Source organism: Cryptomeria japonica, chromosome 11, assembly GCF_030272615.1.
Source record: "Cryptomeria japonica chromosome 11, Sugi_1.0, whole genome shotgun sequence".
NCBI classification, from domain to species: Eukaryota; Viridiplantae; Streptophyta; class Pinopsida; order Cupressales; family Cupressaceae; genus Cryptomeria; species Cryptomeria japonica.
Genome location: NC_081415.1, coordinates 68,357,477 through 68,429,565, shown reverse-complemented (window position 1 = coordinate 68,429,565; position 72,089 = coordinate 68,357,477). Strand labels below are relative to the sequence as shown.

General features: G+C 36.0%; 2 protein-coding genes across 2 annotated transcripts; one reads left to right on the top strand and one right to left on the bottom strand.

Annotated features, from left to right (window-relative positions):
- Positions 1 to 37,132: 37,132 nt before the first annotated feature.
- Positions 37,133 to 40,560, bottom strand: LOC131046643 (putative pentatricopeptide repeat-containing protein At3g01580). The gene has a single exon (XM_057980427.2). It carries the CDS (start codon positions 40,536 to 40,538, stop codon positions 37,818 to 37,820), a length of 2,721 nt encoding a protein of 906 aa, XP_057836410.2. The 5' UTR covers positions 40,539 to 40,560; the 3' UTR covers positions 37,133 to 37,817.
- Positions 40,561 to 47,683: 7,123 nt separating this feature from the next.
- On the top strand, positions 47,684 to 69,666 carry LOC131860029 (replication protein A 70 kDa DNA-binding subunit C-like). Its single transcript, XM_059214375.1, has 4 exons — positions 47,684 to 47,740; positions 48,005 to 48,282; positions 48,388 to 49,616; positions 69,029 to 69,666. Exons 1-4 carry the CDS (start codon positions 47,684 to 47,686, stop codon positions 69,664 to 69,666), a joined length of 2,202 nt encoding a protein of 733 aa, XP_059070358.1.
- Positions 69,667 to 72,089: the final 2,423 nt, after the last annotated feature.

Here is a 72,089-nt window from a genome sequence, read left to right as displayed (position 1 = left end):
CCATATTGGGTCGCTTTGGGTCATATTGTGTCCTAAGGGGTCATATTGTGTCCTAAGGGGTCCTATGGTGTCCCAAGACACCATATGACCCCTATGGACACCCTATGACCCCTAACGACACCATAGGACCCCTTAAGACACCAAATCAAGTCGTTAGGGGTCATATTGTGTCTTATAGGGTATATCACCCCTAACAACACCATAGGACCCCTTAAGACACCAAATCATGTCATTAGGGGTCATATTGTGTCTTATAGGGTTATAAGACACAATATGACCCCTAACGACTTGATTTGGTGTCTTAAGGGGTCCTATGGTGTCGTTAGGGGTCATAGGGTGTCCATGGGGGTCATATGGTGTCCCATGAACCCTTATGACCTCTTAGGACACCATATGACCCCTAATGACACCATATTGGGTTGCTTTGGGTCATATTGTAGGGAAAAGGGGTCATATTGTGTCCTAAGGGACACCATATGACCCCTAACGACACCATAGGACCCCTTAAGACACCAAATCATGTCGTTAGGGGTCATATTGTGTCTTACGGGGTTGTAGGCCACAATATGACCCCTAACAACATGATTTGGTGTCTTAAGAGGTCCTATGGTGTCGTTAGAGGTCATAGGGTGTCCATAGGGGTCATATGGTGTCCCATGAACCCTTATGACCTCTTAGGACACCATATGACCCCTAATGACACCATACTGGGTCGCTTTGGGTCATATTGTGTCCTAAGGGGTCATATTGTGTCCTAAGGGGTCCTATGGTGTCCCAAGACACCATATGATGCCTATGGACAACCTATGACCCCTAACGACACCATAGGACCCCTTAAGACACTAAATCATGTTGTTAGGGGTCATATTGTGTCTTACGGGGTCGTAGGACACAATATGACCCCTAACGACATGATTCAGGATCTTACGGGATCCTATGGTGTCGTTAGCGGTCATAGGGCATCCATAGGGGTCATATGGTGTCCCATGAACCCATATGACCTCTTAGGACACCATATGACCCTTAATGACACCATATTGGGTCGCTTTGGGTCATATTGTGTCCTAAGGGGTAATATTGTGTCCTAAGGGGTCCTATGGTGTCCCAAGACACCATATGACCCCTATGGAAACCCTATGACCCCTAACGACACCATAGGACCCCTTAAGACACCAAATCATGTTGTTAGGGGTCATATTGTATCCTACGACCCCTAACAACATGATTTGGTGTCTTAAGGGGTCCTATGGTGTCGTTAGGGGTCATAGGGTTTCCATAGGGGTCATATGGTATCCCATGAACCCTTATGACCTCTTAAGACACCATATGACCCCTAACGACCCCATATGACCCCTATAGGACACAATATGATGTCCTATGGTGTCCCAAGACACCATATGACCCCTATGGACACCATATGACCCCTAACGACCCCATATGACCCCTATAGGACACAATATGGTGTCCTAAGGGGTCCTATGGTGTCCCAAGACACCATATGACCCCTATGGACACCATATGACCCCTAACGACCCCATATGACCCCTATACGACACAATATGGTGTCCTAAGGGGTCCTATGGTGTCCCAAGACACCATATGACCCCTATGGACACCATATGACCCCTAACGACACCATAGGACCCCTTAAAACACCAAATCATGTCGTTAGGGGTCATATTGTGTCCTACGACCCTGTAAGACACAATATGACCCCTAATGACTTGATTTTGTGTCTTAAGGGGTCCTATGGTGTCGTTAGGGGTCATAGGGTGTCCATAGGGGTCATATGGTGTCCCATGAACCCATATGACCTCTTAGGACACCATATGACCCCTAATGACACCATATTGGGTCACTTTGGGTCATATTGTGTCCTAAGGGGTCCTATTGTGTCCTAAGGGGTCATATTGTGTCCTAAGGGGTCCTATGGTGTCCCAAGACACCATATGACCCCTATGGACACCATATGACCCCTAACGACACCATAGGACCCCTTAAAACACCAAATCATGTCATTAGGGGTCATATTGTGTCTTATGGGGTCGTAGGACACAATTTGACCCCTAACGACATGATTTGGTGTCTTAAGGGGTCCTATGGTGTCGTTAGGGGCCATAGGGGTCGTATGGTGTCTTGGGACACCATAGGACCCCTTAGGACACAATATGACCCCTTAGGACACAATATTACCCAAAGCGACCCAATATGGTGTCATTAGGGGTCATATGGTGTCCTAAGAGGTCATAAGGGTTCATGGGACACCATATGACCCCTATGGACACCCTATGACCCCTAACGACACCATAGGACCCCTTAAGACACCAAATCATGTTGTTAGGGGTCATATTGTGTCTTACGAGCACAATATGACCCAAAGTGACCCAATATAGTGTCATTAGGGGTCATATGGTGTCCATAGGGGTCATATGGGGTCCATAAGGGTCATATGACCCCGTAGGACACCATATGACCCCTTAGGACACCATATGACCCCTAACGACATGATTTGGGGTCTTAAGGGGTCCTATGGTGTCCCAAGACACCATATGACCCCTAACGACACCATATGACCTCTCTCTCTCTCTCTCTCTCTCTCTCTCTCTCTCTCTCTCTCTCTCTCCCTCTCTTTCTCTCTCTCTCTCTAAAAAATGACTAATAAAATCCAATATCCGATTTAATCAAATATCAGATTTCTGCAATGTGGCAGTTTACTAAATAAATGGCGGCAATGGGAATTTTTTGGGGGACCACAAATTTTTGTACAAAAAACCGAGAAAAAAAGGATTTGTGGGCCATTCTGTAGATTCCAACGGCCCACAGTCTGCATATTCTATTTTCTGTCGAGGATCACGGGTTTTCAGACAGCTAGAGACAAATTTGTGCTTTTGGGAGATTCTTAAAGTGAAAACTTACATTGTCAATCACGAAGGAGCATGTGTGGAGGGAAATGGGGAGTAGTAGTTGTCGGAAGTCTAAACGCAAAAGAAAACTTTCAAACATACCAAATTGAAGTGTATAGAGAAAGAGATAGAGAATGTCATAGGAGGAGAAGACAAGGTATGTTAAATATTAGTAATGTTACTTCAATTGAAGAGGAAATTGAATTTGAAAATGTGTCACAAGTTATTGAAAATGAAAATGTAGATTTTGAAAGTGAAAATATTGAAAATTTTGAAAATGTTGAAAGTGATAATGAAAATGCTCAACATGTGGAAAATTTTGACATAGGAGGTGAAAATGTGGAAAACTTTAACGTTGAAGGTGGAATTGCTCAACCAAGTGAACCATATGTAACACCTAATTACTTTAGAAATGAAGACCCTCTCATGGATGAAAGACAAATTCCAAATCCAAGACCTTCAAGAACCCCAAAATGGTTATTTGAAATCAATGAGAACATTATTGCGAATCTTGAAGGGAAGAGGTCAACAAGAACCATTCGGTTGTGGGCTACACAACTTTTCAACCAAAATTTTAGCAATAAGACATTAACCAAGCAATGCCAACTCTTTGTTCAATTGCTAAAGATGATAAAGATGAGACCATTGCTAAACAAATTGAAGATTCGTATGAACAAGAAGATGGAGAGAAATTCTATTATTGCAAAAAATCTATTTGACGCTCTCAATTCTATTGGAAAGAATACCAAAGAAAGAGATAAGAGAGCCACTCGAAGAGTGATTACAACCTCCTTAGTAAGCCATCAATTGAGGAAGGCTCGTCGAATGAGACAACTTGTGTTGATTTTAACATAAACCGTAAAACTTTGGATAGAGCACTTGCACGAAGACAAAGACTTGACGATCCACTTCAACAAGATACATGGGCATTTGGTGGGAGGCTTCCACGTGTTGATAGAAAGTTGACTGACAATGTGAAGGAAGAGATTCAACAATTTTGGCACTCTAATTCTAGAGTGTCACCCAATGTAAAGGACGTTTTGAAATTAAGAATCGGCAACCGAGACTGCACACCACATCCCAAACATTTCTTGGAATCAAGCCAAACAATGTTGTACAAAAAAATTTGTGAATTACATCCAACTTTGCAAATATCACAAAGGGCCTTTGAATCTTTGAAACCATTTTATTGTGTTTCTCTTAAGATTCACAATACCTATTGTTGCAAGTACCATGTGGAGTTTTCAATGTACTATGAACTTTTATGTCATATTCGTTCTACGATGCATACTAATGAGATGTTGCAGAAGTGTGGTGCAATGCTACTTCCGAGATCATCAAGAGACTTGCAAGATCTATTTTTATGCCCTAGAGATGATGGATGCTTTTTCTATAGAAATGATTGTTTGAATGAGAAGTGCTCAGAATGCAGTGGGTTGTCAAAGTTTGTTTCATGTTTTCATGAGGGCAGTGAACACGAGTTTGGAAATAATTATGTTGAGAAAAAAAGATACGAGACAGTGAAATATACTTTGAAGAGTGGAGGTGAAGGTTCTAGATGCAAATTAGTCTCAAGAGAAGTGAGTATTGCTAATTTTATTTTGGATTTTAAGGAAAATATTTTCTACAAGTATGCAAGGCACACCCATAGGTCTCAGTGGCTAGATCAACAGTTCAGGATGTGTAAGAACTCTTTCCTGATTGGCACTATTGTATCGGTGGTTGATTTTGCAGAGAACTATACATTGCAACCACAAAATGAGATACAATCTCAGTACTACAATTCAGTCTAGATTGCTATTTTTGTTCACATTACATATAGACATGCTCCTGATAGTACAGAAGAGGACAGGAAGATAATCAGGGAGTATCCTTTTTATATGAGTGATGATAGATCACACTCCTCCAAGTATGTGCAACATTCTTTCGAGAATTTTTTTGAGTTCTTGCATGAGAAAGATATTGCAATTAACCGACATATAATATGGTCAGATAACTGTACAGGTCAATTCAAGAATGCCCGTATGTTTTATTGGTTGAGTAGAATGCATGTGGAGAGGCGTAAACCTCATATTTGGTGTTTTTTTGAGGCAAGGCATGGGAAGGGAGAGCATGATGGAGTAGGTGCATGTTTGAAGAGAGCTCTAGTTAAGGAGCAATTGAGGATTTCAGGTGCAAATTTCTCTAATGCACGTTCTACTGTTGATTGGTGTAGTTCAGCATTGTCACATGGAGGTACTCTTGATTCAGCAGTGAGTAGATTCTTTTGGTTGGTTGAGAAGGGAATAGTGGGAGATAGATTGGATTGTCAAACAATTAAAGATTCTTCAAAAATGCATTCATTTCTCAGCTTAGATGCAAGTACATGGACCATTTGGACATGAGTGCTGGCTTGTTTTTGTCAGAGTTGTATTTGGTGTGATTGGGATCAGTGCGAGTCAAGTGAGTGGGTTGATACATGGGTTCCCCACTATCTAACTCCTTTATCTCAAACAATATCCTTGTCAAATGATGACATGGAAAGTTCACTTGAGTATGATCGTCTATCAGATCTTGTACAGCCAGGACATGTTTTTGCAGTTGTTGCACCACAAGGGAATGAAGAGAGATCAGAATATTGGTTGGCACGATGTGTACAGGGAAAACAAAAGCTAACACAACTAGTGACAGATGATGACGGGTTCACATATCCTACAGGTTCAGTTGTTGTTGTGGGAACTTGGTTGTGAACATACATGATTAGAAAGAATGGCATACCTGCATTTAAAGACTATGAGAGACACAAAACCATTATAATGTATTCACACCTTATTATAGCTACAAATGTCAAGTTGTTGAAGCATCAAGCAAAACCAAAGACCAAAGAGCTATGGACAGTGACTACTGCTGATCATGAAGCAATACTGGATACTCTTAAACAAAGAGATGACCCTTCAGGCACACTTGAGTAGTAGGTCTTTAATGGTGCCTTATTTTTTTTATCATGCATTTCATTTCGAACAATGATCATTAAACCTTAATGATCAAGTTTGTTACGTGTATATTAAGGATGTGTTGAAAATGCAGGTTTATTGATGAACATTTTTTTTGGCAACATGGTTTTTGCATGCACATAGCGGGTACACGATATAATCGGAAGGGACATATTTTTGCAACACGACTTATTATCATGCATTTGATGAGCTTTAAAATTTTTGTTATTAGAGAACACTATCTGACAATTTTTGATGATATAATTATCGCAAAACCTTTATGCTCATGCAGGTCTTTATTGATGATATACAATAGTACATCAGATTATGATTTTCCATGATATACAGGTTCATGCTAGATCATTCACCGTTGACAAGACCCTCTCTTGGTGATGGTACATATTCTTTTGTGCATTAATGAGATAAAATTTTGTGCATAAACATTAAGTCAAGTGAATGTATTGCTATTTAGAAATGACCATATCTACCATCATCTTCAACCATGTAGAGAAATGTAGTGAGAAGGGCTTTAATCAACATGCGTCTTTCTTCAAAGTTATGCTTGTATACTTTGCAGAAAAACTGGTAAGTTTTGTAATTATACAATCTTGTGCGTCTTAAAAATGTTTGAAATGATCTATTTATAATTTGCCATCTAATTTGTATTAAGTGTTATAATTTGTTTCTTGTAGCACATTCATTCCGCATAAAAAGGTTACTTATTTTGGTCTTTATTTATATACAGGCATTGTTGTATGCAAGCTTTTCTCTTATGACATGAGGATGTCTGATGCAGATGAAGTGGGATGTTGTATTTGTATATGGATGTGAAATGATGTAACATTGTTATGATCATATACAATGTCCATGAGCAAATTATGTGTATACAATACATGGAAATATTCATGATCATTATGTGTCTATAGTGTAATGCTTGGAAATATTGATGATATACAATGTCCATGAAAAAAAAAATCATGCTTGCATATCCCTTCATGGATGTCACATGCAAGTGTAATGGTAATTATGTGTATACAATACATGGAAATATTCATGATCATTATGTGTCTATAGTGTAATGTTGTAAAGACGTCAGTTTGGGATCTAACCCTAAACTACGCTTTATTCATAAATAAACTTAAAATTTCAATCTCTAAGCCTATTTTATACAAAATATACGCAAACATCGAATATATCATATTAATGCTCATGAATAATACAATATCCAATATAAAGAAATTCAGATTTTCTACTTAGGCTTTCAATTTAGCCTTAAGATTATACAAGAAGATACATCCGTCGATCTTCAGTCTGAGTCGCTTCCTTCTGTCTTTCGAACGCAGACGAGAACAAGAGTCTGGCGCTTTTTCCGCCCAACCTTGAAGCTTACGCTTCCCCGGAATTCTTGGTCAATCAAGAATACCCGACCCTGCACGAATTGGTTTAACCAAAGAATTCGAAAGCAAGAGGGAATCCCGTGCATGCCTAGATGATATATGCATTTTCATTTTTCCTACTTCATTCTAAGAAACAAGCATTCGCTATCATACTAGGATGTGGTAGAGAGTATAAATAAGGAATTTCCATCTTTTTTCTACGGAAAATTCTAACAATAACTCGGCCGAGTATATGCCATGCATAGCAAAATAATAGTTGGAAAAAGCAACTATTCTCTCTAAAGCATCCACATTCGGCACCCGTCCCGAAAGGTAAATTTTTCCATCTCAAGCTTAACCCTAGCTTGATTCCCACAAACACAAATTCTTTTCAGAATACAATCTTTCTTTTAAAATAAAAATACAGTTATCAATTTTGTCGATTACTAATCATTACTTGTCTAATCTATCTTTCGAAGACAATCTTTCAAAAAAATGATAATAAACCTTTTATAAGCAATAATCGAAAAATCAATCTTTCGTCTAAAATAAAGTACATAAAATAGAATTAAAAACTAAATATTTCTGTGCAAAGTACGATATTAACTACCTCTTTCCTCTAAACTCTATTCTTTTATTCCATAATGGTTTACAAAAAAAACTTTCCAAATACAATATTAATAATCGATACCCAATTGGATGTACGTATCTATTAACTAAGCTTCCTTTTTTTTAACACATTTTATACCAAATTTTAACGAATAAAGTAAAACGAAATGAAAAACAAAAGATGCTAACCTCTTAGAAACTTAGAATGGAATTTGAGCTTTCGACCTTGACGTTCTTCGTCAAATGCTTCGAAACCTTAATCGTACGTCTCTCTTTCTCTCCAACTGTTCTTCTTATCTATCAACTAATCTTCTTATCTATCAAACTAATCTTTCTAACTCTCAAACTAATCTAACTCTCTATCAAACTAATCTTTCTAACTCTCCCTTCAAGAATTTCGACCTTCTAACTTCGTGTGAGAAAAGAATGTAAATGTAAGAGGGTGCCTACGTCTATTTATTCAAATTTGCTGCTAAGTTTTCTGCTATCCTCTGGGTTATATTAATTGTTCCACGATTGGGGTTGCAACAATATTCTCTATGCATGAAATTTGTTGACTACTGCAGTAATGTCGCATACCAAGTCATGAGAACGTTTAAGTCTCCATCGAACTGTATTTTGTTTTGGCTATCGTGGATGGAGGAAGTGTTTTGCACGTTTGTTTACGCTGTAAATGGGAGTAGTGGTGGTACTATCTCCTACGCCTACCTAAACACCCATGCCTCCACGTTAACCTGTGTTTAAAGCTCTTAACAACAATCACCGTGGGTGGAAGGGGGTTCTACGTTCAATACGGCTATCATGGTGGAGGAGTCTTTACTGACTAAGTCGGCCACTGTAGGTGGAGGGAGTTTGTTAAAACACCGACCAAGGCGGCTTTTATCATTTGCTTTACACGTTGATTTGGTTTAAGACTTGGATAGCAGCTATCGTGGGTGAAGGGAGTGGTGGTAGGCTCTCCCTTAAGCTACGCCCACTTAACTAACTCTGCCTCCCACCGTTTTCTCTATGTTTAAAGCCTCTAACAGCAGCTGCTGAGCATGGAGGAAGACTGTCGTGGGTGAAGGAGTTTACACCGACCCAAGCGGCTATTTCATAAACGGTCGACCTCCTTTATATCTCGCCACCTTACGTTATAATAAAAGGATATAATATGGTGTTTTATTAACTTGCTTAATAAAGGAATATGTAATATGGTTTACATTATAATTTATTTATAATGACACTCTTTTTCTTTTTATTAATATTAAACAATAAACTTGCTTTTTTTTAATAAAAGGATATATATAATATGGTATGCCTTATTAATTTATAATTGACTTTTCTTTATTATATAACATTAGACTTTGTTTTTAATATATTCTTGGATTAACCTTTTCTTTAATGACAAATACATATATCGGGTTTTTATTTACTTATTTTAATTCCATAAATACAATACATTATTCAATATTTACGAAATTTAAACTCGTAAGTACTCTTTTCATATATTTACCTACCTAAACAAGAAGGACATAAAAACCTAAAGTCGGTATTCATTTTCGACACATTTATCTCTTTTAACCATAAAACATACTATTTCACAATTACTCAAGACAACTTATATTTATTTCAAACACTAGTCACATCATGCAATTAATGCACCTATATAAACATTTAAATTAATCTACTACTTATTCGAATTTCATCATTTTAGTTTGAACAAACACTTAATTAGGATCATTTAAATCATCCACACTTTCAAGATGCAAAATATAAAATCTAATGTGGTGTGTGAAAGATTCCCTTTTCTATCGAAGTCATTTAGTTAAAGCAATTCTACCTGATTCGTGTTCTCGCCTTCGACCTCCTTCACCTCATCCTGCATTACTTACACTCAAAATTTTATCAGCAATGACAAACCCCAAAAGAATATCGAATTTCTTATCATTTGCAGGAGTAAGAAGCATATTATATTTCCTCATAATAGATTATGAAAGATCTAATCTATTTGAATTCCAAAATCACATTACATCTTTAATTTTCACAATATTAAATAAAACGATTCGTGACATCCTTCCCCTCTTGGAAGAGACATCGTCTCGATGTCTTGCCACTCCTCAATATTCACCAAAACCATAATATCTCACAAAATGTCAATCTTTACCTCAAATTCAAATAATAATACCAAGAGCACATAGGCTATCCAGGTTTACATCATAAAATAATAATTGTTTCAAAATATCCAAAATTAAATAGTAGTTATTTTCTAAGAAAGCAAATGAGGAAAATGACGGTCAATCGTCTCAGCATCCTCCCATGTAGCACTATCCTCAGAATATTGGTCCCACTGGACCTTATACTGAATGAAATCTCTGCTACGTAGCTTCACACTACGCTGATCAAGGATTCGGATGGGCTCCACTAGCACCACCCCTGGATCCTGAACCTGTAAGGATTGCCAATCAAGAATATGAGATGCATCAGCATTGTAAGGTTTCAATAAAGACACATGAAACACATTATGGATTCGAGCTAGAGTAGGGGGTAAAGCTAATCTATAAGCAACTGGATTGATAACTTCCAGTACATCAAAGGGTCCCACATATCTTGGAGCCAATTTTGATGATTTTCCAAATGAGATAGAGCTCTTATGAGGTTTGACTCTCAAAAAGACTTTATCTCCTGCAGTGAATTGTCTAAAAGTTCTATTTTGGTCTGCATAACTCTTTTGTCGGTCAGCTGCTTCCTTTAATCTACTCTTAATCAACACCATCTGCTCATCCATTTCCTTAAGTAAATCTGGACCAATAATGATCCTATCTTCTAGTCTATCCCAACTGATAGGTGTGCGACATTTTCGTCCATAGAGTGCTTCAAAAGGTGCCATACCTAATGATGCATGAAAGGAGTTGTTATAAGAAAATTCAACTAAGGGCAAGTACTCCTCCCATTTGTACTGCTGATCCATGCAATACATTCTTAAAAGATCCTCCACTACCTGATTAACCCTTTCTGTTTGGCCGTCAGTTTGAGGATGATATGCTGAGCTAAAATTCAACCTTGTTCCCAATGCTGCATTCAATGTTGTCCAAAATCTTGAAGTCATCCTAGTATCCCTATCAAATATAATAGTTTCTGGAACTCCATGTAATCGAAAAATTTCTTGCACAAATTTCTTGGCAAGAACAAATGATCCATCTTTTAGATTACCAGGTATGAAATGTGAAACTTTAGTCAACTTGTCCACTACTACTAAGATAGTGTCATGCTTATTCTTACTCATTGGTAATCCTTGGATGAAATCCATACTGATTACCTGCCACTTGTATTCTGGTATAACATGTTGAAATAGAAGTCCTGCTGGATGAACATGTTCAGCTTTTACTCTTTGACATTCCAGACATTGTGCTACATATTCAACCACTTCTTTCCGGAGTTTAGGCCAGAAATACAATGTTTTCAAATCGGCTACCATCTTTGTTATTCCAGGGTGTCCTGAATAAGGTGTATTGTGCATCTCATGTAAAATCAATTTCCTCAACTCTCCTCCTTCTGGTATATACATCCTTCCTTGATATCTCAAAATACCTTCAGGTTCTATCTCATATCCATCATAGCGATGGTCTGAAGAGTCTCTTTCTAAGGCTTGTTTAACTCTTATATAATGTTCATCTTCAGAAAGATTCTGCAACACTTGTTGCTTCAAATTTGTCCTTGTTGTGACCATTGCAGATAGGTGTCTTCTTCTGCTGAGAGCATCAGCTACTCTATTTACCTTCCCTTGGATATATTCAATACCAAAGTCATATTCACTTAGAAATTCAAGCCACCTTCTCTGTCTTGCATTTAGATTAGGTTGCGTAAAAATATACTTCAATCCTAAATGATCCCTTTTAAGCTCAAAAGGTTTCCCTAAAAGGTAATGCCTCCACATTTGCAATGCATGCACAATAGCTAGTAGTTCTAAATCATGCGGAGCATAATTCATCTCATATTTCTTTAGCTTTCGTGATTCATATGCAACCACCTTTCCTTCTTGCATCAATACTGCTCCCACACCTTCACCCGAGGCATCTGTAATTACTACAAAATGTCCATTGGGATCGGGTATTGTTAGAACTGGTGCTGTTGTCAATTTCTACTTCAGGAGTTGAAATGATTCCTCACATTTCTCAATCCATTCAAACCTTTTCTCCTTTTTCTGAAGTGAGGTAATTGGTGCCGCTATCCTAGAAAATCCTTCCACGTATTTTCTATAATATCCTGCAAGTCCCATAAAACTTCAAACTTCTAAAACATTATGGGGCGTTGGCCAATCTACTATTGCTTCTATCTTTGCAGGATCAACTGAAATTCCTTCGGCGGATATGACATGACCTAAGTATTGCACCTTTTCCTGAAAGAAGGCACACTTAGAGAATTTTCCATAAAGTTTACGATCTCTCAATTGTTGCAAAACTATCCTCGGGTGCTTCTTATGTTCTTCTTCATTCTTAGAATAGATCAGTATGTCATCAATGAAGATTAAAACAAAGTCATCCAAGTATTCTCTGAAAATACTATTCATGAGGTTCATGAATGCTTCTGGGGCATTAGTTAAACCAAATGGTACAACTGTGAATTCATAGTGCCCATATCTTGTTCGGAATGCAGTTTTAGGAATATCTTCATCCTTAATCCTTAACTGATGATATCCGGATCGAAGATCGATCTTGGAGAATACAGATGCACCTTTCATTTGATCAAATAATTCATCTATCCTGGGTAGAGGATATCTATTTTTGATGGTTACTTTATTCAACATCCTATAATCAATGCATAACCTCAAAGTACCATCTTTCTTCTTGACAAAGATCACTGGTGCACCCCATGGGGATACGCTTGGTCTAATAAAACCTTGCCTAAGCAATTCTTGCAATTGAGCCTTAAGCTCATACAATTCTGTCGTTGTCATTCTATATGGAGCCTTAGATTGTGGCTCCGTTCCAGGTAAGAGTTCTATAGAAAAATCGAACTCCCTCTTAGGTGGTAACTTGGTAAGATCTTCTGGAAAGACATCTAAAAACTCTGCAAGGACTGGATAATCTGTAGGACCTTTTTCTACATTATTCAAATCATTAACCATGACGGCAATGATGGAACATCCTTTTCTTTGGGCCTTTTTGAGTTGCATTGCTGAAATGTATCTTAATTCAAGAGGACTTTGAGATCCGATAATTTCAACGGAATTCCCAAAATCATCCATGCAACTAATGACCTTATCTTCACAGTTCACTATGGCTTTATGATCAGTCAACCAATTAATACCTAAGATCACATCATATGATCCTAGTGGTGCAACATAAAGGTTAACTTGGGTTTGGAAACTAGGAAGTTCTAATTCACTGCAAAATAGACAAGTATCTACCCTCTTTTCTGCTCGATTTCCATACTGAACCATCCATGAATTTGAAATATAACCAAGTTTAATAGATATTCTAGAAACTACTTGTGGATCAACAAAACATTCAGTAGCTCCCGTATCTATTAAAATAGAAACTGTTTGTCCAAAAAGCTTACCCGTGATCTGGATAGGTGCGGCTTGGAATTCAGCTTGACGATTGTCGACAGCAGCGTGAATCTGATGTTGAGGGGCTCCTTGCTGATATGATCCTCTCTGTGCTGGTGTACGTTGTGGACAATTGGAGGCGTAATGATTTCCTCCACAATTATAACACCCATCCCTAGGACCAGGATGGCCACCTGACCTTCCTCTGTCCATGTTTTGTCGAGCATTGGTGTTATAGTTTGCCTTCTTATTTCCATACTGATTTGCTTTTCCTTTCTCCTGGGTGTTGGGTCCCCTCTTAAGATTTCTTATCTGCTGATTGTTTCCATTGTGATTCCTTTGGAAATTTCTATTTCCAAAATTTGGTCAGTTGTTCTCATTCTTTCGGAGGTTCCCCAACTGTTGTAACTTCTGCTCTTGCTTAGTCGCCTTTTCAAATACCTCCTCCATGGTTAATGGGTTATGGATGTCCACCTTCGCTCCTATATGGGTTCTTAATCCCAAAATGAACTTCCGAATGCGGAACCTTTCATCCATCTGGTATTGCGAAATGTACTTGAGGAGATTAGTAAATTTCTCCCAGTACTGTGTTACCGACATACTACCTTGAGTAAGGTTTTGAAATTCTGTCATCTTCTTATCGAAGAATAATTGTGGAAGCCATCTTTTCCTGAAGGATTGTAAAAACAAATCCCAAGTGATCTCTCCTGGTTGTAGTTTCCTTTCTGACTTTTCATTTTCCCACCAAGTAGCAGCTTCACTAGACAACTGATAAGCAGCCCAAACTGCCTTGGTTTCATTTGACATATTGCGGAGACCAAAATATTTCTCCATTTCAATGACCCATGCCTCTGCACCATCGCCAATTGTTTTTCCATCAAACTTTGGTGGGGCTATCCTTTTTAAATCCTTTGCTAGCTCTTCCTCTATTCTGGCTTGGTTGTCGGGTTGCTCCTAAACCCTTGGTGCTTCCTGTCGGACTTCTCCGACCCTTCGAACCTCTTGTTCGAGATTATTCATCCTTGCACTTTGTTGATTGAGTAGATCAAGAATTTGATCGAACCTTTCGTTCCCATTACTTGACCCTGCCCTTGTGGTTCTTGAGGCCATTTCTAGATATTAATTCTGCAACTGGGAGATATTGATAATTCTTAGCGATAAGAGACATATTTGTTATGTTACATCTTTCCTATTAGGATTTCTAAAAAAAAGAAAAACTGCAATCATCCAAATTTCAAAAAAAAAAAAATAGAAGTGCACATAATAGAGATTAAAAATTCTATCAAATTCTCCAAATCATCTAAAGATGCAACTAAATAACACATTAGATGTTTAGGAAACCTAAAAGAATATTGATTATCCCCATCCCTAGAGAATTTTTCCAATATGAAAACTAAAGATCTATCCTAGCACCAATCTTTCGTAACTTTTATAATATTCCCTAACCTTTAGCCTTATCAAGAAACTAGAGAGTTTAATACTCCTATTGAATAATTAAGAAAACAATTTAAAACATAACAATATCAAATAATTTCATTCTACTTCTTTCCTGTTTACTATATAAGTTAGGTTCCAAGTATATATATATAGATATCATTAAGGAATACGCAATTTTAACTCAAAATAGTATAGGAGACATCTTTATTGATAATAGTAGAAGAAAATACATCTTTATTTCATAGTAGAATGGATTACATCCTTATTTTATAGTAGAAATGGATTACATCCTTATTCTTATAGTAGAAGGGAAGACAATTTATTGAAGTGTTGTAACACGTTACATCACTTATTGAGAGGAGTCAGGGAAGTGGATTCTTCTGACTCATTCGGACTTAATGGGGTATATCCATCCGATTCAATCTCACTTAGAGGGGTGTAGCCCTCAGATTCCTCAGAACTGATCACTATGGGCCTGATAGGTGAATACTCCAACTCGGGCTCTTTCTCTTTTTCAAGGATATTTTTCTCAGTATGACATTCTGTAGTGTCCTTTCCTATTACAATATTCTTTTCCGGAACTGGTTTTGCTTCCAAAGGAGCATCATCCAAAATCGGCTTAGCAGGTGATTGAGGATCCTTCTTAACCCTCAAGAACTGGGCAAATCCTCCTACCGACTTTCTGGCTGTTTGCTTGGTGCGAACCATTTCTCAAAAACATAAAGCTATTAATTTCCAGATTTATCTTAGCGAAGTGACTCATATAGGTCCTAGTGTTATAAAACCTGGCTCTGATACCAAAATGTAAAGACGTCAGTTTGGGATCTAACCCTAAACTACGTTTTATTCATAAATAAACTTAAAATTTCAATCTCTAAGCCTATTTTATACAAAATATACGCAAACATCGAATATATCATATTAATGCTCATGAATAATACAATATCCAATATAAAGAAATTCAGATTTTCTACTTAGGCTTTCAATTTAGCCTTAAGATTATACAAGAAGATACATCCGTCGATCTTCAGTCTGAGTCGCTTCCTTCTGTCTTTCGAACGCAGACGAGAACAAGAGTCAGGCGCTTTTTCCGCCCAACCTTGAAGCTTACGCTTCCCCGGAATTCTTGGTCAATCAAGAATACCCGACCCTGCACGAATTGGTTTAACCAAAGAATTCGAAAGCAAGAGGGAATCCCGTGCATGCCTAGATGATATATGCATTTTCATTTTTCCTACTTCATTCTAAGAAACAAGCATTCGCTATCATACTAGGATGTGGTAGAGAGTATAAATAAGGAATTTCCATCTTTTTTCTACGGAAAATTCTAACAATAACTCGGCCGAGTATATGCCATGCATAGCAAAATAATAGTTGGAAAAAGCAACTATTCTCTCTAAAGCATCCACATTCGGCACCCGTCCCGAAAGGTAAATTTTTCCATCTCAAGCTTAACCCTAGCTTGATTCCCACAAACACAAATTCTTTTCAGAATACAATCTTTCTTTTAAAATAAAAATACAGTTATCAATTTTGTCGATTACTAATCATTACTTGTCTAATCTATCTTTCGAAGACAATCTTTCAAAAAAATGATAATAAACCTTTTATAAGCAATAATCGAAAAATCAATCTTTCGTCTAAAATAAAGTACATAAAATAGAATTAAAAACTAAATATTTCTGTGCAAAGTACGATATTAACTACCTCTTTCCTCTAAACTCTATTCTTTTATTCCATAATGGTTTACAAAAAAAACTTTCCAAATACAATATTAATAATCGATACCCAATTGGATGTACGTATCTATTAACTAAGCTTCCTTTTTTTTAACACATTTTATACCAAATTTTAACGAATAAAGTAAAACGAAATGAAAAACAAAAGATGCTAACCTCTTAGAAACTTAGAATGGAATTTGAGCTTTCGACCTTGACGTTCTTCGTCAAATGCTTCGAAACCTTAATCGTACGTCTCTCTTTCTCTCCAACTGTTCTTCTTATCTATCAACTAATCTTCTTATCTATCAAACTAATCTTTCTAACTCTCAAACTAATCTAACTCTCTATCAAACTAATCTTTCTAACTCTCCCTTCAAGAATTTCGACCTTCTAACTTCGTGTGAGAAAAGAATGTAAATGTAAGAGGGTGCCTACGTCTATTTATTCAAATTTGCTGCTAAGTTTTCTGCTATCCTCTGGGTTATATTAATTGTTCCACGATTGGGGTTGCAACAATATTCTCTATGCATGAAATTTGTTGACTACTGCAGTAATGTCGCATACCAAGTCATGAGAACGTTTAAGTCTCCATCGAACTGTATTTTGTTTTGGCTATCGTGGATGGAGGAAGTGTTTTGCACGTTTGTTTACGCTGTAAATGGGAGTAGTGGTGGTACTATCTCCTACGCCTACCTAAACACCCATGCCTCCACGTTAACCTGTGTTTAAAGCTCTTAACAACAATCACCGTGGGTGGAAGGGGGTTCTACGTTCAATACGGCTATCATGGTGGAGGAGTCTTTACTGACTAAGTCGGCCACTGTAGGTGGAGGGAGTTTGTTAAAACACCGACCAAGGCGGCTTTTATCATTTGCTTTACACGTTGATTTGGTTTAAGACTTGGATAGCAGCTATCGTGGGTGAAGGGAGTGGTGGTAGGCTCTCCCTTAAGCTACGCCCACTTAACTAACTCTGCCTCCCACCGTTTTCTCTATGTTTAAAGCCTCTAACAGCAGCTGCCGAGCATGGAGGAAGACTGTCGTGGGTGAAGGAGTTTACACCGACCCAAGCGGCTATTTCATAAACGGTCGACCTCCTTTATATCTCGCCACCTTACGTTATAATAAAAGGATATAATATGGTGTTTTATTAACTTGCTTAATAAAGGAATATGTAATATGGTTTACATTATAATTTATTTATAATGACACTCTTTTTCTTTTTATTAATATTAAACAATAAACTTGCTTTTTTTTAATAAAAGGATATATATAATATGGTATGCCTTATTAATTTATAATTGACTTTTCTTTATTATATAACATTAGACTTTGTTTTTAATATATTCTTGGATTAACCTTTTCTTTAATGACAAATACATATATCGGGTTTTTATTTACTTATTTTAATTCCATAAATACAATACATTATTCAATATTTACGAAATTTAAACTCGTAAGTACTCTTTTCATATATTTACCTACCTAAACAAGAAGGACATAAAAACCTAAAGTCGGTATTCATTTTCGACACATTTATCTCTTTTAACCATAAAACATACTATTTCACAATTACTCAAGACAACTTATATTTATTTCAAACACTAGTCACATCATGCAATTAATGCACCTATATAAACATTTAAATTAATCTACTACTTATTCGAATTTCATCATTTTAGTTTGAACAAACACTTAATTAGGATCATTTAAATCATCCACACTTTCAAGATGCAAAATATAAAATCTAATGTGGTGTGTGAAAGATTCCCTTTTCTATCGAAGTCATTTAGTTAAAGCAATTCTACCTGATTCGTGTTCTCGCCTTCGACCTCCTTCACCTCATCCTGCATTACTTACACTCAAAATTTTATCAGCAATGACAAACCCCAAAAGAATATCGAATTTCTTATCATTTGCAGGAGTAAGAAGCATATTATATTTCCTCATAATAGATTATGAAAGATCTAATCTATTTGAATTTCAAAATCACATTACATCTTTAATTTTCACAATATTAAATAAAACGATTCGTGACATCCTTCCCCTCTTGGAAGAGACATCGTCTCGATGTCTTGCCACTCCTCAATATTCACCAAAACCATAATATCTCACAAAATGTCAATCTTTACCTCAAATTCAAATAATAATACCAAGAGCACATAGGCTATCCAGGTTTACATCATAAAATAATAATTGTTTCAAAATATCCAAAATTAAATAGTAGTTATTTTCTAAGAAAGCAAATGAGGAAAATGACGGTCAATCGTCTCAGCATCCTCCCATGTAGCACTATCCTCAGAATATTGGTCCCACTGGACCTTATACTGAATGAAATCTCTGCTACGTAGCTTCACACTACGCTGATCAAGGATTCGGATGGGCTCCACTAGCACCACCCCTGGATCCTGAACCTGTAAGGATTGCCAATCAAGAATATGAGATGCATCAGCATTGTAAGGTTTCAATAAAGACACATGAAACACATTATGGATTCGAGCTAGAGTAGGGGGTAAAGCTAATCTATAAGCAACTGGATTGATAACTTCCAGTACATCAAAGGGTCCCACATATCTTGGAGCCAATTTTGATGATTTTCCAAATGAGATAGAGCTCTTATGAGGTTTGACTCTCAAAAAGACTTTATCTCCTGCAGTGAATTGTCTAAAAGTTCTATTTTGGTCTGCATAACTCTTTTGTCGGTCAGCTGCTTCCTTTAATCTACTCTTAATCAACACCATCTGCTCATCCATTTCCTTAAGTAAATCTGGACCAATAATGATCCTATCTTCTAGTCTATCCCAACTGATAGGTGTGCGACATTTTCGTCCATAGAGTGCTTCAAAAGGTGCCATACCTAATGATGCATGAAAGGAGTTGTTATAAGAAAATTCAACTAAGGGCAAGTACTCCTCCCATTTGTACTGCTGATCCATGCAATACATTCTTAAAAGATCCTCCACTACCTGATTAACCCTTTCTGTTTGGCCGTCAGTTTGAGGATGATATGCTGAGCTAAAATTCAACCTTGTTCCCAATGCTGCATTCAATGTTGTCCAAAATCTTGAAGTCATCCTAGTATCCCTATCAAATATAATAGTTTCTGGAACTCCATGTAATCGAAAAATTTCTTGCACAAATTTCTTGGCAAGAACAAATGATCCATCTTTTAGATTACCAGGTATGAAATGTGAAACTTTAGTCAACTTGTCCACTACTACTAAGATAGTGTCATGCTTATTCTTACTCATTGGTAATCCTTGGATGAAATCCATACTGATTACCTGCCACTTGTATTCTGGTATAACATGTTGAAATAGAAGTCCTGCTGGATGAACATGTTCAGCTTTTACTCTTTGACATTCCAGACATTGTGCTACATATTCAACCACTTCTTTTCGGAGTTTAGGCCAGAAATACAATGTTTTCAAATCGGCTACCATCTTTGTTATTCCAGGGTGTCCTGAATAAGGTGTATTGTGCATCTCATGTAAAATCAATTTCCTCAACTCTCCTCCTTCTGGTATATACATCCTTCCTTGATATCTCAAAATACCTTCAGGTTCTATCTCATATCCATCATAGCGATGGTCTGAAGAGTCTCTTTCTAAGGCTTGTTTAACTCTTATATAATGTTCATCTTCAGAAAGATTCTGCAACACTTGTTGCTTCAAATTTGTCCTTGTTGTGACCATTGCAGATAGGTGTCTTCTTCTGCTGAGAGCATCAGCTACTCTATTTACCTTCCCTTGGATATATTCAATACCAAAGTCATATTCACTTAGAAATTCAAGCCACCTTCTCTGTCTTGCATTTAGATTAGGTTGTGTAAAAATATACTTCAATCCTAAATGATCCCTTTTAAGCTCAAAAGGTTTCCCTAAAAGGTAATGCCTCCACATTTGCAATGCATGCACAATAGCTAGTAGTTCTAAATCATGCGGAGCATAATTCATCTCATATTTCTTTAGCTTTCGTGATTCATATGCAACCACCTTTCCTTCTTGCATCAATACTGCTCCCACACCTTCACCCGAGGCATCTGTAATTACTACAAAATGTCCATTGGGATCGGGTATTGTTAGAACTGGTGCTGTTGTCAATTTCTACTTCAGGAGTTGAAATGATTCCTCACATTTCTCAATCCATTCAAACCTTTTCTCCTTTTTCTGAAGTGAGGTAATTGGTGCCGCTATCCTAGAAAATCCTTCCACGTATTTTCTATAATATCCTGCAAGTCCCATAAAACTTCAAACTTCTGAAACATTATGGGGCGTTGGCCAATCTACTATTGCTTCTATCTTTGCAGGATCAACTGAAATTCCTTCGGCGGATATGACATGACCTAAGTATTGCACCTTTTCCTGAAAGAAGGCACACTTAGAGAATTTTCCATAAAGTTTACGATCTCTCAATTGTTGCAAAACTATCCTCGGGTGCTTCTTATGTTCTTCTTCATTCTTAGAATAGATCAGTATGTCATCAATGAAGATTAAAACAAAGTCATCCAAGTATTCTCTGAAAATACTATTCATGAGGTTCATGAATGCTTCTGGGGCATTAGTTAAACCAAATGGTACAACTGTGAATTCATAGTGCCCATATCTTGTTCGGAATGCAGTTTTAGGAATATCTTCATCCTTAATCCTTAACTGATGATATCCGGATCGAAGATCGATCTTGGAGAATACAGATGCACCTTTCATTTGATCAAATAATTCATCTATCCTGGGTAGAGGATATCTATTTTTGATGGTTACTTTATTCAACATCCTATAATCAATGCATAACCTCAAAGTACCATCTTTCTTCTTGACAAAGATCACTGGTGCACCCCATGGGGATACGCTTGGTCTAATAAAACCTTGCCTAAGCAATTCTTGCAATTGAGCCTTAAGCTCATACAATTCTGTCGTTGTCATTCTATATGGAGCCTTAGATTGTGGCTCCGTTCCAGGTAAGAGTTCTATAGAAAAATCGAACTCCCTCTTAGGTGGTAACTTGGTAAGATCTTCTGGAAAGACATCTAAAAACTCTGCAAGGACTGGATAATCTGTAGGACCTTTTTCTACATTATTCAAATCATTAACCATGACGGCAATGATGGAACATCCTTTTCTTTGGGCCTTTTTGAGTTGCATTGCTGAAATGTATCTTAATTCAAGAGGACTTTGAGATCCGATAATTTCAACGGAATTCCCAAAATCATCCATGCAACTAATGACCTTATCTTCACAGTTCACTATGGCTTTATGATCAGTCAACCAATTAATACCTAAGATCACATCATATGATCCTAGTGGTGCAACATAAAGGTTAACTTGGGTTTGGAAACTAGGAAGTTCTAATTCACTGCAAAATAGACAAGTATCTACCCTCTTTTCTGCTCGATTTCCATACTGAACCATCCATGAATTTGAAATATAACCAAGTTTAATAGATATTCTAGAAACTACTTGTGGATCAACAAAACATTCAGTAGCTCCCGTATCTATTAAAATAGAAACTGTTTGTCCAAAAAGCTTACCCGTGATCTGGATAGGTGCGGCTTGGAATTCAGCTTGACGATTGTCGACAGCAGCGTGAATCTGATGTTGAGGGGCTCCTTGCTGATATGATCCTCTCTGTGCTGGTGTACGTTGTGGACAATTGGAGGCGTAATGATTTCCTCCACAATTATAACACCCATCCCTAGGACCAGGATGGCCACCTGACCTTCCTCTGTCCATGTTTTGTCGAGCATTGGTGTTATAGTTTGCCTTCTTATTTCCATACTGATTTGCTTTTCCTTTCTCCTGGGTGTTGGGTCCCCTCTTAAGATTTCTTATCTGCTGATTGTTTCCATTGTGATTCCTTTGGAAATTTCTATTTCCAAAATTTGGTCAGTTGTTCTCATTCTTTCGGAGGTTCCCCAACTGTTGTAACTTCTGCTCTTGCTTAGTCGCCTTTTCAAATACCTCCTCCATGGTTAATGGGTTATGGATGTCCACCTTCGCTCCTATATGGGTTCTTAATCCCAAAATGAACTTCCGAATGCGGAACCTTTCATCCATCTGGTATTGCGAAATGTACTTAAGGAGATTAGTAAATTTCTCCCAGTACTGTGTTACCGACATACTACCTTGAGTAAGGTTTTGAAATTCTGTCATCTTCTTATCGAAGAATAATTGTGGAAGCCATCTTTTCCTGAAGGATTGTAAAAACAAATCCCAAGTGATCTCTCCTGGTTGTAGTTTCCTTTCTGACTTTTCATTTTCCCACCAAGTAGCAGCTTCACTAGACAACTGATAAGCAGCCCAAACTGCCTTGGTTTCATTTGACATATTGCGGAGACCAAAATATTTCTCCATTTCAATGACCCATGCCTCTGCACCATCGCCAATTGTTTTTCCATCAAACTTTGGTGGGGCTATCCTTTTTAAATCCTTTGCTAGCTCTTCCTCTATTCTGGCTTGGTTGTCGGGTTGCTCCTAAACCCTTGGTGCTTCCTGTCGGACTTCTCCGACCCTTCGAACCTCTTGTTCGAGATTATTCATCCTTGCACTTTGTTGATTGAGTAGATCAAGAATTTGATCGAACCTTTCGTTCCCATTACTTGACCCTGCCCTTGTGGTTCTTGAGGCCATTTCTAGATATTAATTCTGCAACTGGGAGATATTGATAATTCTTAGCGATAAGAGACATATTTGTTATGTTACATCTTTCCTATTAGGATTTCTAAAAAAAAGAAAAACTGCAATCATCCAAATTTCAAAAAAAAAAAAATAGAAGTGCACATAATAGAGATTAAAAATTCTATCAAATTCTCCAAATCATCTAAAGATGCAACTAAATAACACATTAGATGTTTAGGAAACCTAAAAGAATATTGATTATCCCCATCCCTAGAGAATTTTTCCAATATGAAAACTAAAGATCTATCCTAGCACCAATCTTTCGTAACTTTTATAATATTCCCTAACCTTTAGCCTTATCAAGAAACTAGAGAGTTTAATACTCCTATTGAATAATTAAGAAAACAATTTAAAACATAACAATATCAAATAATTTCATTCTACTTCTTTCCTGTTTACTATATAAGTTAGGTTCCAAGTATATATATATAGATATCATTAAGGAATACGCAATTTTAACTCAAAATAGTATAGGAGACATCTTTATTGATAATAGTAGAAGAAAATACATCTTTATTTCATAGTAGAATGGATTACATCCTTATTTTATAGTAGAAATGGATTACATCCTTATTCTTATAGTAGAAGGGAAGACAATTTATTGAAGTGTTGTAACACGTTACATCACTTATTGAGAGGAGTCAGGGAAGTGGATTCTTCTGACTCATTCGGACTTAATGGGGTATATCCATCCGATTCAATCTCACTTAGAGGGGTGTAGCCCTCAGATTCCTCAGAACTGATCACTATGGGCCTGATAGGTGAATACTCCAACTCGGGCTCTTTCTCTTTTTCAAGGATATTTTTCTCAGTATGACATTCTGTAGTGTCCTTTCCTATTACAATATTCTTTTCCGGAACTGGTTTTGCTTCCAAAGGAGCATCATCCAAAATCGGCTTAGCAGGTGATTGAGGATCCTTCTTAACCCTCAAGAACTGGGCAAATCCTCCTACCGACTTTCTGGCTGTTTGCTTGGTGCGAACCATTTCTCAAAAACATAAAGCTATTAATTTCCAGATTTATCTTAGCGAAGTGACTCATATAGGTCCTAGTGTTATAAAACCTGGCTCTGATACCAAAATGTAAAGACGTCAGTTTGGGATCTAACCCTAAACTACGTTTTATTCATAAATAAACTTAAAATTTCAATCTCTAAGCCTATTTTATACAAAATATACGCAAACATCGAATATATCATATTAATGCTCATGAATAATACAATATCCAATATAAAGAAATTCAGATTTTCTACTTAGGCTTTCAATTTAGCCTTAAGATTATACAAGAAGATACATCCGTCGATCTTCAGTCTGAGTCGCTTCCTTCTGTCTTTCGAACGCAGACGAGAACAAGAGTCAGGCGCTTTTTCCGCCCAACCTTGAAGCTTACGCTTCCCCGGAATTCTTGGTCAATCAAGAATACCCGACCCTGCACGAATTGGTTTAACCAAAGAATTCGAAAGCAAGAGGGAATCCCGTGCATGCCTAGATGATATATGCATTTTCATTTTTCCTACTTCATTCTAAGAAACAAGCATTCGCTATCATACTAGGATGTGGTAGAGAGTATAAATAAGGAATTTCCATCTTTTTTCTACGGAAAATTCTAACAATAACTCGGCCGAGTATATGCCATGCATAGCAAAATAATAGTTGGAAAAAGCAACTATTCTCTCTAAAGCATCCACATTCGGCACCCGTCCCGAAAGGTAAATTTTTCCATCTCAAGCTTAACCCTAGCTTGATTCCCACAAACACAAATTCTTTTCAGAATACAATCTTTCTTTTAAAATAAAAATACAGTTATCAATTTTGTCGATTACTAATCATTACTTGTCTAATCTATCTTTCGAAGACAATCTTTCAAAAAAATGATAATAAACCTTTTATAAGCAATAATCGAAAAATCAATCTTTCGTCTAAAATAAAGTACATAAAATAGAATTAAAAACTAAATATTTCTGTGCAAAGTACGATATTAACTACCTCTTTCCTCTAAACTCTATTCTTTTATTCCATAATGGTTTACAAAAAAAACTTTCCAAATACAATATTAATAATCGATACCCAATTGGATGTACGTATCTATTAACTAAGCTTCCTTTTTTTTAACACATTTTATACCAAATTTTAACGAATAAAGTAAAACGAAATGAAAAACAAAAGATGCTAACCTCTTAGAAACTTAGAATGGAATTTGAGCTTTCGACCTTGACGTTCTTCGTCAAATGCTTCGAAACCTTAATCGTACGTCTCTCTTTCTCTCCAACTGTTCTTCTTATCTATCAACTAATCTTCTTATCTATCAAACTAATCTTTCTAACTCTCAAACTAATCTAACTCTCTATCAAACTAATCTTTCTAACTCTCCCTTCAAGAATTTCGACCTTCTAACTTCGTGTGAGAAAAGAATGTAAATGTAAGAGGGTGCCTACGTCTATTTATTCAAATTTGCTGCTAAGTTTTCTGCTATCCTCTGGGTTATATTAATTGTTCCACGATTGGGGTTGCAACAATATTCTCTATGCATGAAATTTGTTGACTACTGCAGTAATGTCGCATACCAAGTCATGAGAACGTTTAAGTCTCCATCGAACTGTATTTTGTTTTGGCTATCGTGGATGGAGGAAGTGTTTTGCACGTTTGTTTACGCTGTAAATGGGAGTAGTGGTGGTACTATCTCCTACGCCTACCTAAACACCCATGCCTCCACGTTAACCTGTGTTTAAAGCTCTTAACAACAATCACCGTGGGTGGAAGGGGGTTCTACGTTCAATACGGCTATCATGGTGGAGGAGTCTTTACTGACTAAGTCGGCCACTGTAGGTGGAGGGAGTTTGTTAAAACACCGACCAAGGCGGCTTTTATCATTTGCTTTACACGTTGATTTGGTTTAAGACTTGGATAGCAGCTATCGTGGGTGAAGGGAGTGGTGGTAGGCTCTCCCTTAAGCTACGCCCACTTAACTAACTCTGCCTCCCACCGTTTTCTCTATGTTTAAAGCCTCTAACAGCAGCTGCCGAGCATGGAGGAAGACTGTCGTGGGTGAAGGAGTTTACACCGACCCAAGCGGCTATTTCATAAACGGTCGACCTCCTTTATATCTCGCCACCTTATGTTATAATAAAAGGATATAATATGGTGTTTTATTAACTTGCTTAATAAAGGAATATGTAATATGGTTTACATTATAATTTATTTATAATGACACTCTTTTTCTTTTTATTAATATTAAACAATAAACTTGCTTTTTTTTAATAAAAGGATATATATAATATGGTATGCCTTATTAATTTATAATTGACTTTTCTTTATTATATAACATTAGACTTTGTTTTTAATATATTCTTGGATTAACCTTTCCTTTAATGACAAATACATATATCGGGTTTTTATTTACTTATTTTAATTCCATAAATACAATACATTATTCAATATTTACGAAATTTAAACTCGTAAGTACTCTTTTCATATATTTACCTACCTAAACAAGAAGGACATAAAAACCTAAAGTCGGTATTCATTTTCGACACATTTATCTCTTTTAACCATAAAACATACTATTTCACAATTACTCAAGACAACTTATATTTATTTCAAACACTAGTCACATCATGCAATTAATGCACCTATATAAACATTTAAATTAATCTACTACTTATTCGAATTTCATCATTTTAGTTTGAACAAACACTTAATTAAGATCATTTAAATCATCCACACTTTCAAGATGCAAAATATAAAATCTAATGTGGTGTGTGAAAGATTCCCTTTTCTATTGAAGTCGTTTAGTTAAAGCAATTCTACCTGATTTGTGTTCTCGCCTTCGACCTCCTTCACCTCATCCTGCATTACTTACACTCAAAATTTTATCAGCAATGACAAACCCCTAAAGAATATCGAATTTCTTATCATTTGCAGGAGTAAGAAGCATATTATATTTCCTCATAATAGATTATGAAAGATCTAATCTATTTGAATTTCAAAATCACATTACATCTTTAATTTTCACAATATTAAATAAAACGATTCGTGACAAATGCTTGTTTATATATAATTTTAGCGCTCAAGGGACGACGTCGATAGGGTATGACCCTGAGCATTCGATCGAGTGGGGGGGAAAAATAGGAGCATGCATAGGGAAACAATGCCTAACTGGACATGTCAGAGCCAACGGTTCGTCATCGTGACGAGCAGAACGAGAAATTGGCCACGCAACAACATTCCATTGAGTGAGACTGACAATTTTTTTGCCAACCGAAAAATTGCTGCCGTAATAAAACCGTAGGGAAACTTGAAAAACCGAGATAAGCTTTTGTAGGGACCCCTCTCGTGGCCTTGTAGGTTCAAACGGATCATTCGCAGGTTCCATGGATTCCGAGTTAGGGCCCGTCAAAGTTTGACAATTTTGAGCACTTAGGGCGCTCAAGGGACGACGTCGGTAGGGTATGACCCCGAGTGTTTGATCGAGTGGGGGGGGAAATAGGAGCATGCGTAGGGAAATAATGCCTAACTGGACATTTCAGAGCCGACGGCTCGTCATCGCGACGAACAAGATGAAAAATCGGCCACACGACAACATTCCATTAAGTGAGACTGACGATTTTTTTGCCAACCAAAAAATTGCTGCCCTAATAAAATCATAGGGAAAATTGAAAAATTGAGATAGGATTTTGTAGGGACCCCTCTCGTGGCCCCATAGGTTCAAACGGATCATTCACAAGTGCCACAAATTCTAAGTTAGGGTGCGTTAAAGTTTGACAATTTTGAGCACTTAGGGCGCTCAAGAGACGACGTCGGTAGGGTATGACCCCGAGCGTTCGATCGAGTGGGGGGGCAAAATAGGAGCATGCGTAGGGTAATAATACCTAACTGGATATGTTGGAGCTAATGGTTCATCATCGCGATGAGTAGAACGAGAAATCGGCCACGCGACAACATTCCATTGAGTGAGACTGACGATTTTTTCACCAACCAAAAAATTGTTGCCCTAATAAAACCGTAGGGCAACTTGAAAAACTGAGATAGGCTTTTGTAGGGACCCCTCTCGTGGCCCCAGAGGTTCAAACGGATCATTCGTAAGTGCCATGGATTCTGAGTTAGGGCCCATCAAAGTTTGACAATTTTGAGCACTTAGGGCACTCAAGGGACGACGCCAGTAGGGTATGACCCCGAGCGTTCAATCGAGTGGGGGGGAAAAATAGGAGCATGAGTAGGGTAATAATGCCTAACTGGACATGTTGGAGCTGATGGTTCATCATTGCAATGAGCAGAATGAGAAATTGGCCACGCGACAAAATTCCATTAAGTGAGACTGACGATTTTTTCGCCAACCGAAAAATTGCTGCCCTAATAAAACCGTAGGGATACTTGAAAAACCGAGATAGGCTTTTGTAGGTACCCCTCTCATGGCCCTATAGGTTGAAACGAATCATTCGCAGGTGCCACAGATTCCGAGTTAGGGCGCATCAAAGTTTGACAATTTTGAGCACTTAGGGTGCTCAAGGGACGACGTCGGTAGGGTATGACCCCGAGCATTCGATCGAGTGGGGGGGGAAATAGGAGTATGCGTAGGGTAATAATGTCTAACTGGACATGTTGGAGCCCACGGTTCATCATCGCGACGAGCAGAACGAGAAATCGGTCACGTGACAACATTCCATTGAGTGAGACTAACGATTTTTTCGCCAACCAAAAAATTGTTGCCCTAATAAAACCATAGGGAAAATTGAAAACCTGAGATAGGCTTTTGTAGGGACCCCTCTCGTGGCCTCGTAGGTTCAAATGAATCATTCGCAGGTGCCACGGATTCCGAGTTAGGGCCCATCAAAGTTTGATAATTTTGAGCACTTAAGGCGCTCAAGGGACGACGCTGGTAGGGTATGACCCCGAACGTTCGATTGAGTAGGGGGGGCAGAAATAGGAGCATGCATAGGGTAATAATGCCTAATTGGATAGGTCAGAGCTGACGGTTCGTCATCGCGACGATCAGAACGAGAAATCGACCACGCGGCAACATTCCTTTGAGTGAGACTGACGATTTTTTCGCCAACCGAAAAATTGCTGCCCTAATAAAACCATAGGGCAACTTGAAAAACCGAGATAGGCTTTTGTAGGGACCCTTCTCATGGCCCTGTAGGTTCAAACGGATTGTTTGCAGGTTCAACGGATTTCGAGTTAGGGCCCATCAAAGTTTGACAATTTGAGCACTTAGGGCGCTCAAGGGACGACGACGATAGGGTATGACCCCGAGCGTTCGATCGAGTGGGGGGGGCAAAATAGGAGCATGCATAGGATATTGTTCATTAAATGAATTGTATTGTTCATTGAATGAATTGTATTGTATTGTTGATTAAATGCATTGTATTGTTCATTAAATGAATTGTATTGTATTGTTCATTAAATGAATTATATTGTTCATTATAAAAACAACACTTACGATGAAATGAAATGAATTGTATTGTTCATTAAATAGCCATTATTAACCATTGTTAATTATTGGAATGAAGATTAACGATTTCCATGATAACACCACGCACAGATGAGCAACAATTTATATGATCGAATATCAACTTCTGTATATATAAAAATGTCAAATGATTACAAATGTATGTCCATACACAAATATGGCATAAACGCCAACTGAAACAAAATGTATGTCTAAATACGTGAATGTATGTCCATATACAAAATATACATGCCAACTAGACATGTAAGCATCCCAAAACTATCTATAACATCCTAAGCTGCTGATGGATCATTAAAATCGATCCTCTTTGCTACACTGCTTGGCTCTAAAGGATCTTGCACAAGAAAAACAAACCACGATTAATATTAGTTATATTATATAATTCACATTTGAAAAGTTAACATAAAAATGAACTATAATTGAACTATTCATGTTTACCTCATCTCCACGTTTTCTCTTCAGCTTTGTAGGACTCTTGATGTATGTCTTTAGTAGAGGAGGTATGTTTTGAATATTTTCATACACAACCTACATATGTTCAGAAACATGACTTTGATACAAGTTAGCATATAATTGTCATTGATAATAACAAATTATATCTACTAATCAAAAAATAAAATAAACACACATCTACTCGAGGCATCTTTTCTTCTTCTTCAGGTATACTGGGTGTAGTCATCAAGGATGTGAAGCCAAGAATTCTCTGTATATATACACAACAAGTATATGAAACTATCAATCTATGTCTAGACATGTATAATCACTATAAGTTATTTAAACTATTCATTCAATCATATTTGCATTCAATTACCTTTCCCTTGTCTCCAACTGGACTACCAGATCCTAAATCACACTGCCCCGCACTCGTGTTGCTTGTGCCCTACAAGAGTAAAATAAGATATATATGCAAGTTACTACATAATCTAATTAATACCAATATAAATGATGAGCATGTATGTACAATAAAATACAAACGACTAGGTGCAATAATATATGTACCGTCAAGCTATCAAGGCCAAATGAAATGGCCGACAAGGTGCCCTCCTGAATCTGTCTCAACTTATCCTCGGTCATCAACTATTAAATAGACCATGTAAATAAAAATTAGTACTTAATATTATCTAATTTATAAATATTTAATTAAAATATAACATGAAATGTGAAAACACAAATCTTACCAATACATCATCAATGTATGATGATGGTGCCTCCTCGCCTCTAGCATGTGAGGACTCCCCAGGGTATCCTCTAGTCTATGTAATAACATTTGGTGCATCATGCACCTCATAATCTGCACTGTCCATAGGAGGATCAACTGGCTGTCCAACTGGACCCAAGCATACGTGCCCACACATGACACAACTATGGAGCACGCATATGTGTGGAGCTGAGGATGACATGTCACCGGCACCGGATGCACCACTACCATCAAGAGTAAGCTGAGCTACTGACGCAGCCTGAGAAACCAAAAGGCTACTCAAAGAGTGAATAGTCGATATGGTCCGTGAAGCCGCCTCACAAATGATATCAGGATGCTGAACTGCAGGTGGGGGATCAACAGGAGGGGGGGGGACATATGAGCCCTGGACTACTCTGACTGCCCCAAGTCTATTTTGGGGCATACCTAAACCTACACCCTGGAAAGGTTGGATGTCAAAGTAGTTCACATGTTTGTGTAAAATAAACTCAGCATACAATTTTTTTATGAAATAGAAGGGGATATCAAGATTGTTGTTGGGTGGTTTGTCGAAAACCATCCACCAATGATCCCAAAAGTTTTTCACAATCCCATCATTTTTGTACCATTTGATAGAAAGTTTTATTTTTTTGGGATCTACGGGCTGACCAGTACGGGGATTAACAAACAATGAGGCGATTTCGGCTTTGGATATCTCAAGATCCTTGATATCCTTATACGACAAGCCATCTGCATATTTTTTCTTCATCGAATCTCGCCACAAAAGGGTGGCATCGTGCTCCTCGGTCATGGTTTCCATACTTTTTATGATCGACGTGAGAGGATCAAACAATGGTTTTAGACGAGGGATCCTACGATATACTTCTGCAATCCCCCTCAATTCATTCAAATTTTGTGCAATCAAATCTTGAATTGAGGGGGGGTTTGGCAAATGAGGGTTTGGTTGTTGTAGTTGTGGTTGGTCAGTGTTTTCATTATTATCCCCCATTTTTAACCTAATTGAATGTAAACAATTAAATTTAGTTAACAAATTTAAACAATTAGGTATTTGATTTAAAAAAACCTAGTTTTCATGAAAAAAACAATATTTTCAATGAAAAATCAAATAAACATTAAAAAAATACAAAAAATGAATGAAAATGATTCAAAACGATAAAATTCTTACCTCTAAGTCTATTTTTTACCAATTTTTTGTCAAAACACCAGATATTAGATGGAGCGGATATCGGATTTTGATGAATTCGCGCAGCCCGTGAGTTAAAAATGACTCACGGGATTGTCACTGTCGAAATATAAAAGTCTCAGAAAATCGGATATCCGATTTCTATACTTAAATTATTTTTAAATAACATATATAATATAATAATATATAATAATATATTATTATATTATATAATACGTATTGTATTATATTATATACATTATAATATATAATATAATATTATATTATATTATATTATATTATATTATATTATATATTATATTATATTTTATATATAATATTGTATTATATATATAATACGTATTATATAATATATTATTATATTATATAACACGTATCATATTATATTATATTATATTATAATATAATAATATATTATATTATAATATAATAATATAATATAATATAATAATAATATATTATTATATTATATAATACGTATTATATTATATTATATTATATTATATTATATTATATTATAATATAATATAATATTATATTATAATATAATATTATATTATATTATATTATATTATATTATATTATATTATATTATATAATACAATATTATATTATATTGTATTGTATTATATTGGGTGTATCATTCTTGGTAATAAACAATACAATAAGAATTTATTTATAATTACATAATTATGAATGGTATACGTAATAATACAATATGTATTATATTACATAATATATTATTACATTATATATATTATATAATACGTATTATATAATATATTAATATATTATATTATATTATAATATAATAATATATTATATAATACAATATAATATTGTATTATATTATATATTATATAATATAATATTATATTATATATTATATTATAATATAATAATATATTATATAATACAATATTATATTGTATTATATCAATATTATATTATATTATATATTATATAATATTGTATTATATAATATATTATTACATTATATATATTATATAATATAATAATATATTATATATTATATAATATGTAACATATAATATATTTTTTAAATTAAAATTATAAATAAAAATCGAATATCCGATTTGCATAGGTAATTACCAGGTCAAGTTGTACTGACACCTAGGCCAAGCAAAAAGTCAACACGAATTTTCGCATTTTTAGGTGAGTGAAGAAGACTATTTTTTTTATATTGCCACTTTTTGGCCCCCCTTGATCCTGCACTAACCCAAAACATGAAACTTAGTTTCTAGAATAAAACAAATAACTAAATATAAATATAAATTTAGATATACAATTTGAAAGGTAAAAGTTTAATATAAAAAAGAAAACGTTCAATATTAAATCTAAAATATTAATTTAAAGTTTAACAAAAAAATTTAAAAATATGTTTACGATATATAATTTTAAAAAATAGTTTAAAAATATATATAAAAGTTCAACATAAATTTAGTGTATTAATTTAAAGTTTAACAAAAAAAATTTAAAATATGTTTACAATATATAATTTTAAAAAATAGTTTAAAAATATATATATATATATATATATATATATATATATATATATATATATATATATATATATATAAGTTCAACATAAATTTAGTGTAATATAAATTTTAATTTAATAAATAAATAAAGACTAAAAATATATATAAAAGTTCAACATAAATTTAATTTAATATAAATTTTAATTTAATATAATTAAAATAAGTAAGTTTAATATAATTAAAATAAGTAAATTTAATACAATTAAATTTAGTTTAATATAAGTAAGTTGGAGTTTTAGTTCAAATCTTAACTATATATTTATAAAATTATAATCAACCATAATCAATGTACAAATAATTAATGGAACAAAATGAATTTTTAATATATATATTAAATATAGAGGAAGAAACATTACATAAAAAAGATCACAGTATTAAATTTATTTCCATTGTTTAATAAATAATTGAAATAACGTAGCGCATATACAAAAAACATTTGAAAAAAATTAATTAATAAAAATGAAATAGAATTATAGAAAACATTTTTATATCCATAAGACTCTAAGAGGCAAACTGAAACAAACTGGAATTTGAAAAATTATCATTAATATTTATGCTTTGGAAATTTACAACTTTTACGTCTGAGACTTGAGTCCCTCAAAAACTTAAAAGCCAAAATGAGTGAGCCACTGAGCCTGATAGGTTTCGAGGACATAGGAAAAAAAACTACTAGGGGCCCTGGGGGCAGGGCTAGGGCACAAGTAGTGGATGGTTTACAACTTTGCCCTAAGAATCTGGCCCTCCTTCCATGTAGAATTCTTCAGACAACATAAGTTGAGAGAATTCTTAAAGCCACATGTAGTTTGGAAAGTCGTCCAGAAGCAACCATTTATGGAGGAAGTCCCTGTCAATCCGTGCCCATTTTCTGTGACACGTCAAGTGCTCCGCATTCAAGTTCAGGAGAAACGGTTGCCTGGCCACTGGCACTGTTTGGTCAGGGAGGAGAAGCTTAGATAATTCACTCACCCAAGGGATCCCCACCCCTACTTCTATAAGGACGACAATAGTAATGTCGTCTCCAAGGAAGTCTTCCTTAAAAACCTTCCTCAACAGCATCAACATATCCACCTTGTCTCCTCCGAGGTCCAAAAGAGACACTAAGAACCGAGATGTAATTTCTGTGTTAACACGATATCTATTTTCGTTTCGCAGAAACTCTCTGCCCAACACCATTTGCACAGCCTCATTGGTGAACGACCCAACCTCCTTGCAAACTGATTGGAGGGTTTGGTCCTTAACGGAGCCCAGAAAGGCCCTCTGGTCCTCTACAAAAATACTTCTCAAGCGGATGGGAGTGCCCATCTTGAGAAAATAGATTAACAAATTAAACAACCTAAGCCTATAAACCTAAACCAGAGGAAGAATTTAAATACCATGAGCTCCAACGATTTATCTACCAAATGGCAAAGGCTGATTGAAGATGAAAGAAGCAGAGATCGTATATAAATAAAGCTCTTGATTGTAATAATTACTTCTCTAACCGTATTAATTGCTTTAAATTTTTTAAAATCTTTTGTATCTCTGCAAATCTTTCCTATAAATGCACGAGTGTGAGAAATTGGAAACAGCTATAAACCAATACCAAGTTGGCAAGTACTACAATGGAAGTCGTGGGGACAGAGTGGATTGCAGTAAGTGTATAGATATATATTAAATGACCGAAATTATCGATCATGATTCATGACATTTGATACATGTCTATTGAATCCAATTCCATTCCGACCACTTTCTGGTGAGCTATGTTCTCTTCAGAAAATTAGGCTAAAATAAAACTTCATCCATTGATCTACGATCATCAAACGGTTTAAAATCATTGATGGATTTTAGGTTTGTGTCACCCTTCACGTGTCAAAGAGGCCACGCTTATTGATACATCGTGCAGAGTCCGAACTCAATGTGATGTACTGGTGTGATGTGATGTGATGTGCCTTGTCTATTAATGGCAATGAATTCATGAAATCGCCAATAAATTATATATTTTTCCATAAATAACAAAATATTCGTCAAAACAAATTCAATAATTTTCAAGCGGTGGATAAAAATCGCCAATACATTTAAATAATTTTTCCTTCGGAGTAAAAATTTTCGCCCATACAATTATATATTTGTTCCTTTTAACAAAAATTATTCGCCTCCTACAATATATATTTTCCCCATAGAACAAGGTATAATTCGCCATAAATTTGTGGAATTTTCATACCCTAGAAAAAAATCACCAATACAAAATAATTTTTTGACCTATTTGGAAAAAAAATTTCGCCATCCATATGAAAATAATGTCTGATTTGCCAGGATTTTACATAGTTGCCCGGGGGTTGGTTTCTTAAAGTTATCCCTGTTGGTCACCACATAAACAAAAGGCACAACTTAGCCAAAAAGGATTTTGAACATACTAAGTCAACAATTGATTAGATCACTAGTGCATGGAATAAGCAAAATCTGTGTCATGAAATAGCATGCTACCATGAATAAGACCTTATAGCTTGTTCAACTCAAAAGGACGCAAAACTTGTAGAAGGGTTGAAGAGATAAATGCATGTCATGACTTGAACACTTGATAAGCCTCTTGAAGCATGATAAGATAATCCAATGGGGGCCATTAATCCTTAAATTCAATAACAATCATGTAGGCCCATAGCACTAGGGGATAAAATGTGAAGCTAAAACTCAAGTGTATTTCAAGGCAAGGGCCAACAAGCATTGTGATCAACATTGAGGGCCACACTTATTCAAAGTTAGTAAGTATGGCTTCATTTGCATAAGGAAAGATTTACTTGATGCCTTATCATTATATTCTTTCTCTTTCATATGGTGTGTAGACTATTGTTAAGAAGGTTGAAGTCATCACTTTTGAGCTCAATCTTCCAAATTTTGGTAATCATTTTGTTTACAATGTTAAAAAACATTTTTTGTCCACCTTTAGTAAACATACCAAGTGCAATTAAAATACAAAAAATCAAATTGTCTAACTTATATAACACAATCTTACATTAAAATTCTAACATGGTGGTCCCCAGCTTTTATATTTCATATATCTCAACAATATGATTATTGTGATCCATTTTATTATTCATTAACACATAGAATTTGTATTGACATGTCTCATTTAAAATATTCTTAGGCCCTATATCACATTTATTGATGGCCGATCTCACAAATTAATGTTATTAACTATCATTCATATGAATTCAATTGCTACAACTTTCACTTAATTAAATTTCTTTTTAAATTAATTGAATTCATAAGATCGAATTGATAGAAAAAAAAATGGGCTTGCAAACTAGATGCCCTGGTTGGGTACCTTGGGACTCTGGCCTGCTAAATCCCAATCTTTTGGGCACTCTATACTTCTAATTTATAGTTCATAGCCCAAATTTCCATTTGAGTTTTATTTAAATGAGTAATAAAGCTTACAACCTTTTGAGAGGAAGACTATAACAAGACATATTAAACTACATATAAATATTATATGTATAAAAAATAATCGAGAATGGACGATAATAAGCTTTACAATCAATGAAATATTAAATTTAATATTCAAATTTATAAAATCTGAAAGATTGATTTTTCCTGTGATGTAAACAGATGGAATTAGTCTTCAACTGTACATTCCCTAAAACCAGGGAATTCGTCGATTAATCTACAGATTCCATCCAACTCATCAGTCTCGATGTCTTATAAAATCATCGTGGCGTATCAGTACTCCACGAGTATGGCATGTGAGATCTCCTCTTGAGAAGAAGTGATTTTCACTCACTTCGACCCACTAGAGTGTTCAACTTTTGTATTCCAATGGGTTATAATCACATGAAGAAACTCATGAATAAACCTAGACTTGCCAATCCACCCATATCAAGAGTACAGTGATGCACCCTGTCCACTTACATGTATCAGCTCAACTACACTCTGGATCCATTAAACTCTCAACAACTTCTCAGGGCATGTTATATGGATAAGTTTTCAGCAAGGAACCTGTACATATTTTGAAAGGATAGGAATCTCTTTAAATCCCCTGTAGTTTTTCCCCTGTCAATGATTTTTTAGATGAATTCGGTGACATCATGGCAGTCAACATAAGCACGAAGGATTTTCATGATACGGATGGCAGTTTCAGCTCGTGTTGAGAAACCCAAAAGCAGTTTCAAGCTTCTCACTGTGACTGCAGAGTAAGTTTTAGTTTACCTCTAGTCTACATTATGCAGCACAAAGTTGATATTAGGGACACATCCTGATGACTCCATTATCAACATCTTTAACATTTTATTAATCTCTTCATTTTGAGGATGCAAACTGTCTGCTGCAAGGAATGCATGAATATTATTGGCTACCTCAATTAAACTGCAGCCTGGTCTCTTTTTCAAGCCCCTGCCTTGCATTGTCGTTCTCAACTTATCTACATCATCCCACCTTCCAGCTGCTGCATAAATGTTTGATAATAGAATATAAGAACTATCATTTTTAGGCTCTAAGACGAAAAGGCATTCTGCTGCAAGTTCTCCTAGCTCAATATTGCCATGGATCCTGCAGGCATTAAGCAAGGCCCCCCACACACTTGGACCTGGTTTAAAAGGCATGTTTTTGATAAAGCATTCTGCCTCGACAAGATTTCCACAGCGCCCAAGAAGATCAACCATGCAGGAATAGTGTTCCATGCTCGGTGTGATACAGTATTCTTGAACCATACAATCAAAATACTTCCATCCCTCCTCCAACAAACCTGCATGACTACATGCAGACAAAACACCAACAAAGGTGATGTGGTTTGGCTTTGTGCCTGTCCGTTGCATTTGATGAAATAGTTCAAGAGCATCTTCGACGTGTCCATGCATACCATACCCACAAATCATCGCACTCCATGAGACCACATCTCTCTGCAACATTATATCAAACAATTTTCGTGCGACAACTATGCTCCCACATTTGGCATACATGTCAATCAAGGAATTCCCAATAGGAAGATTCATCTCAAATCCGTTTTGAACTATATAATCATGGAACCACTTCCCTTGATTCAGGAACCCTAAGTGAGCACATGCTGGGAGTAGACTCACCATTGTCACTGAATCAGGTTCAATGTTTCTTTGTTTCATTTGACCAAAAAGCATCAAAGCTTCTTTGGCATGTCCATTCTGAACATATCCAGCAATCATTGCATTCCATGTTACTAAATTTTCTTTTGACATTTTGTCAAAAACCTGACGTGCACTCTCTACAACCCCGCACTTTGCATACATGTCGATCAATGAATTTAATACAAAAATCTCAGAGTCAAACCTATTTAGAATTATATAATAATGAATCCACTTGCCCTGTTGCAAATTGCCTTCACGGGCACATGCCTGAAGCAGACTCACCACAGTGATGGAATCACCTGCTACACCTGCCTGCTGCATTTGATTAAATATTGCTAAAGCCTCATTGGCACGTCCAGTCTCAGCATACCCAGCAATCATAGCATTCCATGAAACCAGATCTCTTTTAGACATGTACTCAAACAACTCACTTGCAAGCTCCAAATTCCCACATTTAGCATACATGACAATAAGGGAATTCTCCACAAAAATGTCCAACTTCAATCCACTTTGGATTATATAATCATGGATTTGCTTCCCTTGCACCAAATCTCCTGAATGGGCACACGCCTGGAGCACGCTGACCATAGTGACAGAATTAGGTGTGACATCAGCTAGTTGCATCTGAGCAAAGAGTTCCAAAGCTTCCTTGTCTTGCCCATTCTGCGCATATGCAGCAATAATTGCACTCCATGAAACCACCGTTCTTGTGGGCATCTTGTCAAACACTTGCCGTGCAATCTCGACCTTCTTGCATTTGGCATACATATCTATCAAGGAGTTCCCTACAAAATCATTGAACTCCAGCCCACCTTGAGTTACATATCCATGGATCTGCCGGCCCTTTTCGAAATTTCCCATATGGGAGCATGCCTGGAGTACACTTACAATAGTAACTGGGTTAGGCTTCATCTCTAACTGTTGCATTTGATCAAAGAGAACCAAGGCTTCACGAGCCTTTCCATTCTGAGCACACCCAGAAATCATTGCATTCCATGTAACAACATCTCTCACAGGCATTCTGTCAAACACTTGGCGTGCAAATTCTATCTCCCCCCACTTCGCATACATATTCACAAGGGAGTTGGCTACAAAAATATTGGCATCAAATCCAATTTTGACTGCATGAACATGAATCTCCCTTCCCTCTTGTAGAGCCCATAAACCCGCACACGCCTTGAGCACTGAACAAAATGTGAAATTGTCTGGCTGTATGCCTCCCTCATACATTTTGCAATAGAGTTTAAGAGCCTCTTTATAAAGTCCACTCCTAGCACACTCTCTAATCATCACATTCCATAAAAACGCATTCGGTTTACACATTCTGCGAACCGCTTGTGGTGCATTTGGTTCAGACATTTTGTCAAACACTTTGCGTGCATCATTCAAACTGCCAAACATTACATATGTAGTCACAAGCTTGGATTGTATGAATATTTCAAGGACTAGTCCAGTGATAATGATGTGGGCATGAAGATTTTTTACAGAATTGATATGTTTGCATGACTGAAACAGAGAATTCCAATTGTTGGCATCTGCATCGAGGTTTTCAATTGATTTTTCTGGGTTGCCATTTTGATTGGAATGTAAAATGTAGTTTTGGCTATCATTGGCACGGGAAACTGCAGTATGATGGCGAATTTGAAACAAATTAAAGAGTTTGTGATTTTCCAATTTGCAGTGTTCAAATGAGCTTACCAGTTTTGCTATTGTCATTATCATGGAAGTAGTCGCCCACCATGTTTGTCCACCTTCAGAGAATTTTACACAAAGATTAAAATTGAAGATTTGACGTAGTTCTAAGTTTAAAAACAACAATAAGAGCGCTTGCATTAGAAATTATGGGACTCATATACCTAAAGATTCATTAGCACTTCTTCACAAGACAAGCTAAAATGAAAACCCAAATTCAAATTTAGTAAACGTTGACTACACAATACAATGATTTTTATTTTTTTAAATATATTTAAGCCTATAGGCTTTTAGTGAGGGAAAGGCCCCGGAATATTGAAAGATATTCTGGCGATGCTGGAATGTCTTGTCGGCGACAGTAACCCTCTGATCCGTGCGTGGCGGCAGCATTTCTTCGGTGCGTGCGTGGTCTCCAGTGCGTGCGGCCTGTTTTCCAAAGGACGCTGCCTTTAATGATGTGTTTAATGATTTTGTCCTCGAGCCTATGCACGAACGCCGACGTTCTTTATGCGTCTTTCGAACCCTGAAATGTAGTTTGTTTTGTTGTTGTCGCTGTACAATTTCCGATCTGCAAATGTTCGCATAGATTGTTGGGTTTTGTCTGAATGTTTGGCTCTGCAATTTCCCCTCTGGAAAATGTTCACATAGATTGTTGGGTTTGCTTTGAATATCGTTCTACAGATGTTTGCATAGATTGTTCGGTAATGTTCTCGTTTTGACTGTTTTGTGACTATTTTACTGGCCTTGCTTCTGAGGTTAATACCGTTAATGGTTTGAAGTTGGAAGGTAAGCTTCTATTTTTTACAAATGTGCATTTCGGTCTACAAATGTTTCTCTGCAAATCTTGCAATAGATTCTTGGGTTTTACTGTTTTGCTGGTTACGTTTGCTTCACGTTCTGAGTATTTTGGTGGGCTTCCTTCTGAGTTTGACACCGTTAATGGTTTAAAGTTGCAACTTTTGTTGATTTCTTGGTTCTGTGTGATTGCAGGGTTGCTCCTTTCTTTGTGTTGTTTTATTGTTTGTGGGCGTGACTCCTTGGAGTTTGCAAGCAATTTTCCAAGTGGTTATGTGAGTTTGAAGCCGTGAAAGCTTTGAATTAGCAAGGTAGTCTTTGCTATTATTTTTCCCTTCTGTGTGCTTGCAGGATTGTCGGTTTGTTTCTTTATGTTATTTAACTGTATGTGGTCGTCACTATTGAAATTGCAAAGTACTTTCCCCTTTTATTTAGATTCTTTATAATGTTCGCATAGATTGTTGGGTTTTGTCTGAATGGTTGGCTCTGCAATTTTCGGTTTGGAAATGTTCACATAGATTGTTGGGTTTGCTTCGAATACCGGTCTGCAGATGTTCGGATAGATTGTTGGGTAATGTTCTCATTTTGACTATTTTGTGAGTATTTTAGTGGGCTTGCTTCTGAGGTTGACACCGTTAATGGTTTGAAGTTGGAAGGTAAGCTTCTGTTTTTTGTAAATGTCCATTTCGCTCTGCAAATATTCGGTCTGCAATTTTCGCTCTACAAGTGTTGTAATAGATTGTTGGGTTTTGTTCTCCTTTTCACTATTTTGGTGGTTGCGTATGCTTTGCGTTCTGAGTATTTTAGTGGGCTTCCTTCTGAGGTTGACACCGTTAATGGTTTAATGTTGCAGGTTTTGTTGATTTCTTGGTTCTGTGTGCTTGCAGGGTTGCTCCTTTGTTTGTGTTGCTTGACTGTTTGTGGGTGTCACTCCTTCGAGTTTGCAAGCAATTTTCCAGGTTGTTCTATCATTTGCAAGTTATGAAAGCTTTGAATTAGCAAGGTAGTTTTTGGTATTATTTTTCCCTTCTGTGTGATTGCAAAATTGTCGGTTTGTTTATGTTTTTTAGATGTTTGTGGGCCTGCCTACTTGCACTTTCAAAGCCATTTTTAGGACTGGTTTAATACTTTGATGTGCTTGCAGGGTTGTTTGTTTGTTTATGTTATTTAACTATTTGTGGCCTTGAATATTGAAATTGCAAGCTAATTCCCCGTTTTATTTACATTCTTTATGGACCCTTTGAACCATAAATTCTAATTGGTTTTATTTTTGTGGGCAATGTTTCGGTCTGCAAATATTCGCATAAGGTTGCATATAGTTGTTGGTCCTGAATCGTTTGAATTGTTAAGGTAAGCACTGATTTTATTAAATTCTTTTTCAGTTTTTTAATGTTTTTTTATTATAATCTGCTTATTTCCTCCTTGTGTCTGCATGCAGGGCTGTTACTTTCTCTATGTTATTTAACTGTTTGTGGTCGTGACTAAGTCCAATTTCGTAGGCAATCTCACATTGCTTTCGATATGGTTGTTGTGTTAGGTTTTGTTGTCACTCTGAGTGAATGGTCTGAATTTGCATGGTCAGATCTGCTTTTAGTTTGATTCTCTTTTCCTTGCATATAGCATTTTTCTAAAAGCTGCTTATTTCCCGCTTCTGTTGTCACTCTGGCTTAATGTTTTGAATTTGCAAGGTAAGTTCTATAGATTATTTTTTATTTTGTAATGTCTTTTTGTATAGTCTAGTTATTTCTTGGTTTCGTGTAGTGGCATTTGACTTCGGTTTTTCTATTTACAGATATTGATTGGTTTAACTTTTTTACTTTGTTTTGATCTTTTTGTCTCTGATGATGTGCACCAATGTCGGATGTTTTATTGGGCTTGTTTCTGAGCTAGTCAGCGTTAATGGTTTTGCATTTCCAAGTACTTGTTTGTTTTGTTTTTAAACTTTTCAAAATTTGTAATGCGTTGTTTCATACCGTCCTGATATTTTGGTATGTTGTCCTTGCAGGATTGTTACTTTGGTTATGTCATTTAAATCTTTGTGGACATGATTACTTTCAGTCTCCATCGTCTCTGTTCACTTTGAGAGGTATTTAGCTTTTCTGCATTCTATTAGAAATGAAATTCTAGCTTATATTAGAAGTGTTTTAGCTTGCTATTTAGAACCCTAAAATCTAATTTGTTTTGATGTTGTCAAGATTGTTTTGTTGTGGTTATCTCGATGAATGTCACATTCTTTATGTGGATACTCTATGTTGTAGTGTGAAAGTAGTCACATCCACAAATAGTTAAATAACATAAACAAAGTAGCAACCCTACAAGTACTTTGATTATGTTGTTAAAGTATTTGTCTTGTTTTAATACCTTAAAGAATATTTTGCTGTGGCCATCTCCATGTATGTGCTCTGTTTCTCAAACAACGATGTGTTTAATGATTTTATTCCCAAGGTTGTGCATGATTGTCAATGTTCTTTATGTCTGCAAAGATTGCAAAATTCTTACAGTATTAATATATGTATATAAATCTATATGTATACGTACAGACATGTACGTATATATATACATGTGTATATACAGTTTTATTAAATCTCTGTTCGAATAGGCTCATTGTAAACTGTCTAAGAATTGTTGATAGAAGACTACACTATAGTCTGAATGTAGTCACGTCCACAAACAGTTAAAAAACATAAACAAAGTCTATATATTTTTTTTTCAGAACACTTTCAAGTACTCATATCTGTATATGTGCATACACATATGTACATATATGTACATGCATGTATGTGTATGCATGTATACATGTATATGAATACACACATGTAGGCATATATATATATGCATGTATGTACATATAGCCATGTGCGTATGTATATATACATAGGGTGAAATATAGCTTACAACAATAAAACACATTACATTTTATGGTTGCACCCACTGGAACTTAAATTGCAAATTCATAACATGCAGCCCGTGAAACTCACAAAACAACCTGAAAATAGCCTTCGAAAGTGCAAGTAGGCATGTCCACAAATAATTAAACAACAGATAGAACAACCTTGAAAATCCTTAGCTTGCAATTTCAAACCATTAATGGTGTCAAGCTCACAAGGAAGCCCAGTAAAATAGTCACAGCGAGAACCAAATGTAACCACCAAAATAATCAGAACGAGAACAAAACCCAACAATCTATGCGAACATTTCAAGTACTATATCAATCCACATATGTACGCATATATATATGCATGTATGTACACATACCATCTGCGTATGTATAAATACATAGGGTACTCTATGTTGCAGTCTGAAAATACTAACCTTCACAATTAGCTTAATAAAATAAACAAAGTAGCAAGCCTACAAGTACTTTAGTTATGTCATTTTTTATAACACATTCAAGTACTGATATATATATAAAACCCAACAATCTATGCGAACATTTCAAGTACTAATATATGTATATGTCCATACACATATGCACATATATATACATGCATGTATGTGTAGGCATGTATACATGTATATCAATACACATATGTACGTATATATATATAGCCATCTGCGTATGTATATATACATACGGTACTCTATGTTGCACTCTAAAAGTAGTCACAGCCACAAATAGTTAAATAACATAAACAAAGTAGCAATCCTGCAAGCATAAAGGAATTTTTACAGTCTGAATACTTCTATATATATATATATATATATATATATATACATATATATATATATATATATATATATATATATATATATATGTATATATATATATATGTATATGTATATGTATATATATATATGTATATATGTATATGTATATATGTATATATATATGTATATATGTATATATATATATGTATATGTATATATATATGTATATATATATATATATACAAATGCAATTATATATATACATGTTCAGATATATAAACATGATGTACATATATATATCAATTTATCTTACTGAATAAAAACCTTTGTGTGCACATAGCGGTAGATACAAACCTAAATAACATAAACAAAGAAAGCACCCTGCAACATAAGCAAAAGAAACCTTAACTGAACCTCTTTATACAAACCCATGTGAAAAGTTAACAGACTGAAATAAAGCTTAGAACAATAAAACATATTACATTTGATGGTTGCAACCGATGGATCTTAAATAGCAAATTCATAGCATGCAGACCGTGCAACTCACAAAACAACCTGAAAAATGCCTTGCAAACTGCAAGTACGCATGTCCACAAACAATTAAAGAACATTACAATAAAACAGGCACAATACGCTGTGAAAGTCACAAACCAACCCTAAAAAAGAACATAAATAAACCGACAATTTTGCAAGCACATAGAAGGGAAAAATAATACCAAAAACTACCTTGCTAATTCAAATCTTTCACCACTTAAAACTAACACAACAACTTGCAAAATTGCTTGCAAACTCAAAGGAGCAACGCCCACAAACAGTCAAGCAACACAAACAAAGGAGCAACCCTGCAAGCACACGGAACCAAGAAATCAACAAAACCTGCAACTTTAAACCATTAACGGTGTGAACCTCACAAGGAAACCCACCAAAATACTCAGAACATGAAGCAAACGTAACCACCAAAATAGTCAAATCGAGAACAAAACCCACCAATCTATTGCAACACTTGTAGAGTGAAAATTGCAGACCAAATATTCGCAGACCGAAATGCACATTTCCAAAAAATAGAAGCTTACCTACCAACTTCAAACCATTAATGGTGTTAACCTCAAAAGCAAGCCCACTAAAATACTCACAAAATAGTCAAAACGAGAACATTACCCATCTATCTAGCTGAACATCTGCAGACCACTATTCGAAACATTTCCAGAGCGAAAAATTGCAGAGCCAAACATTCGGACAAAACGCAACAATCTCATAGGTTCGAACTCACAGAACAACCTGGAAAATTGCAAAATAATCAGAACAAGAACAAACCCAACAATCTATGCGAACATTTCAAAAGCGAAAATTGTAGAGCGAAATATTGGCAACAACAATAAAACAAATTCCATTTTAAGGTTGCAGGCAGCCATAAATAATGTCAACATTCATACACAGCCTCGAGGACAAAATCATTAAAGACATCATTAAAGACAACAATCCTTGAGAAACAGAGCATAAAACAATCACACAGAGAACAAAAGGTAATAACCTTATGTGGAAATTACCACACCAAAAACTGCAAACCAAAATATTGTTGACAACAACAAAACAAGTTAGATTTTAAGGTTGCAAGCAACCATAAAGAACATCAACATTCATGCACAGCCTTCAGATGAAATCATTGAAGACAGCATCTTTGCCCAGCTTAACGCAAATCCAATAACTGACTTTGTGCACATGAAGGCTTTTAGTCTTAAAGATAAATATAGATATATACGTATATATGTCAGATGTATATCTATAGAACTATGTACACTAATATACACATATCTACCTGTATATATACACATGGATATATATGCACACATACTCTAAAATAAATGCAACTAAACCATTCTTTCACAGAGTGAAAGCTTTGTAGTTTGAGTCATTAGACAATTTACAAATCTTAATGTATTGTGGTAATTATTACAAGTTTTTAGAGTTTGTTAATAGTAAATTCATCATCATTCACAAAAAAAAAGAGATCTACTTAAAGATTTGCTCTTTTATTCTTGTATGTTCACTTTTTTCAGTAATGCTTTTCGAATTTGTCATTCAAATAGAAAACAGCCACACTAACACAATCAAATTTCAAGAATGGATACACATTTGAAAGCAACAGAGGACATCAACAATGTAATTGATAGCATGTTGCAAGAAAGTAACAAGTTAAAGACTAAACTCAGAAAGATCATTGCCCACTATGAACATAAATCACCAAAGCAAACAACAGTCAACCTGTCTACATCTTGTAGTGTTGTAACAACCATACATAGTATTGAAGTAGCACCTTTGCCAATACCAAGTACTGAACAATTACTTGATCTAACGGTTATTTTCACATTGCAAGACAAAGAATTTAAATGGAGTGATAATGACCTCGGATGGGTTGCTTGGGTTGATCCTATGTTGTTGTAATTATTCAATCTTTGAAAAGTTACATTCATATTTTGGTTAGCATTCGAAACAGACAGAACCATATCGTATTTTGAAAGATCTTTGATTGGATAAACTCATATTTTGCTAATATGCTCTCAAATATATAAATCATTATGTCATATTTAATGTTTTTTGAGCTTTTCAGCATATGAGCAATTATCACTTTCAATGCATTTTCAATCACATTATGATCAATTCACTAGCATTTGAAAGAAAAAGAAAATCGTAGCAACATTACTCTATGCTCAGTTAATTTTACTCTGCTTGTGCATATATACCTTCGATAGGCTTAGATCATCTTGTGACTGTATTTTGATATAAGAACTAGAATTCATCATGCTTATAATTTACTTTTAATTCTCAAAAGGTATATATGCACAATGGCATCTTCAGCAGCTACCTCTGAATCCATAGACCATTCCACTATTGATAATTTGGTAAGCTAAATTATCAAAGCTTTTCAAAATAGAAAGCTTTTATGCTCTTTTTTTCGACAGTTCATTGCTCTTTTGCATACCATCCTTTTCATTACCACATGCATCCTTTTTTTATAGCATAGTACGAAACTAGATGCATACTGTATACATACCATACCTTGATTACATAGTTTACTAACACAAGCTTTACCTTGACAAGTAAGCAAATATATGAGCTGCTTCCCATTAAAATTAAATCCTCTATACTCATATTATTTTTTGTAGGGAAAAAACCAAGAGTATGTCCCTACCCCTTTTGCAATCCAATCTATCAATGCTGGGGATGACCTTCCTTCAGCATTGCTACAAGTTTTGTCATTTCAGAAAATGCAGAACACCACAGATGATACTGACAGACATAAATTAGTATTATCTGATGGCAAATACATGCAGTTGGCAATCTTGCCTTCTAAATATGCTACTCTGATAGATTCACATATTCTAAAAATAGGCACACTCATCCAGTTATCAAGCTATACATGTCGATACATATGGAACACAAGGTAGGAAATCAACTATGATTATTAAATACAATATGTTTCAACTTTTTTTAATTTCATTTATGTACAATTAATAGTAATTTAAGAAGAACTCTTTTGTTTTCATAGGACTATTGTAATACTTAGTCTGGAAGTGAAACAAAGTGTTTGCCCATTCTTTGGAAAACCAAAATATCTATTCAAAGAACAACAACCAGAAATTATGTCTGAGGACAGACCATCAACATCTAAACGGTTGCTTCAGTTTGCAACTGAATTGCCATCCCCACAAACAACAACTTTTGAAAATATAAGTCCTATAAAAACTTTGAATCCATACCAAAATAAATGGACAATCAAAGGGAAAGTTACTCATAAACGGCATATTAAGGCAAATAGCACAGCCACCAAAAATGGCCATGTCTTTAGCTTTGACATTGTTGATTGTGATGGTTCTGAAATTAGAATTACATGTTTTGATGAGATAGCTAAGTTACACTATAACCGTGTGGACATAGGTTCACATTATATTATTTCAAAAGGATCTGTTAAGGAGGCAAATGCAAGGTACAACAAACTAAACAGTCATTTAAAAATCACCTTGCCTAATACATCCATAGTAAAACGCTACACCAATGAAGAACAAGCACATCAACAAACTGCTCCTTTCACACCTATTGGTGAATTGTTTCAACTAACAAACAATACACTGGTTGACATTATTGGTCTTGTTCTATATGTTGGAGATATCATTCCTATTCACAGGAAAGATGGCAGTCAAACACAAAAACATGTTGTGAAAATTAATGATCTATCTGGTTCAACAATTGACATCAACTTATGGGGCCCATTAGTAGAACAAAAGGGCTTGGAATTGAAAAATATGTTGACCAATGATAGTGTGGTAATCCTTGCTTTCCGTAATGCTTGTGTTGGCTATTTCAATGGTAAGCTTGTGAACATAACAGCTGCAACAACATTACATATCAATCCAAGTTTCCCAGAAGCAGAGCTTCTAACATCAAGAGGAAGGAACCCTTTGCTTACTGTACCCTTTGTTGCAAAAACTATCCACATAGAAGACAAATATACTAGAATGACAATCTCTTTGATCCATGAGCAGATGAGCATCAAACCAGAAACAATTCAGACAACATTGCTAGCTATTCTACGCTATGTCAATGTCAATGACCAAAATTTCTATTACACAGCTTGCCCACTGATAGTCAATGGAAGGCCTTGCAAGAAAAAATGTACACAGCAAGCTGATGATTCTTGGTTCTGCTCTAGATGTCAAATGAGTATGCAAGACTATAATTATAGTTACCTCTTGCCTCTAAAGTTGCAAGATGCCACAGGTACTCTATGGGCCACTACTTTTGATGAGGGTGGCAATCACTTGCTACACAAAACTACAAGATAGCTCTATGCACTACAAAATGATGCAACAACAAAAGAGACACCTTCCTCAATGATCAAGACAGTACTCTCACATTACTATTCATTCACAGTGTTGGTTTCTACTGAGACTTACAATTCAGAATCCAAGATGAAAGTGACGGTCAATAAAGTTGCTCCTGTTGACTTCAAAGTTGAGTGCCATACACTGCTTGTAGAAATTAGCCACCTAAGTACAGACACTTAGGATTATAACGCATCTTCTCTAATTATTAAACTTTCCAGTTTACGATACAATTATACTATTAGCTATTTTTCATATTTACTATTTTTACATATACAAACAATTATATTTAACAGAAACAAGTATGCTTCTATAAATATCTGTATGGACATTTCTTACATCTGCCAATTATCTCTTTGAAAGTTTTTCCTCTTCACATAAGTTACTTTCAGTCATACTCATTGCTTTTAAATGTATTAAGACTATGTTATTTGCACAAAAAATATACATATTGTTGGCATATGGACACTCCAATGAGACATTGTGTGTGATTGAACGTTTTGTCATTGATGGCAACCTTGCAATCCTATGGCACCGGCAAGACATTATACAGGCAAAGCATTATACAGGCAACCTTGCAATCCTATGGCACCGACAAGATATTATACCAACAAAGTATAACATGGGCAAGATAGTGCACCGACATCAGAAGATCAATTTACACCGGCACCGACACAGAAGATGTACACCGACACAGAAGGAAATATGTATACCGGCACAAAGGCCGACAGGATTTTTGATATGTAATATTTTGTTTATTATTGTAAGCCGACTTGGCAAATTGTAAAATGACTCTTGTATATAAAAGAAATCATTGTAGTCATTTGTAGGATATGGATAGAATGCAATAAATAAATTATAAGGCAGACCTAATGTGTGAATTGTAGGTCAAGGGTATATGTAAAGAATAGAGCAAGAACCGGTACTGAATCTGGCATTGAAGATGCTATTGTAAAGCAGTACAGAATATTGGATTTGTGTAAATCCTCATTGTAAGTTAGTGTGACTTCTTACTGAGCAGTGAGCTCTAGGCAGTTGGCCTTCCTGCATGTGCAGGCCCCTATTGTAAGTAATATTCTCTTATTGGCCAGTAAGTGAATATTGTGGGTCACAAATCCCACCGAGGTTTTTCCCACACCGGGTTTCCTCGTTAAACATCTTGTGTTATGGTGTTCTTTTCATGTGGATGCTTTTGATTATGTTATTTGCATTAATTCTTGCATACCGGTATACTGTTACTTTATATTCTACATATTCAGTTTTAAGAAAATTTCATTACCGGTCAGATACTGATTCACCCCCCCCTCTTAGTATCTGTGGGAACCCTAACAATTGGTATCAGAGCCTGGTCCTCTATTTTCAGAAGCCTAACAGCTTGAGGAAGATCTTGACACCGGTAAAGATGGAAAATCTGATGAAGCAACTTGAAGGAGCTCTTACTGACTATGATGCAGAGAAGTTAAAAAATATCTATAGACACCTAAAAATGGTCAACGCTTGCGGAGTCATATTTTAACATTTGCACATTGCCTCATTTTAGGTTTTTGTGTCGCATTAGCATTTCTCCTATGTCACGCACTTGGTTTTTATCATTTGCGAACATCGAGTTATTCTTCTGCATTCTTCATTCGTCTCACTTTCGAATTTGGTCTTGTCGACAACAATCTTCAGTCATGATTTTGGTCAATCTTATCCTGTCGCATCAATGTGTGTGCTCATTTGTCATCATTTTGGACATCGTCAATCCTAATTAGGGTTTTGTCCTCTTATCAATCTTGTCATCTATTTTGTCATCAATCGTTGTCGTTTCAATATTATCATTTTGCGATCAATTTGTCATCGATCGTTGTCATTTTCAATCTTGTCATTTTGCAATCGATTTGGTCATCGATCCTCGCCCTCTTGTCAAGTTTTTGTCATTTTGCGATCGATTTGTCATCGATCGTCGTCCTTCTCAATCATGTCAATTGGCGCCTATCAATTTGGTCTCTTTATCAATCTCGATTAGTTTGTCAATCAATCGAATCATTTATCGCATTGGTCATTTATCAATTCGAAATCATGATCGAATCGATATCAACTATCCTTTGTCAAGACCTAATTGTCATCCTTGCATTTCTAATTCATCTTCCAAGGTTTTATGATTTGTTCATTTAATCTTGTTTGGCATTTTCCCTCTAGGTTAAATAATTTATTTATTTATCCTAAGTCTTCTTGTCACAATTAAATGTTTATTTAATTGGCTAATTAATTTCCTCCTATTTTTGTAAATTAATTAATGAATGAGAAATTATTAATTAATTTACCTATTTTTCATCAATTTCCTAATTTCCAAGTCATTATTTCCAACTTAATTTTCTAATTTCTCCTAAATGTCTATTTCTATTTCAAAATCTTGTCATTCTTGCATAGCAATTTGTCATAAATTGTCATAAATTGTCATAAATCCTTGCATAGCAACTTGTCATACACTTGTCATAATTTTGCTATTCTTGATTTGAATTTCCATTCGAATCACTATCATGCTAATTTGTTCATTTCTCCAATTTCTCTATAAATTGGATGAATTTCTTCAATCAAATCCCTAGCCGCTAATGAGATAATCGAATTTCTAGTCAATCACGCTTCGAGTACTTTTGAGCAATTTCCTTACCTACTTGCTTTCAATCATGTATGTGCACTTGTAGGTGAGATCCACAACCAAACTATTTGAAGAGGAAAGAAGAACAATGGAGCCGCATGAAGGAAGCATTCATATCCACATCTGGTTTGCATAATCTTTCTGAATGTTTTGATTTCATGTCTCTGTTGAATGTGTTTAGGATAGATTCATTGCAATTCGCTTTCATGATTGGGCTAATGACTAGTATTTTGACTTGTTTGTGATGATTCCTAATTTCCTAACGTACATTAATTGGTGAACCCGACGTGAACACTAACCATCTAACCCCTTAACTATGTTTTTGAGTGTTTTTGAGTTGATTTGCAGGCCAAAAAACCCAAAAACAGGGTCGTGCAGGGTTTTCTAGAGACTTCTGCGCCTGTGTGAAGCAACTTGCGCCTGTGTTGAGCATTCTGCGCTTGTGTTAATGACATTCTGTGCCTGTGTCATGGGTTCTGCGCCTGTGTCATGACTTCTGCGCCTGTGTCAAGTCCAGAACAGAGGTAAAAATGCAGTGTTTTACTTGAAAATTGTCTTGTTTTTGCATTATGTTTTCTGTGTTTTGGTTTTTGGTACTAATTATCTGTGCAGCATCTTGGCGTACGCATGGCAAAGACAACAAATCAAACTACTAACATGTTTTATGTAGAATCGATAGTCAAAGAATAAACTCCTCAAACTTCTAACTTGGGTTTTGCAGGTTGCCTTGGAGAAACAACTAAACTTGGTGTTTTTCTTTAATGTTTTAGGCACCTAGTGATTTCTAAATAGGTTCGAATGAACATGTTTTTGCTTTGATTGTTGAGTGTGACATTGGAGTAGGAGAGTATGCTCTCATCCTTCTTAGGGTGATCAGAAATCCAGATCTTCGATACCACACTCATGTCTTTGATTATGTGTCACCTTTAGAGGGCCTGCCTTCCCGACCATTTGCTTTCTTTTGCAAGCAAGTGATAATCGTGAGAAGGGAATGACCCAAAGTGAGTACGGCTAGAATACCTTGGCATTCTAACTCACTATAAACAAATACCTGATGAGCGAAAGCTTTGAAGGAAGGGTTACGTGGGAATTGCAGTTACTTGGGAAGTGATGACCCTTGAACTCTTTCCCATATCAACATCTAAGTAGGGCCTCATGGGTCTAAATCATACTTGTGCGACTACATTTTTTTGGTATCTTGGTGGGCTTAATGTCTCAATCACACTTGCGTGACATCAAGGAGTAACACTTTACAGAAATCCTTACTAAACACCTTGTTTTAGAGGCCAAAAAACCTTTCTAGTTGCTTGAGAAGGACAAGTTCGGATACTTGGAAGAGATACTAAGTTCGCCATGGGGAGATTTCCATGGGGACTGATGCTTGGCTGCCTTGAGAAGTGAGTGTCGTGGAGGGGAGCCCGTGGGGTCAAGCATCTATGTATTCTCCTTGAATCCCATAATGAGTCCACCTCTCAAGTACCTAATGTCCTTGCCTACCATAAGAAATGTGTGAATGAGCATGATTGTCTCGAGTCTAAGTTGAAATATCTTGTATTCTTTGCTTGTCAAAAGTTGAATTGTATCTCGTTTCAAGAACAAGGCAAATTGATCCAACATAAGATTAAACACAAGAGACATTCATCCAACAAAAGTTCAACAAAGTTCAAAAACACACCTTCAAACATGATTATCAAACATTGTTCAAAATCTTGTCTTAACATTCATGTCACTTACATTTAGGTTCATCCTAGGTTGCAAGGTTAGGTTTCACCTAAGTCATACTCCTTTGCATATCAATAAGAGTCATCCATTTGCATATGTCCTCTTGCATTAAAGTCATACCATTGTCATTTATTCATATTTGCATACCTTAGGTCTCTTCATTAAGCTTAGGTCATTATCACATCATAGTAAGGTCACTTGCATAGCCATTGTCCCTTTGCATATAGTGTCAAAACTAGGTTTTGTCATACTTGAGTAATCCAAATCTTTGATAAACCCTAAGTCATTGTTAAGAAGTCTAGACCTTATCAAACCTTTTCTCTTTTTGTCATTATTGTCATTTCGTCAAACCTAGCTTAGTATCCAAGCATATAGGGGAGACATTGTCATCTTGTCCTTTTGTCCTTTTGTCACTTGGTCCTTTTGTCCTTTGAGGTCTAGACATCATTTCAATTTCCTAAGGGTCTCTTTTAGATTTGCATTCAAAAGTTTGTCAAAATCTTCAAAAACAACCAAAAACATAGATTGCATTCTTGCCATAGATTGCATTTTCATCTATTTAGTTTGCATTTAGTTGCATATCATACATTATCCTTCAAAAATTCCAAAAAAAATATTGCATTGCATAGTGACATGTCTATTGAAACAAGGTTTCAAGCACCAATGATGCAACAAAGTTTGACGTATCAACTGACAATGCAATCACAATTCTATCCAACCCAACATCAAAGCAACATTGATGATGAAACAAGTCTCCAAATACAAAAGTTAGAGGAGAAGCTAGCTCAAGAAAATGAGATATTGGAACAAAGAGTGAAAAACATTCAGAAGAATAGATCACAAACGTCCAAAATGTTTCAAAAATTTCCAGGTCGAGATCCAAAGATTGAGCCAATTGATGTAAGATCTCTTATTGAACGATCAGACATACCAGCTCTCCTCTCACAAATAGAGATGATGAAACAATTTCAAGAAAAGAGACAACATCAATTTCAACATTATGTGCCTCCACAACAAGAACAAGAAGGTGTTTACTATCAATCAGATTTTCAACCAATACAACCAATGGTCCAATTTCAACAATATGTCCAACCAACTATACAATGTCAACAAATGGTTCAACCAATGGTGAAATATCAATATCAACAACCACCACCAAACATTCAAAAACAAAGGTTGCAACACACACCAAGCCAAATTTTGAACATGTCAAACCAATTTGATCAACATCTAGTTCGAAATCAAAACATGACATCAAACCAAGACCAAATTCTTGCCAAACAAGTTCAAATTCCAGATACAACTATGTCAAAACCTCGAAAGAAAGGTGGCTTTATTGCAATGATCTTAAGGAAACTACCAAGTGAGTTCTTTGAAGAAGATAAAAATAATACACTTATGTCTAGCAATGCCTCATCCCCCCACAAGCAAATTGACTCTCCAGTGGCATCTATCCCTACACCTTTAGAAGTTTCCCAAGAATCTTCTATATTGTCCTTATCAAATAATACACCCAAGGATGCAATTATTCAAGAGATATCCATAATTGATTGCCAAGATAATCCAATTCATGATGCACATCCTTGTCATGTTTCAGAAATACAAGACCCAAGGCCATCATGCACTTTATTTCCATTACCTGTTTTAGAGGACCCCCTTCAAAGTCCCTCTTCCTCATGTTCAAGCATTTATTCCTTGCCAGAATCCATCATAAATGGTCAAAGTGCATTTCCTTCATGCCAAAGCATTAATCCCTTGCCAAAATCCCCCATGCATATCCAAAGTCCAACCCCATGTCAAGAGGATAATTTAGAGCACGAAGAAACATGTCTTGAAATAGATCAAGATCAAGATCCTAAAACCTTATCATCCCATCCAGTTATTGACCAGGACCCCATGTTCCCAGACACTCATGACGATTCCCCTATTCTTTTCCATCCTATCCAAAGTCCTATTGACACTCCATTCCTTGAGCAAGATCAAGATATCCCTGTCCATCCAATCCCAAATGATCCCCTTCGATTTCATGAAAAAAATGTCCTTTCAAATCTCATTGACATTCCAGATATCCTTTCCATCCTTTCTGATGATCCCATTCAAAGTCAAGAGCAAAGCAACTTTAAAGAGGATTCCAATGATCTTCCTCCTTGTCAAGATCAAATTATTCCTTCAGATCCTCCACAAGATCCACTTGTTCCTCCATCTCCTTGTCCTAATGCTCCATATACACTCCAAGGTCTCATTTCTTTTGATGATCCCATTATTTCTCCCATTCCATCTCTTGAAGAGCCTATCATTGAGCCATGTCCACTACATAATCCTAATCCCCCTCATGATTCTAACGAGTCAGTGCAAGATGTTCATGAACCCTCGACATGCATAATGGGTTCTTCCACTTTGGTGCAATCCGATCCACTTCAAGATCTCATTATTTCTCTCATATCATATCCACCTAATAACAGACTCGCATCTTCTTGCCAAAGAAAAGAGTATCCTATTAGTCAAGATATTCATAAAGGCAAAGGAGTAGACCTTCATGAGCAAGAACCCCTCTATATCAAAGAGTATACTAATGGTCATGGCTACAGAGCTCACACTCAAGGAGTTGGTATCCCTTCAAAGTCAAAATCCAAATGTCCACCTTCCCCATCATCGCTTCCATCCATTCTAGGTCCCTATATCCCTCCATTTCCTATGCAACATCAGCAAAGGCACACATCTTGGAGAACCTTCCATCCATCCCACATGCCTCCATATCATTCCCATCCACACCGACATTCCTTTCCCCCTCCAAGCAATTTGGATGCCAAGTATAAAAGTCATAAGTCTAGCAATCCACATGTATTCAAGGATCAACATGTCCAATATAATCAACATGTCAAAACAAAGAACAATATGATATATAAAGAAAAAGAAATATCCAAAAGGCCACAAAGGCCCACTAAGCAAAATAAAGCAAATTTAAAATCTATATGGGTTCCTAAATCCCTTGTGTTGGCAATGCACTCCAAGGAACCACAAAAGCATGAAAAATCAAAAACCATGTGGATCCCCAAGAAGCTCCTTGAAGCACAAAAATAACAACCCAGATTGGCATCTAAAATTGTTTTTCCTCCATCCAAACCTTCCAAGTCTATTTCTCCACCACCTTCTTCATCCATTTTGGGCCCTTATGTCCCAAAATCCCTAGCAATTCCTTCATCAAAATCTCAATATCCAAAATACATTTGTCCTCCATCAATCCATCACCCCTCAAGGTGTGTGCCAATGTTGATCTTGCCTTCATTTCCATCCACTCAAGCACAGTTCTTCCAATACCCTATCCATTATCCAATGCATATTTTCTATCCTTCGGTCCCTTTGATCCAATCCTTTGCATAAATCCTTGCCTTAGTTTCATCTCATTTTCCATGTCCTTATCCTACCAACGTCTTTGAGCATACTTTTAAAGGTCATGGTCCATTTTTTTCAAGGTTACTATCCAAAAAAGTCGCTTGAGTCCTTCTTCCATCCCCTATCATGTGTCCATCTTCTATTGAAAAAGTCAAAATACAAAAAAAATTGAATAAAAAGAAAAACAAAGACAAAAGAAAAAAAATAAAGCAAAAATAATTCGTCCACTGGTGAAAACTTGTCAAACAGGCGCCTTGGGCAGGTACTGTGATGAAAACCTGGCAAACAGGCATCATGCATAATCTATAAACTTCTTGCACACCACACTTGGGGGCAGGTTTCCTCCTTCATATTGTATTGCCCTTCATTATCCTATCATATCATGTCATACTCCCTTCATATCCTATCATCCCTCATGTCCAGTTTCCCTTTCCACCTTTGATCTTGACAATGCTGAGGATCTTCATGAGCATCATGCATCTTGTTCACAGCTTTCAGTCTATCATAGCTTTTGGTCATTTATCCATTTGCTTATTGCAACTTTCTGCCACTATCCCGTATCCTATCCCGACCTTCAGTCCATGTCCCTTATCCATTCTTGGTCTTGCTTATCCTATCTGTATCTCATCACTATCCATACACTCTTTTTCATTCCTTGATCTTGATCTGACATATGGACGCAAAATTTAAACATGGTTTCAAAAACCTCTTGACATGTCCCTCATGCCATGTTCCTGTTTTACATTGTCATATCCAGTCTCTTGTCCCATCATGCCATAGCCCTTGAAAATTGCATCTGCATTGTCTCCATAATAAAAGGCCTTTGTCTTCCCTCTATCCACCATCATTTCAGCAAAGCCTATTTATTCACCTGTCATATTCCTTGCCTTGCTAGACACTGGGGGCAAAAATCATAAAAATTCGAATAATGTCTTGAAAAAAATTCCAAAAAAAATCAAATAATGTCCTGAAAAAAATAATTTAAAAAAAAAATTGAAAAATGTCCTGAAAAAATCATAACAAATTGAATAATGTCCTGAAATAATCCTGAAAATGAACAAAAAAAAATTGTAAAAAGCAAAACAAAAACAAGCATTTTGCAATTCAATAATCCCTCTATGCATAGACAGATCACTGTGCATACATCCAACGACAATCCATTCAACGTTGTGCTTTAATGAAATCATGCGTTAACAGATGAACTTTTTTTCATTCAAACCAAACATTCAACCTGATCAAAATTGTCATATCAATCGAACGTTACCATCAATATCATTTGTCCTTGTCTCTACTATCATGGGTCTTATACAGAGTGTGGTATACTCGAAACCAGACTATGTCCTGTCTTAGATGGGGTACCGCATGTCCTAAAACCAGACAGCATGATCGTCCTATTAGCACTTTCAACTTTTGACAACAAAGATCAAGGTGTTTGTTTGATTTGTTGGCATTTGTGCATCTTATCTTTTTGCTGATTTATCTTTGGCTTCAATCATGTTCCTATGTTGCTCGATGATGTCACTGAGTGATTTAGAGTGACCGGGATGGTTCATGGTCCTTTTCCTTTTTGTTGCGATTGTTGTTTGTCTGTGATGTGTCTGTCTTTTGCAAGAAGGGTTGCATTTCAGCTCTGGCCTTCAATGCCATGATGCTACGCATCCATTTTGCTACATTAAAATAAAGGTTCTCACCTACAAAGTGCATTAGTGAAAGCCATTTTTTCTTCATCTCTAATTGTCCTCTGTCTAATTTCTTCTCACTAACATTTCTTCCGTCAGTCATGGCAGTCCGTTCAAACCTATCATTTTCTATCATTCTTATTGATCAATTGACCTCTTTTTTGGATGTTTTCGGCCAATTCCTCAAGGGGGCATGCATATGTCATTATTATTATTGTTTGGGGCATTTTCATTATTGTTCTTTGAAACAACGCTTAAAATCACATTGTCTCAAAGAGGGGCAAAATGTAGACACCTAAAAATGGTCAACGCTTGCGGAGTCATATTTTAACATTTGCGCATTGCCTCATTTTAGGTTTTTGCGTCGCATTAACATTTCTCCTATGTCACGCACTTGGTTTTTATCATTTGCGAACATCGAGTTATTCTTCTGCATTCTTCATTCGTCTCACTTTCGAATTTGGTCTTGTTGACAACAATCTTCAGTCATGATTTTGGTCAATCTTATCCTGTCGCATCAATGTGCGTGCTCATTTGTCATCATTTTGGACATCGTCAATCCTAATTAGGGTTTTGTCCTCTTATCAATCTTGTCATCTATTTTGTCATCAATAGTTGTCATTTCAATATTATCATTTTGTGATCGATTTGTCATTGATCGTTGTCATTTTCAATCTTGTCGTTTTGCAATCGATTTGGTCATCAATCCTCGCCCTCTTGTCAAGTTTTTGTCATTTTGCGATTGATTTGTCATCGATCGTCATCCTTCTCAATCATGTCAATTGGCGCCTATCAATTTGGTCTCTTTATCAATCTCGATTAGTTTGTCAATCAATCGAATCATTTATCGCATTGGTCATTTATCAATTCAAAATCATGATCGAATCGATATCAACTATCCTTTGTCAAGACCTAATTGTCATCCTTGCATTTCTAATTCATCTTCCAAGGTTTTATGATTTGTTCATTTAATCTTGTTTGGCATTTTCCCTCTAGGTTAAATAATTTATTTATTTATCCTAAGTCTTCTTGTCACAATTAAATGTTTATTTAATTGGCTAATTAATTTCCTCCTATTTTTGTAAATTAATTAATGAATGAGAAATTATTAATTAATTTACCTATTTTTCATCAATTTCCTAATTTCCAAGTCATTATTTCCAACTTAATTTCTAATTTCTCCTAAATGTCTATTTCTATTTCAAAATCTTGTCATTCTTGCATAGCAATTTGTCATAAATTGTCATAAATTGTCATAAATCCTTGCATAGCAACTTGTCATACACTTGTCATAATTTTGCTATTCTTGATTTGAATTTCCATTCAAATCACTATCATGCTAATTTGTTCATTTCTCCAATTTCTCTATAAATTGGATGAATTTCTTCAATCAAATCCCTAGCCGCTAATGAGATTATCGAATTTCTAGTCAATCACGCTTCGAGTACTTTTGAGCAATTTTCTTACCTACTTGCTTTCAATCATGTATGTGCACTTGTAGGTGAGATCCACAACCAAACTATTTGAAGAGGAAAGAAGAACAATGGAGCCACATGAAGGAAGAATTCGTATCCACATCTGGTTTGCATAATATTTTTGAATGTTTTGATTTCATGTCTCTATTGAATGTGTTTAGGATAGATTCATTGCAATTTGCTTTCGTGATTGGGCTAATGACTAGTATTTTGACTTGTTTGTGATTATTCCTAATTTCCTAACGTACAATATCAAATTAGAAGATGATTTAAAAGCAGCTCAGGACATTATTCAGGCACTTCAAGAAAATCTTACTGTTACAAGAAATAAGAGAAGAGAACTTTGTGAAAAATTGCAAAATGAAAATGATGAAAAGGAATCACTAAATGATATGATAAGCAAATTGAAACAAGAGATCATGACAACAAAAAATGAAATGCAGGATATGACTATGAGATTCTACAAAGAGATTGAGGACAAAAAGAAGAATGAAGAAGAATTGACCAAAAGACTAAGTGATGCAGCAAATGAGAACACAAGACTTAGCTATGAAAATGATATGTTGAAGACAGATCTGATGCATACTCAAAATGACTCAAATGAACTAATGAGACAAAAAGAGATCTTGGAAAGGGAATAGGAAACTGCAAATCAATACAAAGAAAAATTCAAGAAAAGCTCAGAAAAACTTGGTACCTTATTGAAGAATCAAAAACTCAAAGGTGACACTTCTGGAGTTGGATTTGAAGTTGGAGAAAGCTCTGGTACTGCAAATACCCAGGATCAAAGCAAACCGGTAAGACCCTCTAACACTTACAAATTCAATGGAAAATGCTTTAACTATAATAAATATGGTCATAGGGCAAATGAATGTAGATCTAGGAATTATCAGAACATCAATCCTCCCACCAGTCAATGCACCAAATGCAACAAAATTGGTCATAACTCTGAAAATTGTAGAATTAATGTAAGATGTTATGTTTGTGGAAGATTTGGTCATTTATCAAATAAATGCTGAACACAAACCGACATAGGTTATGGGAAAGCTATTCAGAAAAATAATGTAACTTGTTATGCATGTAACAAGATTGGTCATATTGCTAAATTCTGTAGAAGTAAAGGTACACCGGTAGATAATAAAAGTACTAGCTTGAAAGGTAAACAAAAGGTTGAAGAGGTTAAGCAAGAATTTTCAAAGCAATGGATTAGAAAAGGTGATCTAAATATTGGGGTTACTCCTCCATCGGTAGAATCAACAAATGCTTCACTGGCAGGACAATATGATGCTCCACCGGCAGGATAGAGAAATGCTCCACCGACAGGATGTTCTTCATCAAACTGAAGAAAATTATCTTGAGGGTTTGGCAATTTAATGACACATGTGCTATTATTCCCTCGGTTAGAGAAAAGAAGTTGAAAATCCTTCATTACCGGCAAATAAAGTTGAGTTAATACATTAACGGCAAACAATTAATGTGGTAGGTAGCAGAAAAGACTTTATAAAATAAGGTTTTTGGCTCCATTTCACTTCACCGTGAATTCAAACTTTCAGAGAGCGCGAAGATTTCCGAGCTAAGGCATTCCGAGCAAAGAGGCAAAGCACTTCAGCAATCACTCCATCCAAAGGTAGAAAAAGGTATTTATCATCATGGCATCCTCCTCTGCACCTGAATTCATAGCAAACCCTACAGTAGTCGAGGTTATAAAATGACCTAGGCCCGTGTTTTAGCTAGTTCCCGAGGTAGCTAAGAAAGATGACAACACAAGTGCATTTTCCCAAATTCCAAAGGGTGTTGTTTATGCAGAAGACCCTAGAATGTATATTCATTGCAACATAGAGGAATTAGGTGATGAAGAAATCAAAAACATGTATAAATCTGTTATATGTGACAATGCCAGAAATGTGAAACCTGAACATAAAATTGTTGAAACCCTAGGATTCATTGAAATCCTCTGCATTCCTGAATTTCCCAAGGAAGTGGTTAGGATAGATCTTAGCAAGGTACATGGCTCATTCTTTTGGCTTGACTCAGTGCATAAAACTACCAAGGTAGCTGTGAAAGCAGTAACAGGGTTACCTTCCACTGGTACCAGACCCGACAAAACCAAGAAGGTCTCCAATGACCTAGTAACAAACTTAACTGGTGCAACATCCGACAAGAGATCATTGAGGGTTAATGATGTGACTGATACAAATGTTAGATTTGTTAGCATGATTCTAGGTTATAAAGCAACTCATGCAAATAGGCTCAACTCTATTTCCATTTTATGCATAAAGAGTGCTTATGACATGGTTAAGGACAATGTGAAAATTGATATCTATGAATGGTTAAAAGATGAGTTAATTGACAATTTGGCAAAAATCAAGAAGGATAAGAAAGGAACCTTTAGATTTGGAAATTTACTTGTATGCTTAATACTACATATAACCAAACAGGCTCCCGATATAGGCAACAAGGATTTTGGATTTGACATACCGGTAGGAAAACAATTGTCTGACTTATTCAACAACATGGGTGAAAACAAAGAAAAGAATATCCATGAGTATTTTCAAGCACTAAAGGTTAAAATGAATAAGAGGATCAAACTATCACAAGAAATTGTCAACAAATACAAGGATGATATATGCTTTGTAATCAAAAAGGATGAGATCTGGATGGAAGCAGTCATCCCAAGAATAATCTGGGTTACAGAGATGGGGTATGAAACAGATGACCACATAGTGGAAACTTATGCCAAAGCACTTCTGGAAGCCCCCAATGAACCAAAGGAAGAAGTATTTGGTAGTGTTGAGCACATCAAAAGTCAAATTCAATCTAAAAATAGAGTAAAGAAAGTTGAGGCATCTATGAGGAAAGGAACCAGGCAAGCAAAAGCCTTAAAAGATGATGTATTAAAGAAAACCGGCATAACAGAAGAAGAGTTGGCAGCCCAACAGCCTGAAACTCATCTATCACCAGTAGATACCTCCTCAGAAGGAGATATGCCAGCAACTTTCAAAAGAGTTGTTAGGAAAAGAGACCCCTCACCGGTATCCACTCCTTCACCTAGGACAAGACAGAAGCAACAAGCTATAAGGTCTCTAGTCAAGAAAGCCACACCTAAGAAAAAGTTGACCCCCAAAAAGAAGAAGAAGACAAACATTGACTTGGCCCCTTTTGACATATTGTTGAATGAGATCACAGAGGAAGGTAAATTGAAAAACATAGGGAAAATCTATGACACCCTATCAGATGATGAGAAAGGACAAGTTGAGGAAAGTGTTATACTACACATGGACATGTATAAAAAGTTTTTGATGCAAGTCCTAAATGAAATTCCTGATGAATTATATAAAAGACCTGAGGCCAGAAGGCAAGGAATAATTGAGTTAGATAAGAAAATTAAAATAGAAAAATTACTTGCAGTATACCCGGTCAACTCACCTAAGGAAATTGATGATTTGATAGCTCAGGCCAACCGGACAGTTTTTTCCACTGCACACCGGCAAATATCATTAATGGCAGGTAGAGCTACTGAAGTTTCAACTGAAACAGAAGATGGTTGGGATAGATTCTTGGTTGAAAAAGAAAAACAAGAAGAATATATGAATCCCAAGCCCATTCTGGTATATCAAAAGGACAAAGGGAAAGGTAAAGTTGGTGGACCGCCAAGTATCAAGATTAGAGACAACTTACCCCCACCTCCTTTAAATACTCCACCGGTAAAAACAACTGCAGAAGATCAACCGACAGCTGAGAGCATGGACACAGAGGATAATAATCCTAATCCTGAAGTCCTATATACTGTGAATGTTGATACTCAAAAAATCAACATAGTGGTAGATAAGGATACCACAGATAAATTTGATAACAAAGAGCAATCGGCAACAGGAAACAAAGAGCAACCGACAGCAGATTCAGAGAAAAAGATGGATTCTGGAACACAAACAGAGCAACAAACAGAGCTAAAGGCTCCAGAACAGACACCACCGGTAAGAAATGATGCAGGAAAAACTGTGCTTAAAGAGATGGAGACACAAACAGACCTACCAGAGGTCAATACCAGCATGGTCCCTTCCACCGGCACTCAATTTATTGGGTCACCATCAAATGTAACAGAGGTATTGCTCGAATCTATTAAGAAAATAACTAATTATAGCTCACAAGCCTATAAAGCGATAGATGATTCAATTCCAGTTTTGAAATTAATAGCTCCCAATTGTAATATAGCCAACAAAGATTCTTTAGGTCAGTTGGATACACTTTGTAAATATATTTCTGGAAATTTTGAGCAAACAAAGGTAGAAACTGTAAAGGAAAGTGTAGAAAAAGAGAAACAGAAATTCTTTGAGGAAGGAATAAAGAATTGTAACAGGGAATTTGACACACTTCTACCGGAACTATGCAATTTGTTGAAAGAATACAAAACTCTGTACAAAGACACCTGTAAGATAAACTTTTTGACCACGGATATAGACAAAAAGATGAGCAAGGTACAGGAAGAGATCAATAAACTTGCTGATAATTTTGTTAACTCACCCAATACATTATCAGTTTTTGAGGAAAAGATAACAAATTTTGAGGAAGAATTGCTCAAATTAGAGAGAGAGAAAGAGAAAACAATAAACAAGGCAAAATTTTTGAGATCTAAACTAAGTCCAAGATTGGACTATTTAGCATCTTTGCGTAAGGAAATCTCAGAGGCACTAACACAGGGTAGCAAGACACTAGTAGAGCATTTGTAGCATCTCACCAGTACAGTATACAGAACTGAGATAGCAATAAAGGAGAGCAAGAAGTTTATGGATGGTATAAACTTAATTTTGGGAGACATTCTTCAGATAATAACTACCCAACTACAAGGTTGAGGTTATGAATTGATACAATTACAAAATCTACTAACCTTTGTCATTGATGCCAAAGGGGGAGTAGTAGATGAGAAAATTCAAAACACCGGGATCACATGCTCAAGGGGAGCCTCACATTTTTGGTAACATTTTTGGTATACACATTTTTGGATACCTTTTTGAATTTCTCATGAGTGTTGCCATCAATGCCAAAGGGGGAGATTGTTGGCATATGGACACTCTAATGAGACATTGTGTGTGATTGAAGGTTTTGTCATTGATGGCAACCTTGCAATCCTATGGCACCAGCAAGACATTATACCGGCAAAGCATTATACAGGCAACCTTGCAATCCTATGGCACTGGCAAGATATTATACCGGCAAAGTATAACACATGCAAGATAGTGCACTGGCATCAGAAGATCAATTTACACCGGCACCAGCACAAAAGATGTACACCGGCACAGAAGGAAATATGTATATCAACACAAAGGCCGACAGGATTTTTGATATGTAATATTTTGTTTATTATTGTAAGCCGACTTGGCAAATTGTAAAATGACTCTTGTATATAAAAGAGATCATTGTAGTCATTTGTAGGATATGGATAGAATGCAATAAATAAATTATAAGGCAGACCTAATGTGCAAATTGTAGGTCAAGGGTATATGTAAAGAACAGAGCAAGAACCGGTACTAAATCTAGCATTGAAGATGCTATTGTAAAGCAGTACAGAATATTAGATTTGTGTAAATCCTCATTGTAAGTCAGTGTGACTTCTTACTGAGCAGTGAGCTCTAGGCAGTTGGCCTTCCTGCATGTGCAGGCCCCTATTGTAAGTAATATTCTCTTATTGGCCAGTAAGTGAATATTGTGGGTCACAAATCCCACCGAGGTTTTTCCCACATCGGGTTTCCTCGTTAAACATCTTGTGTTATGTGTTCTTTTCATGTGGATGCTTTTGATTTTGTTATTTTCATTAATTCTTGCATACCGGTATACTGTTACTTTATATTCTACATATTCAGTTTTAAGAAAATTTCATTACCGGTCAGATACTGATTCACCCCCCCCCCCCTCTCAATATCTGTGGGAACCCTAACACATATATGCACGTATATTTTTCTTTTCCTAGTCTTATATCTTTGTATATAACAATACAATACAGAACTATATACAAGTATTCATAGTTATAGTGTTTTTGAAATACACATGTAGTTATATATGTGTATATGTTCATATATAAAACTTTCATTTTTTTTATTATATGTATATGTACATGTGTATATGTGTACATACATCTATATGCATCAAAATTTACTATAGTTATGCATACCTATATTACAATCATGCTTTTCAAAACACTAAACAACTAAGAACAACAAACAATTATACACACACACACACACACACACACACACACACACACACACACACACACACACACACACACACACATATATACTATTATTATTCATAGTGTCAATTCTTCTGATATATACATGTGTAGTTATATATATGCATATGTTTCTATGCAACACTTCAAATATTTAATTGATATGTGTATATACATGTGTAAATGTATACATACATGTGTATATATCAAAAAATACTATATATGATGTATACCTCTATGATAATACTACATTTTGAAAAGCCAAGTTGCTAACAGCAACTTGTGTACGTAGTACAGCACTACAAAGTCAATTTATGACTTCCCACAACCCATAGTTTTCAACTAAAGTCATTTATAAATATATGAAAACCTAGACATATAAGTTCAGTCAACGACCGCAACAACACAACACAACACAACAAATCGTTAGAGTTACAAATAAACACAACAAAAGCAATTTACATATACAACAAATCCTCCAAAATCACATAACCATACATGAAGGAATTTCCAATTCTCATACATTCTTCATACATGCTTCAAAGTAAACTACCTTCAATTATAAAATTTCTGACATACATCTGCTCTCTTTCAAATATTAGATATCTATCCAACCTTGCCCTCAAGAAATCGATGCTATCAAATTGAAGAGAAGCCAGACAAATAGAACTTATTATGCAAAGAACAAAGACGATAGCTCCAAGAAATGCCAACTAAAGCACCATGCACTTCATAAATCTTCCAATAACTCAGGAAAGTTATTAGAAATAGAAAAGAGTGATGTTAAGCAAATTGATCTCAATCACACATTTTCTACTGCTCCTGAACTCACTATGAAGGGTGCTTCATTTCAAAAGACTTTCTCTAATTTCTGCAAAAAGATTGATATGTTGGAGATGACACAACCATGTTCTATTTGTAAAGAAATGTATGTGGCCATGACTATTAAAAAAGTCAATGATGTAGTTGTGTGCATGAGATGTTATGCTGAAAAAGGCCTCCACCACTTCTCGTTATCAAACAATATGGACCCAGGTGAGCAACCTTCTATTTTAAAGTGTCTCTCTCAAGTAGAAGAAATCCTCATATCAAGAATTGCCCCTGTTTTACAAGTAACACATGCAAGGGGAGGCCAATACAAATAATCTAGCCATACAATAAACTTTCCACAAGATATTTCTCATATTGCAATAACATTACCTCAGCACATTAACCAATTAGAAATTCTAATTGTCCGTAGAACTAATTTGCAAGGTTTAAGTTATGACTGTTACATGAATAGACTTCACGTCATGAATGCATTGACTTACAAAATGAAACATGATCAATACTACAAGGATGTAATCATTGATCCAGATGCAATACTTCTATTGCCAGAGTAGACCACTGACATTACAGAGCTCCTGCATGCAGTCCATTCTGTGCAAGAAGATGTTGTTGAAGATACCTCTATTCTACCGAATATTGATAACGAAGAACAAACCAGGGAAAATACTTCCTCATTTATCCCACAGCTACCATCATCAATACCTAAACTTGATGCAATCAAAAACATCCTCCATTTAGATAATAGCATCAACAACGTTATTCCTTGGCCAAAAATGAGTGCAACCCCTATTAATGAATACAATACTGAGGGCCTCCTTTCCATGGAATTCCCAACACTTTTCCCTACTGGAATCGCTTTACCGCTACAACAAAGAGAAAAGCAAGTACATTTACATGAATATGCTGTCCACTTGATCAAATACTATGATCAAAGATTTGAGCAAGATGTCTGCTTTAGATATTATATCTACAATCTCATGATGAGACACCAATCCCAGCAATCAACTTATGTCTTCATTAAGACTAATCTACAAGATAGTCTTCCACAAAATTTTAATGGTTTAAAGGAATACTTGCAGAACACATCGTCAAGTGAATTACCAAATCACATCATGCGGTATGCAACCTCATTGCGTGGTACCTAGGCATTTTGGAGCAAGTCCCGATGTGACCTTACATCAATGATACAACAGTTAGGTGCACCTACACTATTCTTCACCTTAAGCTCAACTAACACAAAATGGCCAGACTTGCATAAGTTATTTCCAAAGTCAAAGTCAGCTACAACACCTAACAACAGAAGACAATTTACCAAAAATTTAATGAATAATCCTCACATTACAGCTTTGTACTTACACTTAAGATTTCAAATCTTTCGAGATGAAGTGATTGTCAAAGAACTGAAAGCTATTGACCACTGGGACAGATATGAATGGCAACACCGAGGATCAGCACATATACATGGCTTCCTTTGGTTACCACATGCACCAAAGGTTGATAACCTTGACTGGTCAGATCCTGCAAATATCCAGTCAGTTAAACACTTCTTTGATCAGTACATCACAACATGGAATCCACGTTCTGCAGAAGCTCACTTGAATAGGCAATATATGCCTGCAATTTCAGATCCATGCCTTGCAGATACAGAGATCATATCCAAGATAGATCCTTGTAGTGATTACACTGAATTGCTCAATTTTGTTCAATGGCATACGAAATGTTCAAAGTCTACTTGCTTGAGGAAAAAAAACTCAATCCTTCAATGCCGATACAAAGCTCCTTGGCTTGAACAACCTGACTCCTCACTAGTATTAGACCAAAGCAATAACCCATCCTATAAACCAGCAAGAATTGATACCCACCTAAATGTACGTAATCCTACAATGTTCGCCATATGGAGAGCAAATGTTGATTGCCAGCCTGTCTGTTCCAAAAAAGCAATTCTACAATATATTTCAAAGTATGCATCAAAAATTGAATAAAAGTCAGAAAGCTATATTGATATCTTGAAACATATAGTTGACTCAACAACTTCAGATGATACAATCCTCTTGGCATACCAAAGGCTACTAATGGGAATAGTTGCTAATAGGGACATTAGCGCACAAGAAACTTGTCACATGCTGCTTAAATTCCCATTGATATCTTGTACACGCCAATTTGTGACACTAAATGTTGGTAAAAGAATCTTCCAACGCATAGCCAATTGTGATGACCAAACTCAAACAACAATATCGTACACCTCAAACTACATGAACCAACCACCAGAATTAGCAAACCTCACTCTGCTTCGTTCAACCCAGCTATATACATACTCTGAGCACCGTAAATCATGTAAATGGATGAAAAGAAAGCTACCTGCAATTGCAAATGTCTACCCACAACACAAATCATTACCTTTAGAAGAGGACAACAGTTTTGAAAGTTTCTGTTGGACAGAATTGCTTCTTTACAAACCATTTCAAATTATTCCTCTACATATAGGGAGCACACCTGAAGAAATTATCATAAATTGGAAACATCTTCAAAGTACACATTACATTCACTGGCATGTAAATGGTTTTGAAGAACACATTACCACAGAAAATGACGAAGCCCTACAAGTAGAAGATATTCATCAAACAACTCAAGAAGGCCTGTACGAATGGGAGTTTTTGTCACAAATGGGGGTGTCGAAGAACTTCAACGTTGCTGCTCTTCAACTCCTTGGCAAACGTGATTTTGATCTACAGTTTGATTGGACTGCTTCTATACCTGATGAACCAATCCATTCAAAAGCATTTAACTTTATTTTGACAGAGAAAAGCCATGTATCGCACTATCTTGCCAACCCACATTTAAATGCACCTGCAAATTATGAACTTGCACGAAACCAAATGATTGCACTTGATATTATTAAGGCTCATGCTGAACACAACCTGCATTCTTCACCATTACGATTAATTATTCAAGGCACTGCAGGTACTGGAAAATCATTTCTAATTGACTGCATATGCAAACAGTTAAACTCTAATACAGACCTTACACAATGCCCTTTGCTTGTACTAGCACCAACAGGTGTGTCTGCATATAATATCCAAGCAACCACAATCCATGCTGCCCTCTATATACCCATTCAATAATATAAACCATTAACAAGCCATTCCCTATTAATGTTCCAAGAACAATGCAAACACTTACATTACATTTTAATAGATGAAATGAGCTTTGTTGGCCCTCAATTACTCATCAAAATTGATAAAAGATTGCGAGAGGCTTTCCCCAGCAAACAACATGAATCATTTGCAGGTGTCTCAGTCATTTGGTTGGTGATCTTGCACAGCTTCCACCCATTATGGATAGGCCATTATATGCATCGCACTCAATGGCACTAGCTCTATGGCACACATTCAACACTGTTGTCACCTTGGATATTCCATTTCGTCAACAAGGCACGAGTTCTTCACACATAAGATTCCGTGAAATATTGCTTAACATCCGCAACTCAACACCATTGCAAATTGATTGGGAATCCCTGTAGTCGCGGTCAACCCATGCTTTGACACCTGATGAGAATAATCACTTCAGCCAACAGAAGCATTTGTTTGCAACAAATGCAGCTTCAAGTGCACACAACATTAAAATGTTAACACAATTGCACTCACCCATTGCACGTGCAATAGCAATCATCGCACATCAAAGAGATAAGCAGCCACACCAAGAACAACAATTGGCATTTGAAATTTTTCTTTCTATAGAGCAAGAAATTATGCTTATTGCAAATTTATGGATAGAAGTTGGCCTGGTAAATGATGCTTTGGGCCAGATTAAACAAATTGTCTACGATCCAGGTTCAAAACAACCTGATTTGCCAAAATATGTTGTTGTTCTTTTTGTATATGGTGAAAATGGATACAACAATATTGAAAGAGTAAATGAATTCAACCACAAAACCCTAGCCTAACAACAACAAAGATCCACCATAACATATGAAGATTACCTAAGACAATGCAAATCAAATGAAATCACAAAGATTATACCATCACATGTTCAATAGGGTTTGGATCTCCATTCTTCCTATCTCCATTGATCTTGCTTGATATATTTGCTCTCAAATTTTATATGTGCACAAGAGCTCAACAAAGAACGGAAATGTGGTTGCAAGTAGGCTTGCATATGTTCGAAAGTGCAATGTAGTCAAGTAGTCAATTGATCAAGTAGTTAGGGTTGATAATGAAGGAAGCATCTCCTTATATAGAAGACACTATAAGAAATGGAGGGATAAGACTAAGAGGTGTAAAAGATAAATGGTCGGCGATGATTAGAGGGTAGGTAAAGGAAATAATAAAATAATAAGAGGGTAGGTAGTGTAGGAATTAAGAGATGAATGACATGTGTCATAGGTAGAAAAGGTTAATGAATTAAT

Excerpts from the sequence above, each read along its gene's own strand:
- LOC131046643 (XM_057980427.2), bottom strand. The coding sequence starts at position 40,538 with ATGCAAGCGCTCTTATTGTTGTTTTTAAACTTAGAACTACGTCAAATC.
- LOC131860029 (XM_059214375.1), top strand. The coding sequence starts at position 47,684 with ATGGCATCTTCAGCAGCTACCTCTGAATCCATAGACCATTCCACTATT. Across the intron at positions 47,741-48,004 it reads ATTCCACTATTGATAATTTG|GGAAAAAACCAAGAGTATGT; the intron begins GTAAGCTAAATT and ends TATTTTTTGTAG. Across the intron at positions 48,283-48,387 it reads CGATACATATGGAACACAAG|GACTATTGTAATACTTAGTC; the intron begins GTAGGAAATCAA and ends TTGTTTTCATAG.